This window comes from Chelonoidis abingdonii, chromosome 19 (genome assembly GCF_003597395.2).
Source record: "Chelonoidis abingdonii isolate Lonesome George chromosome 19, CheloAbing_2.0, whole genome shotgun sequence".
In the NCBI taxonomy this organism is placed as follows: Eukaryota; Metazoa; Chordata; order Testudines; family Testudinidae; genus Chelonoidis; species Chelonoidis abingdonii.
This window is the reverse complement of record NC_133787.1, coordinates 37,657,660-37,729,748: the sequence shown is the minus strand read 5'-3', so window position 1 is coordinate 37,729,748 and position 72,089 is coordinate 37,657,660. Positions and strand designations below refer to the sequence as shown.

Sequence of the window (72,089 nt, the reverse complement as noted above, 5' to 3'; positions counted from 1 at the left end):
ATTATAAATCACTTTCAAGGGATCTGTAACTCACTTATTTAAATTCAATTTAGGCCGATATACAATGCACACCTTTTCCCCTTCCAAAATCCATTTGTTATAACAAAATTAGTTCAAGTTAGTTAAGCCCTCTCCTAATGCAAGTGAAAAACAATTTCCTGTTTCTGACCTCCTTTCTCCACTCCTAGCCTCTTGTGTCATGTTCTGGTGAAATACGGGCATATGTTTAAAAAAAAAAAAATCCAAGCACAAAGCCCCCACTTTATCCTAGCTTGGACAGATGTCTCTTAGCAGTTAATGAATATAAAGGATTAAAACAGCCAAGATATCGTAATTTATAAAATGGCACATATATACGGTAATGTTTCGTCATAACATTAGAAATGTTCACCTTTTTAAACATATTTTCAATAAATCAGATATTGCGCATAGGCAACTGGCCAAGGTCATGATGAAGCACAGTATTTTACAAACAAGAATCTGCCAATTCTACATTCTCACCGGGCATAGCACAATGTAAATCTGCTGCCCCCAGACTCAAAAAGAACCTCTATCACAGGACTCGGGCAACCTTTGGCATGCAGCCTGTAAGGGAAAGCTGCTAGCGGGCCTGGATGGTTTGTTTACCTGCAGCGTCTGCAGGTTCAGCCGATCGCAGCTCCCACTGGCCATGGTTCACCGTTCTAGGCCAATGGGAGCTGCAGGAAGCAGCGGTCAGCACACCCCTTGGCCCGCGCCGTGTTCCCCAGCCCCCATTGGCCTGGAACAGCAAACCGCAGCCAGTGGGAGCTACAATCGGCTGAACCTGCAGACGTTGCAGGTAAATAAATCGCCCAGGCCCGCTAGCGGCTTTCTCTGATGGGCCGTGTGCCAAAGATTGCCAATCCCTGTTCTATCAAAACATTAGGGAAAAATGTATTTATTTGTACACACACACACACACACACAAAATACACGGATTATGGAGGCACTGGTAACTTAGTAGAAGTTGCATAGAAATTTGAAATTAAAGTTGGAGTAAAATGCCTTTTATTTCACATTCAATGATTAAATTCAGGGTAGAGTTTTCAGAAAAGTTCAACATTGGTCTAACTTTGCTCTCACTGAAGTAAATGGTAAAACCCCTATTAACTTCAAAAGGAGAATTAGGCCAGCACTAAGCACTTTTGGAACTCCTACCTTTAGTCTACAAATTTTGCAAAATAAGACTTCAGTTCACAACAGAATTTTCCTTGTACACAATTTTTCTTGTCAAGTATTTATTGACTTTTCCAGAGGAAACATTTTAAAGTGCTCCTATTTTTAAACTGAGCTGTTTTCCCAACATTTTTTTGGATTCCTCTAGTTGAAAAATCAGTCCTCACAAACTCCAAATGTCATACACATTCTTTCAATATCCTAATCTTAGGCCGTTTCTGAAATGTTAAAAATTAAATACATAAAAAGAGAAGTGATTCCTCTTATTCAAAACAAGTTTAGAGCTACACAAAGAATAGTGGATAGAAGATCACTGTCAGACTAGCTGATCCAATGGTCCCTTCTGGCCTTAAAAATCTATGAACTACTCAGATGCATCAGCTATCCATTTCCCATGACCAGCTGTGCTCTCTATACACATCTGGTGAGCCAAGGAGACAGGGTGGACAGCAGCGAATAAAGGGTTATACAGAGTGGCGAAAGATACCTTGGGAAATTTCAAGCACCTTAAACTGAAAATAAGCATTAACTGAAGTTGTTCAAATAGCAGAGTGGATAAAAATGGATTTTTTATTTTTAATTAAATACAAGTTTCTTTTTTTAAAAACAAACCTATCTGAAATTAAATTTGAAATTGACAACTTGTATTAAGGCCTAAATTTATTATAATTAAAATTATTTAAATTAAATGCAAAAAAAGAATATTAATCAGTGTATGTCTGCTGCAAAGTTTTAAAGAAAGTCAAACCATTGAACTGGTGGAAGTCACTGGCTGAGCACCAACAAACTATGGTTCCAGAAGTGCTAAACCGGCTTTTGAAAGCAGTAGCCTCTTCTGCACGTGCAGAGAGAATATCTTCTTCATTTCAGTTTATTCAACTAGTTCAGTTCAATGACTATTGCATTTGAAGTTAAGAAGCCAATTTGGAGTTGTAAAAGCAGGAAAGTTTGTTTTCCACTTCCAAGCTGTACATAAAAACTAGGTGTAAAAGGATAAAATCTTCTAGTTGTAAAATCTTGAAGGACAAGGTAACCAAAAACAATTACTTCTTTTGTTTAATAAGGCCTCGTCCACACTTCACAGTTTCTTCAACAAAAGCCAGCTTTTGTTGAAAGAGGAAGTATACACACTAAATTTAATGCTCCTCCCACCAGTGTAACTCCTCTGCTATGCTGACATAATAAAACCACCTCAAGGAGAGGTGGAGGGCTTATGTCAGTGTAGTTAGGGCCATGCATGTCTGTGTAGACACTACGTTTCTTACATCTGCTGTTGGCCATCGTTCGTGTCAATTTCATGACTCCAGCTCCTGGCTTCCGAGAAAGGCTCCTGCCCAGCCTCCACTCCAAGCCAGGCTGTAACCCAGGCTCCTGACTTGGGCTCCTGCCAAGGCTCCCCACTCCCCGCCAGGAGCACGGCAGTCGACCGGACTCTGAGTGCGGATCTCTGCACAGGAGGTGAGAAGCCCTGGGCGGCAGCTGGGCTCCTGGTGGGGTTGAGTCCTGGCTCTCAGTCCCCCACACTGTCCCTCTTCAGTCAGTGGAAGCACTCCTGCTGAGGATGCACACCATCAACAGAAGAAGGGTAGTGTGGACAGCAGCCACCACATCAATTAATGCAATGGTTTAAGTCAACCTAACATAGGTCGACTTATCTTTGTAGTGTAGACATAGTCTTAATAGGTTAGTTTTAAATGCAAAACATATTTTGCTAATTTTTTTCTTAAAAGTAGTTACATTTAATAAAAATTAAAATACTTTTTAGGCATTTTAATAGAATTTGAATTTCCATCCAAATCCAGCTTGACACAAGACACACCAAAAAAAAAATTAAATAATTGCTTAAATAAATGTATGCAGATATGGTGTATTCTCTTAGTTAGCAAAGGGAAGCACCAAATTTAGCATGAAGTCTATTTCTGATTGCAAATCGACATTTTAATAGTTACTGACCAATGAAAATCAATCACTTTTTTTAGGATAATTAAAATCAGTATTTAAATCGCTTTGATTTAAATCAATCTACCCTGTCAAATGGCTTGCAGCAATAGTTTATCATTCCAGAGAAAGGCTAGCAAAGAGCACCTGGAAACTTTTTATTAAGGATTGAAACATGGTAACTTGTGAACAGACAGAATTAAAGAGCGACTTTAGTTCCCACTCCCCAAGCACAGTGAGTGCTGTGGTGCAAGGTCGCAAATGCAGGTCCATTTCTCTGTGTGCTTCCATTCAGTCTTCCTGATGTTGCTTTTCTAATTATCATCTGATGGTCCTATAAACCAATGTATGATGACCCCTGTTTTATAGTGTTCTGTGAGCTGTGATTGGTGGGATGGGTGTCAATGATTTAAAACTATATATGAATTCATATTAAAACAGGCTGAGACATGATGGGTCCAGAATGCTACTTGCTTGATCATAACTGTACATTTTGTTTAGTTAATTCTTGAACAACAAAAAATCACTCCAAATAAGATTAAAGTAATGCTTCACTGAACCAAGCGGAAAAAAGGTGCAACATTTCTTTTGGTTCAGATTTTGTCTCAGTTTCTCACCTTGTTGTAGGATTACTGTCATGTATTACCCCTAGGTCTAAATTTTAAGATCATCTGGAAATCACAGTTAGTGTAGAATGGGGCTGCCCATCCACTAATGATGTTTTACGAGGATCACCATTGCATTTTAGGTGAACTTTAAGATGGTGATAGTATTGGCCTATGCAGTCCCTAAAGGGTTTGAATCTTTGGTCCATCTCTTTCGTCATGTAAAATTCTGGAAGCTGTGATTAACTGAGCTGCTCAAGATTACAACCCCCTTGTTTAAACAAGAAGGTGGTAGTGGCAGGATGTTCTCTGTGGCAGTTCATCAATTCTAAAGACTCTTTCTCTTCTCAGCCTCCACCCCAACCCTAATCTCTCTGGGCATGGCCTAACACATTCTGTATATTGTGACTTTGATGTCACACTGCAAAATTAGTCTATTTTTCTGGGAGGTGGGGCTTTTGAATAGGATTTGAAGTGGGCAAAAAAGGAGATGTCAGTCATAGCATAGAGATGTTTTTCCATCTAATCAGTCTGGATCAATGTAGAATGACTGACTGTAAAATAACTTGAGTCTTGAATATAAAATTTTTATCAATTCAAATAAACACAGTACCTAGACTGTAGGCTCCTTGAGGGACCTTACCTAATCTATGTTCTGTACTGAGCCAAGTATGATTAACAATAAATATTAATGAAGCCAATATTTGAAGTTTTTTTACCTTCTAGACTCCCATACTTTGTTTCTTTTTCAATATAATAGAATATTTATGTTTAAGATTTTTGAAGGGGGAGGAGGGAAAAGCAGGAGGAGGGAAGAGAGGCCTGTTGATAGCAAATGTACAGAGCTGAACTCCAACACTGAAATTAACTAGGAATAGTGCAAACTGATGAATGCGAAAAGGGGCAAAGACAGAAAGCTGCCTGAAACCTCAGAGAGAGGTAACTCTGGTTTTTACCTGAAAGGATTTATTCACAAATACATGGAGTTAAACGTAAAACTAGAAGCCCTATTTGTGATGTTTGAACTGTAAACCACCACCAGTGTATAACAGTTACAGCTGACAAGGGCAGAACTATTTTTGTTTACATTCCATGTTTCTTTAAGAACACAAATATTTATAGGTAAATGTATATGACTGCATTATCTTTTTTGGCTAAATTTCATTTAAAAAATACTAAAATCTGTGGGGAAACAGCTTACAGGTGTGTGGTCAACAGCCTTACTAACATACAAATGTATCAAATAAACATAGTTTTACTTTCTAAAAATGTTTGAGGTGGTGGGGTGTGAATAGGGTGATTTAGAAATGTAGAGTTTCAGTACATGAAATGTATACATTAGCTGATCCTGTTTCAGTGACTGCAAATATTGCCAGATGTTCCTGAGTGCTACTTTACTGTTGCAAGATTGCTACAATACTTAAATTGTATGTAACAGGAGGACATTTGTTCCAATTTACCACATAATCCAAAATGTGACATTTTACTTCCCCTCTGCCTGCTCCAAACCTTTAAATTACATTTGTTTTGTTTTAAACAAGAATAAATCCAAAGAAGAGGAAAAAATGATCAACACAAGCACACATTTTCAAATAGCTATTTTTTTGTTGCAAATATTTATTTTCTTCTCCATGCACCTACTGGCCGCCAGTCAATCCCTTCTTTATTTGTCCTGCATCCAGTGTGCATACTACTGATTTAGGCCTCAGTCCTACAGACTTAAAACACGTGCTTAGCCTTACACACTGTGAGCAGTCCCACTGAAGTCAATGGAACTACTCACCATGTGTTAAGTTAAGCAAGTGCATAAATATTTGCTGGAACAGAGCCCAACAGTGCTCTTCCCAGATTTTCACCTCTGTGACTTTCAAAACCTTTATGAACCCAAGGTCTGGCTCTGCGTCTAAACCAGAGTCACTCCATTTGGCAGCCAGAACTGAGTCTTCTTGCACTAGTGAATAATTCCCTAACAAAGTACATTATATATCAACATACTATAACATATTAATAAATAAAACATAATAAAAAGCCGCCTTTTTAATAGTGTATAAGGTCAAATGCATTGTAAATACAAGAACTGCCAAGCCTCCTATGGACTTCATGCACCAACATATTGAAAATAGAAATATGAAACCTCAAAAGTATTTTAAATAGAAGGTCCGATTTTACACTGCACTGACTTGCACTGTAAACTATGAAGAGAAAAGAACGCATCTTAAAATTTCTGAACTGCTATTTGCACTTTTACCTTTCTTCTTCCCTCTCTACATTACCCAAAAACGGTAAGTAAAAACATTAATTGTTTATACCCTATATTCTGTAACTAAACTGGATCACAACTGTTACTGTTTAATTATAAAAATACTAGGATATTACAATGTATGATAAGAATTATAACAAGCTCTATTACATGTGATATTAGGAAGTTCTTAGTTTCCAAAATGTAATGTAAATGCTTTTGTCCCTGTTAGGCCATACCTAACGATACTGCACAACTGACCGAGGACTATGGGGGCTTACATATGAAAGTTTATAAAGTGCTAAGGAATTTCAAAGATGATACTTTTCAGTTTCCCTATACAGAAGAAAACAAAATGTGTGTTTGTAATGAGATGCCCCTAAAAGATCCTATAGGCAAAAAGCCAGGCATCATCACAATATTAGACTTTGTTCACTAAATAAATCACTATATTTAATGCTTCACTATTGTCTTTCTGGCAACCGTGATTGGGGCAAGGGGACAAACTGGAAGTCATTACAGTGTCATGCACAGGTGTTAATCTATTTATTCTTTAAGAATGAGCTACTATTGTATGCTGACGTTGAGAATTCTTTCAACCTCTGTGTTGAAAATAATCAAAAGACAGGAATTCAGGTTACAGAAATTTATTACTGCAGCCAGAGAAATCTGGCCTCTGAGATTATATGTCAATTGGCATGAAAGTGAAGGTAAGACAAGTAGGTAACCTAAAAACATCACTTTGATAATGTGGTGCTCAGACACTGGGCTGATGGGCTACAGTGCAAATCCCCAAAGTTGAGGATGACAGCAGGAAAAATGAAATAGATGCCTTAACAGCAAAGAATCTTGGAAGTTTGGTCCTCCTCTGGTAAGAGGTCAGAACTTAAAAACTTAAACAAAATTGATTCAGTTTTAAACCCATAAAAGCTCCACAATCTGCAGAAACTCTTATGGGAACTCAGCAGTTCTCTTCAAGTTCATTGTCTTGATTCTCTTAGGATAATTTCCCTTCTTTTGCATCCTAGCTGGTACAAGTCTCTGTTTTTCTTGGTCATCTTTTTCCTTCTCTCCTTACTTACCATTCTACCTCTACTTTTGCCCAATATCTCACCACTAAGCTTTGCTTGGATGCTCTCCCGTGATACTTCTCCATTTGTCCATGTCTGTTTTATTTATTTATTCTTATTAAACCCAACACTGAAAAGGCTTATCTACGTTACAAAATATTAGTGTGTTTAAACGTAATTGTGAAGAGTCACGTCAGCTGACATCATGATGACTACAGCTGACCAGGTAACAATGATAATAGGTTACAATGAACTAAAGTATAAAATGAACAATACACAACTGTTTTATTACTTGATAAATTGTAGGGAGCGTGTCTTTGAAGGTGTAGCAGTGCAAATATTTTTCACTATGGCTAGCAGGTATCAAGTAAATTTTTCAAGTCTTGGTTTGAAAAAGTAATGGTAACATTACTTTGATGACTTGGGCCCTACTCCTGCAAACAAAACAAGCACATGTTTAACTTTACAGATATAAACAGCCCTACTGAACTCACTGAGATTATTCACAAGCGTTAAGGGTGCATATAAATGTTTGCAGAATCAAGGTCTTAAATTGTTGATTTTCACAGCACATTTAAGAAATGCGATGAGTGCCTTCACAACTACTCATCCCCTTTGGTGAGCTGCTGTTACATACAAGTTATCTGCCTCTAATAGTACATCTACACTACAAGAGCTACAGCAGCAGCTACATAGCATAGACACTTGCTTCAGCAATGGAAGTGGTTTTTCCATCATTCTACTTAATCCACCTCCACAAAAGGTGGTAACTAGATAGCCAGAAGTATTCTCCCATCAACCTAGCAATGTCTACTCCAGAGCTTAGATTGGCTTAACTGTCTCTCTCAGGGATCTGAATTTTTCACATCCCTGAGCAGCATGGCTGGGTCAACCTAATTTTTAGTTGTAGACCAGGCCTTTGAACAAATAAGGCTGGTCTACACCAAAATATTAGGTCAACCTAGCTATGCCACTCAGGAGTGTGAAAAATCCACATATCTAAAAGATTCAGTTAAACCGACCTAAGTCCCAGTGTACATAGCCGTAGGTCAACAGAAGAATTCTTCCATCGATCTAGTTACCACCTCTCAGAGAGGTACATTTTCTACAGAAACAGAAAACCCCCTTCTGTCGGTGTAGGAAGTGTCCACACTACAGTGCTGCAGCTGTGCTGCTGTAACAGTTCTAAGGTCGACATACCCAGAGAGAGATATGTGCAGAATGATGTCAGCCTAAGGGTTTGTCTACAGACAAATGCTACAGCAGTGCAGCTGTACCTCTGTAGCACGGTAGCATAGAAACTTGCTACAGTGACATAAGGGGCTTTTCCACTGCAGTAGTTAATCCACCCTCTGATAGGCTGTAGCTGGGCTTAAAGAATTCATCCATCAACTTAGCAGCGTCTGCACAATGGCTTAGGTCGGCTTAATTATGTCCCTCGGGAGTGTGAATTTTTCAGAGTCTTAAGTGACATAATTAGGTCAAGCTACATTTTAGGTTTAGATCAGGCCCAAATTGATCCAAGTTTATGCATACATTGAGGTACCATAGCCAGGATGCAACACTTAATTATCCTGGCTATTAATTAACTTCAGCCATAGGCTTCATTACTGGTCAGTAGCAAATCAGGACTGGTCTAAACTGAAAATTTACATCGTCATAGCTACATCTCCCAGGGGTGTGAAAAATCCATACCCTAAGAGTTTGTCCGCACTTAAAACTCTACAGCAGCACGGCTGCAGCTGTACCACTGTAGCAGTTCAATACAGACACGCTCTACAGCGACAGGGGAGGTTCTCCCATTGCTGTAGTCAATCCACCTCTGTGAGAGGAGATAGCTAGGTCAATGGCAGAATTATTCTTGGCCTACCACTGACTACACTGGGAGTTAGATTAGCATAGCTACATCTTTCAGGGGTGTGGATTTTCCACATTCCTGAGACACGTAGCTATGCCAATGTAAGTTTTCTGTATCGACCAGTTCTGAGAAACAAGAGCTACCCACATCAGTTATAGCCCTTCCAAGGGTTAATACAATGTACAGAATTTGATGTAGTTATTTAGTTGTATTGCTTGCATCCACTAGGTGGAGAATCTTTACTGACAATTGCTCCTAATTTTCAGGAGATTGGTCTAGACAAGGATATTACTCCAGGTAGACACCTCAGGGATCAATTCCTGTATATTTTTATCTTCCATTCAAAAAACACTGAACAATGCTTTGCTGCCTGAAGGGGCAACCTGGGGTAACAACTGTAGTTGCCATTCTGGGTACTTATGTAGGGGGTCTGAAAAATAAAAGCAGTTAAATGTTGGCTACATCTCAGCAATATTGTTTTGGTGATGTTTGAGAAAAGTAGGTGGCAGCGTATACCGATAGCTGCGGGACAGGGGGAGAGGAAGATTCACCATACCTTAAAGTTCTGACCAAATCAAGTACTCACATATGAAAAAAAAAAATGGTCACAGAAAGGGGAAAATATCCAAGATTTAAAAAAATCTTACTCGTAATTTAATTCATCTGCTATTCAGAAATGTGTTTGTGAATGCTTGTGCAAAAACAACCTGTCCGCAAGTTCAGCATGAGCAAATTTTAATTCAGTTACCCAAGCTGTTTAAACTACCTCTAAAAACAAATAACAGAAAGGAACTTCTAGCATGGTACAGAAGATGGTCTCTCCTGAGAATAACAGTGCATATGTAGTGATGCTGGCAGAACAATGCCAGCTCATGCTAAAGCCCCTGGGCCTCACTGAATATTGACAAATGCACAGCTGAAAAGCAATCTGACTCACCTTTGTGTTAGTATTGTTAAAACAGAGTTAGAAGAGTAAGTTTAGTGTTTAAACTTTATTAAATGCTTGTAAGATCTTGCTTATTAGATCTGTATGCCATGTTATTTGGTAACGTTTAAATGTTTGCTCTGTAACTATAAATATGTTTGTTAAAACTGAAAATCTCCACAGTCAGCAGAGAAACATTACCAAGCGTGAAATGCTAACTAACCACAAGAGTTAGCCAAACCGGACAGTCTCTACGCAAAAGAATAAATGGACACAAATCTGACATCAGGAATCATAACATTCAAAAACCAGTGGGAGAACACTTCAACCTCTCTAACCACTCAGTGACAACTGAAGGTGGCCAATTTCGCAACAAAAAACTTGAAAAACATACTCCAAAGACGAGACCGCTGACTCGAATTAATATGCAAATTAAATACGAATTAACTCAGGTTTAAACAGAGCAGGGAATGTTGGTCATTACACTAATTGAATCTATTTCCCGCTATGTAAGTTCTCCTCACACCGTTCTATGGGTCATCTGATATCACTTCAAAAGTTGTTTTTTTGTTCTCCTGCTGATGATAGCTCATCTCATGGATTAGACTCTTCCTGTGGATATACATACTTCCACCTTTTCATTTCTCTGTATGTATAATATCTCCTGTCTGCGTGTTCCTTCTATGCATCCGAAGAAGTGAGCTGTAGCTCACGAAAGCTTATGCTGAAATAAAATTTGTCAGTCTTTAAGGTGCCACAAGTACTCCTGTTCTTTTAACCACAAGAGGTGTCATCTTCTCCCCAACAATAGAAGGCCTATAGATACCAGACAAGCCATTGAGGGACATTAGTAGACAAAAGACTTTGTTGATTGCTTCCCCCCCAAGCCTTAGTCCCATCGTAGCCTGAATGCTGAGGGAAGGGTATAAATATCCCTGTCAAAGAGGCATTGTTATCACTATGCTGCTTGAAATTCAGAGAGGGCAAAATTTCTAAGCATAAGCAAAGGACCCCTAAGCTGCTTGGCTTGGATTAATTCTAAAGGACACACGGAGCTTGCGTATTACATCAGCAACTATTACATTTTGGAGCCTAAGACTATATCTGATTTGTGCATGTATGATTACCTGCTTTAACCTTGTAAATAACTCACTTCTTTTTCTTAGGGTATGTCTATACTGGCAGAGTTACAGCACTGGCAGTTACAGCACCACTCAGAGAGCACCACTCACAGAGCACTGCTGTTGTGTGTTCACACTGTGAGCTGCCTGTGCAATAGTGTGTTTACACTTGCGGCACTTGCAGAGGTATTTGGAGTGGTGCACTCTGGGCAGCTCTCCCATAGAGCATCTCTTCTGCTGCTAAGAGTTGTGGGAAGGCAGAGGGAGTCGCGGGGCATGCTGGGTCCTGTCCCAATGTCCTGTGATGCATTGCTTCGCATCCCAGCAATCCCTGTGCTTCCATCTGCATTTGATGCCATCTTTCAATGGTTTGTGTACTGCGCACTCTGCCTTTTCAGTCTGCAGGAATGGATCCCGCACTGTTGACCAATATGCTGCTCGCTCTCACTAACACGTCACGAGTAGCAGTAGAGTTATTCTTAAACTACAAAGGCAAGAGGAATTTGAAATCGATCTCGCCACATGTACTAGCTACGATACAAGATTGCTTGTGGCATTCACAGAGGTGCTGACCACAATGGAATGCTGCTTTTGGGCTCAGGAAACAAACACTGAGTGGTGAGATCACATTGTCATGCACGTCTGGGACGATGAGCAGGGGCTGCAGAACTTTTGGAGAAGGAAAGCCATATTCATAGGCTGTGTGATGAGCTCGCCCCAGCCCTGTGGCACAAGGACAAGGGAATGAGAGCTGCTCTGTCACTGGAGAAGCTTATGGTGATTCCACAGTGGAAGCTGGCTACTCCAGACTGCTATCAGTTGGTCGCTAACCAGTTCAGAGTGGGAAAGTTGACCGTTGGACACGGGTTGACAGAAGTGGGCAGGGCCATTAATCACATCCTGCACTGAAAGACCATGACTCTGGGCATTGTATGTGACATTATGCATGGCTTTGCACAAATGGGCTTCCCTAACTGCGGAGGGGCAATAGATGGCACAAATATTCCAATTTTGGCACTAGACCACCTAGCACATTAATCGGAAGGGGTATTTCTTTATGGTTCTCCAGGTGCTTGTGGATCAATGTGGGCGTTTCATAGATATTAACACAGGTTGGTCCAGGAAGTTGCAAACAGGGACTTTCCTCCCAGACTAGATCACCATAGGGGAAGTCAAAATGCCCATTGTGATCCTGGGAGACCCTGCCTACCCCTTAATGCCATGGCTTATGAAGCCATACAGAGGAACCTTGACAGCAGCAAGGAGCAGTTCAACAGGTTGAGCAAGTACTGAAGGCCTGCTGGCATTGCCGATCTGGGAGGCTGGACCTGGCCAATGACAATATTCCTATGCTTACAGTTGCATGCGTATGCTCCATAATATTTGTGAAGGGAAGGGTAAAAGCTTCACTCAGGGCTGGATCACTGAGGCTCAGCGCCTGGAGGCTGAATTTGAACAGCCAGAGACCAGGGCTATTAGAGGGGCACAGCATGCGGCCATAAGGATCAGGGATGCCTTGAAGCAGCAATTTGAAGCTGAAAGCCACTAATATTTGTCGCTATGCTTGGGAGTGTGGTGCTTGTAATGCTAGGAGTTGATTGTGATTGGTGCAGATAATGCACTAGGAAGGCTTCAGAAAACTGCCTGTTACTTTGCAGAGGTCTTTTTTCTTTCAATTAATGGAATACACATTGCTTTCAAACCAAAACAATTATTTTATTTAAAAGAAAAACAAACAACCAGAGGAGAAAGATAAACAAAAAACAACACATCAGCACTGTGGGGGATGAGGGAAGGCAAGGTCCCAGGAGGAGGTGGAGTCCTGGGATGGCTTCAGATTTGTGTATGTCCAGGTATCATATCCAACCTTCTCCTTCGGATTACTGTGCAGCAGGTACTGTACTTCAGCAGGGCTAACCTGCAGAGGGATGGGTGTTGAGTGCAGTGGGTACTGGGAGTCTGCAGGGCTGGACTGTGATCGGGCAGGAGTGGAATGCAGCGGGTACAGATTGGAGTCAGGAGGTTGATAAGAGTGAGTTGGGGGTGTCTGCGGGGAGCATGGGAAAGAGTTTTGCAACAGCGGCTGTAGGGGAGGGTGGGATCGCAGCTGTTCAGTTTGCAGTGATAGTAGCACCTGGAGTGCGTCCGCTTGGTGCTCCATAACATTTAAGAGACGGTCCGTGGCTTCATTCTGGCATGCCACGTTCTCCTTTCGGTCCCTCTTATCGCTGTCCCGCCACTCCTTCAATTCTTGTTTTTTGGCCGTGGAGTGCATCATAACACAATGCAGAAAGTCCTCTTTAGTTCTTTGTGGCTGCTTTCTAATTCTGCGCAGCCGTTCAGGCAGCGCTACCAAAGAGGGAGGCTGGGCTCCCAAGGTCGTATCTGTGAAGCCAAAATACAACATTTTACAGAAGCAGTATTGTCTGGAACACACAGAATACTCATTCAGTGAGTTAAAAAATAGCCACTATTCACTAACTGGCTGACCCCAGCCAAGCACACATGAGCTACAAGACCCCCAAAATGGGAGTAACCACAGGGACAAGGGAAATCATGGTCCCTGGACCATACTGGACACATGGCTCTTGGGAAGAACCAGCACTGGGGGATTGGGGGGCTTATAATCATTACCGTCCCCACATTTTCCCCAGGCTGTGTTCATTATGGAAGGTATCTCACTGCTGAGGGTGAGCAGGGAATCAAGGGAGGGTCTTCTCAAAGACTGTGGCTTCCACCCTGGCCCTTATGCAGCTCCCCTGTGTGCTGTAATGCTACCCTGTGACGGCAGAGTGGCACGGGAAAGTTACCCTTAATGGGGGTAAGAAACAAAGCAACTCTGCCAAAGAACTTGCGGCAGCGGATTGTCCAGTATCTCCAAGACAGTTTCATGGAGATCTCTGAGGCAGACTCCTGTGAAGTGAGGGAGTCAATCAACACTCTGTTCTGCCATTACAGACACAAGCCTCCTTTCTGCAACCCTCCTGCCCCCAACAACTTGCTTCAGTGATTCCCAAAATCAAAACCTCTTACCAGGGCCCTCCTCTCCTGTTTGCGCTTTGCCAAACTCCAACAGCTGTGACTGGCTAGCCTCCTCCAGGGTAGATAAGAGCTCCTGGCTGCATGCATCCCTGATCTCCGAGTTGTCCTCTGCCTCTGGGTCCCCCTCCCACTCTTCGTCCAAGATTTCCTCTTCCTGGCTTGGTCCACTCTCGACTGGCACACAACCTACCAAAGTATCCACAGTGGCCTTCGCAACGAAGGTGGGGTTGCCACGAGTATTGCGTCCAGCTCTTTGTAGAATCGGCAGCTCAAGGACGCAACACCAGAGCAGCCATTTGCCTTCTGCAGCTCCTTCACTTTGACCCTACACTGCAGTGTGTCCCAGTCATGGCCCTTTCTGTCATGGATCATGAAATCTGTCCATAGGTATCGTAATTCCTATGGCTGGAGCACACCTAGGACTGCACAGCCTCCTCTCCCCAAATGCTGATTAGGTCCAGCAGCTCGGCATTGCTCCAAGAGGGGGATCGCCTGGTGCGTGGACCAGGCATGGTCACCTGGAAAGATGCACTGAGACCACTGCACGTGTCACAGAGCAAACAGGAAAGGGACTTTCAAAATTCCCAAGGAATTTAAGGGGTGGGGCTCATGGTTGGTCACCTGAGGGCAGGGCACTACAATTCAAATCAATGACCAGAGAGGCAAGAACAGGCATTGTGGGACACCTCCTCAAAGCCAACTGCAGAGCTGTAATCGACCAGGGTGTCTACACTGGCTCTGTACGCCTCTTGCTGGGGTGGGTTTTTGTTTGGTTTTGTTTTACAGTGCTGCAACCGCGCAGTTTCTGCGCACTAAGTGGCTTGGCAGTGTGTACACCTCGGGAGTTACACCACAGAAAGCTGCTTTACTGTGCAAGAATTTGCCAGTGTAGACAAGGCCATAGTTAATAAATCTTTAGTTAGTATTATAGGCTGGGCTACAAATATTGTACCTCTGATTTCAAACTAAAAACAATTGACCTGGGTAAGCGATTGGTCTTTTGGGACTGTAAGTAACTTTTGTGATTTCTGGTGTAAGGGACCATCTATCAAAAAAACAGGCATGCCAGGTGGCAAGATAGACCAGAGTGCCCAAGGAGATTGTGACTCCATATTACAGTGCTTTAGGAGTTCACACTTGTTACTTGGTTGGTGAAATCTAATCACAGAACTTACAGCTGGTTGGGGATTTGTGCCCTGTCCCTTGACAGTCTGCCCTGAGGTTGGCACTCATGCTCATGAGCTACTCTAGACAGCTTGATATATGTATCTATACCAATCTGAAGCACATGCTTTGAAGTTTACATTCACGGTTATTTTTAAACCAATTTTTGATGAATGCAGAGAAGTATAGATTGCATGGGAGGAAAAAAATTTCCACTTACTAACATGTTTTCATTCAACTCAATGAAAATCATTGAGGTTTGTGTTCAGGGAAGGAATATCCTCCTCAGTATAACACATACAACACATACAACTGTCAAAATGGTGCGGGAAAAGAGAAAGTTCAATCTTCCTTCCAGCAGAAATAGGTGTGTGTGTGTGTTCTGTATATGAAAGGCAATTGCAAGCAGGCTGTAGGGACAGCACCCTTCTCAGCAGGGGTAGGATAGTTGCAACTAGATTTCTCACAATCTCATTGTTCCTGTACTTTGTTTGTGGCCCCCCTCCCCCCCAATTCCTCTTTCATATCAGCCTCCAACTACTGGGTGTTCTAGTAAACTTTTTTGACACCAGCTACTGCAGAAGTCACGGAGGTCATGAACTGTCACAGAATCTGAGACAGACATGCAGCCTTACTTATGAACTACCAAGCACAGAAGAACAAGAAACTCTGGCAGCACTAAAACACTTTTTCCAAGAGAGAAGCAGTAGTTGTTTGGAGGAAGCCAGACAAACACCGGAACCTGCTGAACAGGAGAAGTTAAACCTGCCTTTCAGCATCAAAGGGCAGCAGGACTTTAGGCAACAAATGTGTGTTGGGTGCTTGTTTTAATATCCTATTTTCTCTTCTAATGCTTTGTTCCTATTGCTAAACAAATAATACACAACCTATACACCACCTTAGGTATTTTATGACATCTGTTTGTTGCCTTTCCTTGTTTTTGACATTTTGAACAAAACAACCCTATTTAATATTAAGCCATTTTATTTTGTGCTAGATTGGAATGTATTTGTACTAGTGTCTATGAAGAGGTTTTAGAGGAACTGCCACATTCTTCATTATCTTCAGATGTAATTTCAGATTTCCACTACATACGTTTCAGTTTCAGTACAACAAAGTAAGAATTTTGACAGAAAATCTCTATATTTTAGCATTTACAATATACAGCTTAATAAACACAGTGACAAGTTGAGTCCAACAGAAAACTAAACAGACAGTATTTCTATCTGGTTCAAATGAACGCAGTTACCTAATTATAAAAGTTTAACCACCCTCTTTTATGGAAAACCCACAAAAAAGGACTCTAAAGATGGACTCTTCCTTGCAGAGCTCAACTTTATCCTGGGGGGAGAGGGTTCAGGTCAGGGTTTGACTTAGTGCAAAAGGCTGCACAATTTGCCCCCAAAATGGGTGATGACATGGAAATCACATGGAGATCATGCACCTCTTCATCAGATCTTGCCCCAGACAGCTCTGCTCCAATACAGCCACATTACAAGGAACCACCCCATATCTTTCAACCCTTTCTATAACATGAACCCCAGCCTTACAGAGTGATATTCATGGCAAGGGAAGGATAGACTCATGGCAGCAAGCTAACACTATTTCCACAGAGAAAGGGGTAGATCAGTAGTGGTCAACCTGCAGCCACGAGACAATTTTTTTACATTGACCGTCTGCAGGCATGGCCGCCCACAGCTCCCAGTGGCCGCTGTTCCTGGACAGTGGGAGCAGCTGTAAGCGGTGCAGGCCGCACAGACATGCCGGATGCTGCTTCCGGCAGCTCCCATTGGCCGGGAATGGCAAATCTCAGCCACTGAGAGCTGCGGACAGCTGTGCCTCCAGACAGGCAACGTAAACAAACTGTCTCACTGTCCGCTAGTGGATTACTCTGACAGGCCACGTGCAGCACACGGGTTGCCCACCACTGGGGTAGATGGATGAGATTCTGAGAGAGTGATTTAAACCAAAGGCTCTCACCAATTTGCCTTAGAAATCTAAAGCTAACACCAAATAAGTTAAAAATGTTGCAGACGAAAATTCTACCTTGGTTCACAGATCAATAAATATTAGTACCTGGAAAATGTTATTAGTACCTGTTGAAAAACATCTGTTACAAAACAGTATATGTTGTTTCAATAGTTTTAAGTTCTGGTTAAAAAAAGGTACTCTAATGTTTTATAGAAGTGTAGTTGGGAAAACATTTATCAAAATTGCCCATGACTTTTTTTTGCGGGGGAGGGGGGGAGGTTCCGTCAACAAAAGAATCCTTTCCAAAAAAAAGTTTTCAGTTTTTCATCAAAAAAACAAAAAATATCAAAAAATTATTCTGCAATAATATTTTTGATAAAATCATGAGTTCTACTCAATATCACTTGTGAAAACTTAAAGCAGGTAAGGAAAACCATTCAAAGAAAGTTCTATTCGCTACCTTTTCATCTCTGTTTAGCTCTTACTAAATTCAGCTCTTCTTTCACTGCCAGCTTACAACAATGGCCAGAAACGCCTTTGTTATTAATCTTTGGCTGATCAAAAGCTTAAGCCTTTTCCTGCATCACCAAGGTTATATACATGCCTGTGTTTATTTTACGATGGAGAACTATAACAATACCTTCCTGAGCTAACTATGAAGACCATTGGGAGGCTTTAGGTAGCGCAGAAAACAGCTGCAGCAAGATGAATTCTGCAGTAAGTTTCAGTTACCTTCCTGGTAAAATTAGAAGTGATACGACTTAGTGAGTTATGTATAGAGCCTACGGCACAGCTGCTTCAACGGTCAGCATCCCTTTGACCCACTAGACCAACTATATTTGTCCAGCTGTTTTATAAGGGTAAGGCTGAAGGGAGCAGCAGGCAGTGCTTTCAGTGAAAGACCTTAGCCAACATCAAGGAATAAGACGTATACATGGATCTGGCTTCATTCAGGAAGCTTTGCAAGATGCAACACTTAATTCAAGCTTTTCACTGCCAGACACAGTACTGCAAAGCTGCAGCTTGCATGCTAAGTTTTCCTTTCTCTATCTAGTTAAGCTGCTTTGTTATGGTGTCATGGAGGTTTCTGCCTGGAGAAATGTTATTCGTATCAGGCAAAAAGCATGCACTTAGTAAGAGTACAGACACCATTACTTATATTAGTAACAAATACTGACTCAAGTTGCCTTATTTGACTCAGGAAACTAGCCTTTAATGATTTTTTTCAAACACAAATCTGTCGACTTCAGATTCGGATACATTTGAATCTAGATGAGAGGTGAGGGAAATGTGCCTTCTGGCTAAAGGGGTGAAAACATTATCTAAGTTGTATCTGTTTTATTCTTATGCAATCCGTCTCAGAATGGTTCACAACCAGAAAAAGTAACGTTATTTTATGTTCTCTAGCATGTATTACTATGTATTTATGTTCTTTCTAGCATGTATTACTAAATTTCTATATTAAAATAGTCCGACCTAGCATTTTAGAAAAAGTGAATATTTTAATACAAGTTTCCAATGAAGCGAATTTAGAAAAAGTATGGTAATGAAACTGTAAAATATACTGTAAAACAAGTCAGTTTTGATTACTTCCATTTATTGAGGCCCTTCCTTGTTCCCCAAAAGAACTGTTTTAAGATGTTTACTTCCTGCAAACACACACTAGATTTCTACAAAAAGGAAGTAGTTTAATTGTTTATTCAGGGCATTAAGCTTTAGGAAACTGATGTTAATTATCACACTGAGCTTTAAGATACAGGGAGAATACTAATATTGTTCAAATTCTTGCTGAGTATACATAATTCAAAATAATTAAATTGAAGAAAAATCTACAATCATAAGGAGAACACTGACTCTCGAAGTTCTTCCTCACCTTCTGAATTTTACTTCATGTTCCTAGCACAATCCTGTTGTGCTTATACCACTTCGTAAGTCTTCTCAGAAAACATGATAGCTACAGCCTTTAAACCTATGAAAGTTTATGTGCTTTCAAAAGTTACTCACTGATCTTTAGAAGACAAATACGAGTGAATTTATGCAATAGATCCAGTCCTAATTTTTATTATTTCTACAAATCCACACCCTAGACATAAAGAGGTATTTGATTTTTAATTGTAAAATAATTAAGCTCTAATTTACAGTAAGAGAATAAAAGTAAATTAAGTTCAAAATTCCAACTGATCCTTAAATGACTGTTCTGCAGAAAAGTATTAGAGGGCTCTGTCCAGTGGATGATTTTATTTGTCAAAACATAGTCTCATTTATAGGCCAGAATACAAGTGTACTTAAAATAAGGAAATTTTAAATTATTGCGCATTCTGACTAGCGCCTTAATATATGTTCTGCAACACAATGACATAGCAAATTAAGGATTTAGATGTAGCTTTAACAAAATCTTCAACTATGGCGAGACAGGCCCTGCACCTGATTTCAAATAAATTGTTTATTTCCTTTTTCACACAAATTAAAAAGAAAATGAAAATATGGAATCTTTTTTTAAACTAAAATATAAATAAAAAGTAAGTAATTTCAATAATTAAAAATCGCAACTAAGTACCAAATTCCAGGCCAAGAGAAATTACGCACATGAAGAAAAGATTTTATTGAAAATGAGTTTAGTATGCATAGCACAACTGCATTCAACAACAAAAATGTGTGGCTAGTAGGTTTGCAAATATTCCTGCTTCAATTATAGCATTGGTTGGCCTGTTAGATTCATTGCACAAAAAATATTCTGCAGACCTATAGAATAGTGTTATTTTTGTATGTGCTTCTATGTATGCAGACAAGTTCCCATCTCTTCCCATTAAAAACAAAGGTTGACTTTATTGTGAGAAGTATCCTTATGTATACATTTCTTACAAGAACCACAGAAATTACAACTCAAGCAATGCCTCATTAAAAACTATTAAGAGCATGGAAGTTCTGGTAAAAAGATGAGAATGTACACTTTCTGTGAATTCATCTCATTTTTTTCCTATGAAAATAAGGAGTAGAGAGAACCTACAATATGCCTATGTAAGTCATTGCAAATTTGGTTAATGTGGGTTGAACCTGCACTGCACTCACTGTAGAAACAGGATCTTAATCAGGACAACCTTGAATAATCTTTTATGGTATGAAGATATATCATATATTTAACCTTTCCTTAGCTAATCAATGGTAAATAGTATAAAACGTATCTTGTGCACCACAGAAAAGTCTGATTTTTGTCCAGGGAACATAAGTAAGGCTCAGATTTTGTCATGGTTAATTTTAGTAAAAGCCATGGAAGTCATGGGCAATAACCAAAAATCCACGGATGCTGTGACCTGTCTGTGACTTTTGCTACTGTGGCTCCATGATTTCCCCTGCCACCGTGGTGGCTGGGAGCTATGGGGTTCCCCTTCTGCCCAGGGCAGCTGGAAGCTGGGGAGGAGGGGCGCGCCCCTCCACCCCTGGTGCCTGTGATCGGCAGGGTGACCATATTTCCCAAAGACAAAACGGGTCATGCCCAGCCACTCGCCCGAGGCATACCCCTTCGCCTCCCGCAAGGCTGTTGCCCATCCCTGGAACCCTGAGGGTCCCTTCAGGAGTCACCTGTCACTGGAACCTTGCAGGGGGGCCCCTATCACCTGTCACTGGAACCCAGTGGCCCCGCTAGCTGCCAGCTCGAGTCCCACAGTCCCTGGGGCTGAAGCAGAGAATGTCATGAGGTCTCGGATTCCATGACTTCCCTGACTTACACATGGCCTTAAACATAAACACTGGACTATTTAAAAAAAATTATTCAGCAGAACGTGCACCGGCTGAATCCATAACACCAAACATAACATATCAGACACCAGAATTAATGCCCACTAGATTAGTGCGATACTATTAGGCATTAAACATTACTAGTATTTTAAAGAGCCTTACATTTTAGGCCTGTATTGCAGCCACCTGATGAATTAAACTTGACAGGATCATAAAGATTTTAAAACCTGTACGTTACCATAAATTAGATTTTGGGACAAAGCCACATCTACAAAATGTGCTCAACACTTTCTGAAACAGGCAGGATGTTCACATCTATGAAAACTAGATTTAATCTTTAACTGCCCTAACAATTTGTGAACTTCTGCTACCTGTCATCTTCCAATGTCTTATTGCAAACTGAGTTATTAGGCTAAAATACAGTTTACTGTACTTCCTGAAGTTTATTACAGTGTTTCAGAATCAATTAGAATTTTTAGTTGTTAGATTTTACACAACATTCATTTAACATGCATTTAAATAAATTAATTTATTGGTTGTTTTATTCAGAGAAAATATTAAAGGGACACTCAAGTTCTAGTGTTCAAAAGATGAAATTTCAAGTACCACTCTTGTCCCTGCATATTTTGATGGTTTTACAGCCACATTTTAAGTGTTTTTCTCTCTCTGTATGTTGTGTGAAAGACCTACAAAAGAGGGGAAACTATAATTAAACTGAAATTAACTATACAGAAAGGAAGATCAGACATAAAGAAAACTAACTGGAGAAGTAGCAAAACCAAAAGAAATGCGCTGAACTTTCCCTTACAGTAATATGAAGTGTTATCAGTAAAAACAGCAGGCAGGCAATTTTCAGAAAATGAGGATTTTTAAGTTCATAATGCCCCTTTAAATTTGTGCTTCTGTTAAAAGATAAAACAAAACTCTTCTTCTCTTGGGAATACTAAAAATAAACGGGTATACAAACTATATAGCCCCCTAGCAGAATTGACTATATTTGGTTATAAGTTTAGTACTTTTCACCATATGAGGAAAAAAAATTAAAAAACATCTTAATATTCCAAAGACAAGAGGAAGAAAATGTCTTTTGGCTAAGTGCAGACTGATTCAGAAAATATCAACTCAAATTTGGAAGTGGGGGAGAAAGAGAAGGGAAAGATCATCCACCACTTCCAACTGCATGAAGAACATGCCCAGCTACATAATTTTTGCCATCAAGTGTTTGTATGTGCAAGCCCAAACCCCTTTCCATTACAGAATTCCACAAGTGATACATGGAGTGGGAAAAGGAAGTAATCGCTCTAGATTTATTTACAATCCATTATGGGGGTAGAACGTGCACCTGCTAAAAACTCCCTCGCAATGCAGTGTATGTGCTACATTGGGAGGGTGGGGGTGGAATTACATCTGCCTCACACCAGCCCTCTCAGGAAGAGCATCACAAAACCGGGGGTGGGAATAGCTCCCACACTAGAGTGCTACTCACGGGGGAAGGAGAAATGTAGGGTACACTCCGCTCCTCAGTGCTAGCCTTGCAACCCAATGGGCATGGGGGGGCTGAGCCCCACCCCTCCCAGTAGGACTATGGGGGGGACAGCACTGGGGTAGGCAGAGCCCTGCCCCTCCACCACAGTACGGCGAGGGGCCCAGTGGCGGGGGAGGGGGAAGTCAAAGCGGAGACACCCCTCCCCTGCCAGCCCCCGGGGAGACCCCACCACAGTGCCAGGGGGCAGTGGCCCCATGGGGGAGGGGCGGAGACTCGCCGGCGCCCGCAGACCGTAGGGGCGGGGGAAGAGCCCCCCCCGGCTCGGCCCCTCCCTGAGCCTCTCGCTCGCGGCCCGGTTGCCTGGCCGACGCTGTGAGGAGCGGGGAAGCCGTGCTGGGCCCCGGCCCTTGGGCCCCAAAGAGGCCGGCCCGAGCCATCCGGCCGCGGGAAGCCGCGGTTACCGTGTGTGGTGGCGAATTCTCGTGGTGTTTGTCGAGCGGCTGCGATAATGGCGTCCTTCCTCGCGAGAGATCTCCGCGTCCTCACTGCGCAGGCGCCACCGCGCCGCTGCCGCTCCCACTCCTTCCCCCGCCCTCCCCGAGAGGCTGCGCAGCCTCCCAAAGAAGACTCCTCGCAACCGCCCTTAGCCGCCGCACGGCTAATGTCGACTACAACTCCCAGAACACAACGCGCGCTGCCTGATGGCCGACGCTCTCGTGGGGCAGGCTGGGATGTGTAGTACCATAGCGTGTAGCCGTACCTGCTGGGAGTTGTAGTCCAAAGGAGCCCTGGATCTTCTGTGAAAGCTGGTGCGGGGTAGTTAGCCCCATTTCATGTAGTTAGGTGCCACCCTCATGTCCCCCAGAGGGATGAATGTTGGAAGTCCATGAAATCTCATCACCTTGAGCTGGGGCATCATGACATGACATGACATGACATGACGTGACATCGTGCAGCATTATGGTGTTTTCACACACTGGCACCACATTGTGCAGTTTTCTCGCACTGAGTTGTGGAGTAAGGAGATTTTCCCATGACTTCATCACAGGGCTTGGTGAGGTTTAATACATAACCACCAATGCTGAGTCACACTGGGGCTTCTGTGTCTGGTAGGGTCACCAGATGTCCCGATTTTTGGGTCTTTTTCTTATATAGGCTCCTATTACCCCCACCCCGTCCCAGTTTTTCACATTTGCTGTTTGGTCTCCCTTGTGTCTGGTTATTGCTGAAAACCGGGACTGTACCCATTCTTCTGTTCCTGATCTGGTATCGCTGGGGTTTTGCAAAACCCAGTGTTGTCTTGTGTTTTTAAACCCCTCCAGATTTGTCAATTCAAGGAGCCACTTGACTGAGCTTGTAAAATTGGCAGGAAGCTGGCTAACTGCATGAGAACTACAGGTCCTCCACCATCACGCCTGTCACATATTGACACATTGCCTTCTACCTCTCCCTTCCCAAGTCTCCCGAAGAAGTCTACCCATGCCCAAATGGTGGATTGTCAGTCAACTGCAGATCCTAATGTGTGTTCAAAGGAAACTCCAACATCTTCATCCCTGTGGGCAGGCTAATGCATCTTGCAGCACATGTGCTGCTTCAAAAAAAAATATAGCAGCATTTAGCAAGGTTCAGCATATTGCTGAAAGACAGGCTGCCAGTAGGAATTGGCAAAAATAACACACTGGGCTTGGGTTTCCGTTGCTCCATTCCTCTGTTTGGAGCATGAATTGGGGATCAGGCAAAGGTGGCTTTAAACTACCTTTGTGTTTCTCATATTCTCAAGCTGTTGAGGGCCCTGGTGGGCTCTGGCATAAGCCAGAGAAGCAGTAGGACTGCTCTCATTTATGCTCTGGTCAAAAAAAAAAAGTCTCTTTAGGAGTTATCCACAAGCCCTGAAGAGTAAGAATGCAACATGCTCCAGTCACCAGTATTTCTTCCATTTGCTGCGTCTGGTATCTCCCTGCACCTGGGATTGGGGACGCAGAGGAAAGTATATGACCATTGCAGCAGCTCACTGCTGGCTGGGAAACACCCACTTGAGGAGTGTTGCCCAGGGGACGTTTTCACATGCTCCACCACCAAAGTACCAGGGTGCTGCAAAGAACTGGCGCCAGGGAGTACACTCCATCCCTGGGTCTGTGGTTCAGCAGCACACTGCCTCTTTGCAACAATAGTAAATAGAGTGATAATAAGAGATCTGGGGTTAGCAGCACTCTGTATGCTATTGTGGCAGAGAGACCTGGGACAAAGTGCTGCTTCAGCAAGGAGATCCTGGAGGAACTGAGCAGAAATAGCCTGGTAGAAAGGTGCAGCACTTCAACAGACCTGCTCCCATGCATAAATGTGCATTCTGCACGTTAGAGACAGCAACAGGCAAGAAAAACTGTGAGGCATCATTGGGGATAGTCCTAGGGAGAAAGAAGGAAGCAAGGAAGCTGGGGGACTCTAGAAGAGTTGGTCCAAAGAGCAGAGATGACAGCAGCTAACATCATACAGAGCCCAGTTGCAACATTTGCTACCCCAAAAGTAGTACAAGTGCACCACAAGTACCAAGGTGTGATTGGAGCTGATGCTCGTGTGACAGGCGTAGTGGTGGGTGAAAGTAAAGAATTGATAAAATCACTGCCTGAAGAGGAGTGTCTGGTACCAGAATGTAGGACTGAGATTATGTTCTGCATTTATTTAACATCTTCTAAAGTAACCATATAGCACATAAGCATGTCTAATATAAAACAGTTGTGCATGAGAAGAGCCTTGAAGCTCACAGCCAGACTCTGAATTAGGTGTATTTGTGCAGCACCCTCATATACCTTCCTGTTAGTTATTTTTCTCCTCCCTTGGCATATCAGTTCCATATGTTTTGCATAGCCGCGGAATCCCAAATCCGTACAAGTTACAGTACTTTACCCCGACACCCTTCTTACTACCTATTTATACTGCCATTTATGTCATAGTTGAATTTGGCTCCAAAGCTACCAAATTAGTTACAATAGCTCGTTGTATTTGGCTGAATGTGGCTCTATTGTCCTGTGCATTGGGTTTGTACGAAATATCTAGGACCGCTTACTATTGAAAACAAAATGTGGCCACTAGGTGGTAGTATAAAAATATATTAACTCCATTAAGGGTTTTTCACTTAGTTTACTGGGAAGTGTTATTTTAGATTTTTTATAATCATCAGTGCCAATTTGCTTTTCCTTATGAAAGCTTTTGTTAAGACAGTCACACACTAATCTCCATCTCACTCTTGCCATCTCAGCCCCCAGATCTTTCCCTGTTCATATATATCCACACAGCCAGAGAGGGATCCCTGTGGAGGGTATGGGAAGGAGTGGTGATAGATGGGGACACATGGAAGAGGTAACTGAGCCGCCCATTTCCTCCATGCAAGGCGGGGAGGGAATCCACCTTAGAGACCTTCTCTGCCCCCAGATCAACAGAGCCTGATCTGGATCTCAGTTTTTAACTTGGGTCAAATTCCCATAGACTTTAACAGGAGTGAAAAATGAGTGAGAATTTCAGGGTATTAAATGTATTCTTTATTTATATAGTTCCAAATATGTCTTACCAGAAGGCACTTTGTTATTCCCACTCAGATAACAATACCTGATTTGTTATTTGAACTCAAAAGGCCAAATTTTGGCCCACATTTTTTTTTTTGGCAACATAGATATATATACGTTAACTTTTATCTACAGTACTATTAAAAAGCATTTGCTCACAGATGACATCTGTTTTATTTCCCCCTTGTTTTAGTTTTCATTTGAGAAGAATTTCCTGGGGAAATTGCTACTCTCACATCTCCAGTATGGATCTCCATGTTTGGCACCAGTTGGTATCTCATTCATCAGTTTCCCTTTCTTGCTCTTAGAAAAATCACATGGCCTAGCACACCATCAGAGGTAAAAAATTAACTCTCTGTGCACACAGTTTTGCAACTGTACCAACACCAGGAGAACAAAGGTTGCCAAAGAGACAGATGTATTCTTCCAGGGCGTTTGTTTAAACAAGTGACAGGCATTCACAATTTGAACTCATTGGTATTTGTGGGCAGATGAAAACCGAACATAGGAGGAAAAGAGAGGAGGTGATCACCGAATATGAGCAGCTGAAGAACATTAGCTATAGTATCTCTTTAGGGATGTTTTCTTTGACCATGAACAAAATCTGTGCGATGGCATCTGAATATGATCTATGTCTGGAGACTTTTGTTTGAGTTTACTTTATTAAGTTTCTGGATAATAAACGTGACACCCAGGAAGAAGCACACATATGGCCCTAGGCACATTGTGCTGTAGTAATACATTGAATTGAAATACGGTGCGGTGCGTGTTAAAAGAAAAGCTGTTCAATCAAAATGTCACAAAATACATAACATGCATTTTTGAAACAGAGCACTGTAATGGTATCATCTTATGACTGCTAATGAGATGTGTAAGCCTTGTCTATTAATTCACGTCTGTTTGATCTGAAACATCCATGCCACTGAAATCCTGGATTCCTATAGTCATATCTGTCAGTGCACCTCAATCCCAACCTGCAGCATCTCCTGCAATTTCAATACTGCTTCCACAGCTCTGCTAAATGTATTTCACTCTCAAACCACACTACAAAGTTAGGTTAGGCTGACGTAAGTCGCCTTGCGTTGACCTATTTGCTCATGTGTCTAAGATCAAATATGTCTCAGTGATGCAATAGAACCGCCTCTCCAATCGCATGGAGCCACAGTTGACCTACTGAGGTCAACGCAATGCAAGTGTAGATACTGTATGACCTACGTGGATCCTGTCAGTCTTTCAGCAACTGTCCCACAATGCCCCATTCCCTGTAACTGCCCGGGGGATCACAGAGAATGGAGGCCATCCCTCTACCTCTTTAAGACACCTCACATGTTTTTGAAATGCCTTTTCCTGATTGCCCACCTTGGTGAGGACACTTAACAGCTCTCCTTTGTTGTATGCAACTGCCCAACTGACCATGCTGGCTCCTTGTACTAGACACGGTCCTGCCTGGAGCAGACAAGAGAGATTGGATCTCCTGGGCCTGTGGGCAGAAGGGGCTGTGCAAGCTATGGGACACTGAAAAATGCTGCAAGGGTTTGTGGAATTTAAAAAAAAAAGTGTATGAAAATTATGTGAGGGAGGGATAGCTCAGGGGTTTTAGCACTGGCCTGCTAAACCCAGGGTTGTGAGTCCAATCCTTGAGGGGGCCACTTAGGGATCTGGGGCAAAATCAGTACTTAGTCCTGCCAGTGAAGGCAAGGGACTGGACCTGATGACCTTTCAAGGTCTCTTCCAGTTCTAGGAGACCGTATATCTCCATTTATTTATATATATAAAAGAGATTTGGATGATATTATAGGATGGGAAATGTTGTATGCTGGGAACTTGATGGCTGGCTCTCAGAGGTGCCTGACAAGTCATTTCTATTCCACAACACATTATGAAAAGTTCCCAAAGAGCATTGCACCAGATGGCAGCTTGTGTCACACTGGAATATCTGCCCATGGTGCACCTCACTTTGCAACAACACAAGCACTCCTGGTGAGTATGAGCAGCACTAATGCAAGCAACCAAATATGCATGTGGATGAGCGATATACAAACTTTGGCAGCTGTATGCTACCATAACTTGTATTGACCAAAGTTTGGAGTACAGACATGGCCTTACCCTAAGCAGCAATTCAGTCTCATAGGCCTCAGTCCTGCAAACATGCACATAAGTAGCCCCATAAGTAGCCCCCTTGATTTCAGGTACCAAAGAAATGTAAAAAAAATGGTGAGTGCTTAGCACCCACCGGCAGCTGCCCATCAGTGCCTCCTCATAAGAACATAAGTACAGCCGTACCGGGTCAGATCAAAGGTCCATCTAGCCCAGTATCCTGTCTACTGACAGTGACCAATGCCAGGTGCCCCAGAGGGAGTGAACCTAACAGGTAATGATCAAGTGATGTCCTCCCTCCAGTGCCTCCCACCCACCATGGATCAGCTGTTCCACAGTGTGCAGGACGTACTGGGTACGCAGTGAGGAAGGGGGTGGAGTAAGGGTGGCGTGCGCTTGGGGGAAGGGGCAGGAAGAAGCGGAACAGGGGGTGGGAAGAGGTGGAGTGGGGACGGGAAGAGGCAGGATAGGGGTGGGGTTTGGAGAAAGGGTGGTGTGTGGGGAGGGCCTGGGGCAGAGCCAGGGAGAGCACCCTCCGACACACTAGGTCAATGTCTATGTCTATGAGCAAAGGTTAAAAAAACTGGGCATGTTTAGCCTTGAGAAAAGAAGACTGAGGGGGGACCTGATAACAGTCTCCAAATACGTTAAGGGCTGTTATGCAAAGGCCAGGAACCAATTGTTCTCACGTCCACTGAAGACAGGACAAGAAGTAATGGGCTTAATCTGCAGCAAGGGAGATCTAGGTTAGATATTAAGAAAACACATTTTAACTGTAAGAGTAGTTTAACTCTGGAATATGCTTCCAACTGAGGCTGTGAAATCTCCATCACTGGAGGTTTTAAGGACAGGTGGGATAAACCCCTGCCAGAGGTGATCTAGGTTTACTTGGTCCTGCCTCAGCGCAAGGGACTGGACTTGACGACTGCTCAAGGTCACCAAATTCCAGATCTAAAATTTACCCAGCAATTCTGGGCAGCCATTGCTTCTTTTCTTCTGAGAATTGTTTTAAGTGTCTATTTAATTCACTTAAACTGTCTTTCTAACAGTAAAATACTGTGCCCTTGAAATAACTGCTCACGAGTAGCTATTCCCTAAAGTGCTGAGTTTGACTCAACAATGTCTTGTGCACAAAGGTAACACAGGGGAATCAGATCCCATATTAATGAGGACACTGCTTAACATATGCAGCTCTTCTAGTCTACATAGGCTCTTATATCACTATGGGGTCCGAGGGACTGCCAGTCATGCATTAAGCAATGTGACCAACATCTGTCATGTGTTGTTTGCTCTTTCATCCTCTTGCCAGTGGGGAAGAATCATGTGCAGTGGAGTGTCTTGTTTAGGTATGGATTTATTTGCTTTTAGAGATACGTGTTAGAGAAGGCAATGTTAACGAAAAGGCATTTGGAGCAGAAGATGGCAAGGATTGTGGTGGTCAGTTCCTGAGAGGGTTCGTTCCAGTCTGGGATGGCCCATGGGCCCTGGAGAAAGTTCTGTCTCTTGCACAGACTAGCTGTGCTGTTATTAAGGAAAGTTTCACTGTGATAGAGGAGTGACCATAGTCCCAGAGTTTTAGATGGTCTTTTAGGTGTCCTGGGTCTAGGACATGGAGCACCTTGAAGATAAGAATTAAGACCCTGAGCTTGATTTAGAATTCTATGGGAAGTTAGTATAGGGAGGACGTGAGTCACGAGGCCAAAGAAGGAAATGCTAAGCTCTTCGGATGCACCTGGTCCCCACTAGCTTTTTATCCTGCTTACTTACAAAGAAACTGGTATGCTGAAGGCTTGAGACTTCAGTGCAGAAGACTAAGGGCTTGTCTATGCTGCCCCACAGTTTGCACTGCAGGGTTGTGAACAGCAATGCAGTCCAAAGTGCTGCCTGTAATTCCCCCTCATAGATGCTGCAGCACGAACTAAAAGGTTGCTAGTTCACTTTAACATAGTTCTCTTCAAATAGGACTACATCAATGTGATCTAGAAGCAATGTTCACACGGGCGAGTTACAATTCAGCACTTTAAAAGCAGCAAAGAGTCCTGTGGCACCTTATAGACTAACAAGACATTTTGGAGCATGAGCTTTCGTGGGTGAATACCCACTTCGTCGGATGCATTCAGCATTTTGGGGCACACTTCTGTTCACACCCCCAGACTCTGAACTGTGGGGCAGTGTAGACATAACTTAAGCATCATAGTTACCCTTCCTTGTGCCTGAATCTAACTTCCATTCCTGTTTGTTTGGAGTGCAACATCATTGCGCTCACAACTGCATACCAAGCCGGATCAAGGCCTGAGAGAAACAGCTGTGAACGAAGAAATTTATATAACACTTTGCCAACTTTCTGTAGGAAAGTTGAAGTCTCAGGATTACTTTAATAGGACTAATTGAGTAGGATGACTTTAATAGAACTAATTTAGTCTATAAAAATGATGGCAGATCATGTGCTCCCCCAGAGTTCCAGCTTGGCTTATACTGAATATGTTCACACGGACTGACATGCTCAGTAACATCTGCTGAAGCCACTGCCCTCACTCCGCCCCCACATTATTGGCAGGTACAGGTCCTCTCTGCATGGCAGGGATCACATTGGACAAGAATGCTCCACTCATGAGAATCACCTTACTGAGACATGGCTCACAGTAGGTTGTGCAAATATTCTGTAATTGTCAGTGCTGCTTGGTTTCACTGGGCTTCTCCTGGGTTCGTGGGTTTGGCTCCATCTTGACTGGGGAACAAAAAGTGGTGACACCTCCACAACATCACCCACTTATGGCATGGAAATGAGACATTACTCCGTAAACTGTGCACATCTGTGACCCACTGTCTCTTCTCTTTCATGCATAATGAAATAGCCAGTGATGTTGACTTTCAAATTATAATCACTGAACATCTGAGTTAACACCTCATTGACATCAATGGGGTAGTTCAGCCCTTGCGGAGCTATTGTTCCAGACTCTCTGCAGACTCATCTCTGTATCTGTTATACTCAGGCCAGGTATATACTTAGAAGTTAAGATGATTCAGCTACATCTCTCAGCGATGTGAAAAATCCACACCCCGAGCGACAGAGTTAAACCAACCTAATCCCTGGTGTAGAGAGCAGTGCACTAGGTTGACAGAAGAATTCTGCTGTTCACCTAGCTACCGCATCTCAGGCAGGTTTACAGTACAGACCTATATCGGTATAACTACATCGCTCAGGCATAATCCACACCCCTGTGACACAGTTACACCGACCTAAACCCTGGCATAGATAGCGCTATGTTGATGGGAGATCATCTCCCATCAATATCGCTACCACCTCTCAGGAAGGTGGATTAACTACACCGACACATAGTAGCTTCTTCACTAAAGGGATGCAGCTGGGACGCTGTAGTGCTGCAAGTGATGACAAGCGCTCAGGGAGATGGATTAACTACACCAACTGGAGAATCTGTCCATCACTGTAGTAAGCATCTACATTGAAGTGGCACAGCAGTTCAGCTGCAACTCTGCAGCTAAGCCGCTGTTGCATTTCACGTGTAGACAAGCCCTCAGTTCATTTTTTTTTTGAGGTTTTCTTTGCAACCATAATAGCTTGAATCTTCTTTTCTGAATGAAAGCTGAGCTTGTGAGAAGAAGATAGCGTCAGAGAAGTGCTGGTATAGTCTGTGGGGGGACACCTGTTGTTTCCACGTCCTGGTATATGAAGAATATTCATAACATTTCTTCCTCTCTCAGTCCAAAACCGAGTGGGACAATTCCAAACCAGTGGCATGAATCAGAATCCTAACTGGGGCAATATTTTCCTCTGACTAAAATCATGGGTTTGGAGCTGGCTGGGGCTTACATAATGGCAGTACCCTGGTATATGTTGAAAGAAAGCAAATATTTAATTATTGCATCAGTTTTGCCCATGCAATCTGAAAAGTACACGCAGCAGAAGTGAAATTGACAGTGACGACAACAGATTTTCAGTTTCCATGAAGAGAAAGAGTGTGTCTCTATTGTGTACAAGTCAGGGATACAGCAGGCATTCAACCACTCACATCTGTGAGCATGCTTAAAGGCCTGATCTTGCAGTCCTTTTGGAGGCAGAACTCTCATTGACTTCATGTGATCTGTGGGCACCTTGATTCCAGGCTGGCAGCTAAGGTAGTGAATCAATGTATTAACAGAGAGCTCACCCTAAGCAGTAGGTTTTAGAATGGAAAATCAACCCTGGTAGACCACTAAAGCAAATGAGATTAAAGGGTGCAAAACTAACACCTTCAGCTTTGCATTCATGAGGAGCAACCCCCCAATAACACACTGAAGTGCATGTGCATGATGAACAAAAAACAGTTTCAGTAAGGAAAGACATTTCCTATTCAAAACCCCATTGGTTATAAGTGAGTTTGTAACAAGGTGATCTGCACCTTTAAGGGCCTGGGTCAATTCAGCCCTGATCAGTTATCAGACCCAGCTGGAAAGGACAGAGGGCTATCAGCTGAGAGGAGTTGGGGAGGGGAAATGGGTTCGTGTACTAGGCCCTGATGTAGGGGGACAGAAAGGAAGGGTGTATTCTTTCAGCATCGACAGAGGCAAAGGGAAAAGTCCCTGGGATCTGTAGCCTGTGGTGGGCAGAAGAACAATTTCAGATCTGATGTTTTGCCAGAGTTTTATGTTTGAAAAATAAAATTGTGCCTGGAAGGAAATTTGAGCATGGGAGTGTGTCCTTCCTGGGAAGGTCAAAGGATCCGACCTGAGTGGGGGAAACTGAAGCATCAGTTAGTCTGAAGCCAGAGTGAGAAAATTTTAAAAACAACTTTAAAACTTTTTTAAAACGCTTCACGTTTACTTTTAGTGAACTTAAAAAAATACTTTTTTTTAGGTCTGAAAGTTCATAATTCTTCACTTCCATTTTCCTGTGGTTGAATCTCAATGCTTCAAAATATATAAACCAAATTTTGCTCTCACTTGCACTCAGTGGATTTCAGTGAAGAGACTGCAGATTTATACTAGGGTAAATAAGAGCAGATTTTGTCCGTGCCTATTATATCTGCATTGTCATAAGTAAGCTATTGGCCTGGCCTAGCATACAGTTCCTCAGTATTTAGGGAAAAAATATTACTGAGCCCAAGCATTCAAAAATTGTGAGTCAGCCCTAAAAATTGAGAGCTGGTTACCAGTACATTTGGAGTACTTTTCCATTTGCCTTCTGTTTTTGAGTCGCAGGCATGCGTCAGATTTTCCAAACTTTATTTTACAACCGAGAAGGCTAGAAACGTACCTTCTATTTCAATTAATCCTAAGATTTTCATGTAGTCCCCTGACTCCAGGAAGGAAGGGAGCTTTAAAGAGAACCCCAAATCTTGTGAGACTAATCATAAACTAATGAGTGGCCAGTACTGATTGATGCATTTGTTTTGTAGGGTTAAAACTGCATGGAGTTTGCAAACAAACATAAGAAAAAGTAGGTCAGATGTGTGTTTATTACTTTTGCTAATATTCCTTTTTGTAGAGAAAGTCTTATTAAGTTATTAATAGTAATAGTCCTTATGTAGCATTTTCCATCTTCAAAGTGCTCTCAAGATATTAATTAATCTAACTCATTAATTGGGAAAGAGATTAAAATACAGTATTGGAATGAGAAGCCTCTGAAAAGACAGATCAGCAAATATTTTTTAAACCCACTTGCTAAACTAGACTCATTGCAGGAAGCATACATTGGAAACTCTGGTGCACTTAACCAAAGCCACATTTGGCTGAAGCCAAAAATAAACTTGCTTTGGCTTCAAAATTTGTTGACCAGGTCTTGGAACCAAGGACATTTTGGGGAGCAGCTCTAAGCTTAGAAGTAGATACCAACATATAGGATTTTGCAAAGCATCCAAACTGTACGGCCATTTTTGTTGTACCGCCATGCAAAATGCCAGATCTACCTCAATGGAGGTATGTTCAACGGACTTCAGTGGAATGATGTTGATTTTTCAATAGCTGAGGATCTGGGTTGAACCATGCCAGTCACTGGTTCTCTGACTTATTGGTTAGGTAATATTGTGGGGGAAAAATTACATTAGATAAAGACTGACACTTGAATTTATTTGGTATTTTGTTTTCACACATCAACAAACCTAGGGGGCAACACAGCGTGGTAGAACTAAGGGACTATTGTCTCCTACATAGGTCTTTTTCATCCTTCCTCTAACTAGACTCTAAGGGTATGTCTTCACTACCGGCCGTATCAGCGGGTAGCAATCGATTTCTCGGGGATCGATATATCGCGTCTCATCTAGATGCGATATATCAATCCCTGAACGTGCTCCTGTCGACTCCGGAACTCCGCCAACGCGAACAGCAGTAGCAGAGTCGACAGAGGGAGCCGTGGATGTCGAGCCTGCGCCGTGAGGACAGTAGGTAACTCAATCTAAGATACTTTGACTTCAGCTACGCTATTCACGTAGCTGAAGTTGTGTATCTTAGATCGACCCCCCCCCAAAGTGTAGACCAGCCCTAATATATAGAAACATAGGGAGGATTGAGGGCTAAGCTCAAAATAAAGCAACACACACTTAACCTCACAATTTAATCAATGTCTCACAGTTGCTACCAGTTCATAAATGACTCTATACATTCTTCCTGAAACTATCCTTACAATACGTATATAATCATGTAACTTCTGTAATCACTTGTCTGAAAACCCTGAAATGTGCCATCAGGCATTTATGGGATTCAGTTTCTAATAGCTTCACTTCGTCCAGGCCTGGTTGCTACTTTATAACGTTATGAATAGCCATTACCGAGTGAAACGCTTTCCCAAGATTGCATACCTGGCCTGAATGAAACCCTGCTCCAGAAGCTACTTCTTGTATCAGTACCACCTCAAAGATTCAGAAGCCATGTGCCATGTCACAATATTGAGCACTGGGAGGGGAAAATGAAGAAATGAAAGGAAGAGATTTACATACAGTCATATCATATAAAGCAACAGACTTCTTGGAAAACTATGTGAAAGAATAACAAATAGAGAATAGAATTTTTGTGCTTTTATTCCTAAAAAGACAGGACTGGAAAAATTCTAAATCTGTCCCCAAATGGAAACACTACCACCTGGCTAATACAGTGGTTGAACTGTTACGAAAGGGAGGAACAGTAAGGGAGATTTTCTTGATTCTGGGGAAGTTCATCCTTGTCTCTAGATACTACAAAACTACTCCTCTCCTGGGATGTCTTATCAAGATAATTCTAAAGAACAAATTCATAGCTTTTGAAATGCATCAGATTGCACTGCATGGCATGTTGTATTAAAATATTTTCTCCATCTGTTCTCCTCCAAGGGCTTTATATCTCCCCTGCCCCAGTTGCCTTCTGTAAATTGTTCAGCTTGAATAACAAGCAATCCTCCTGTTTGTGATTGTTTTAAAAACAAAATTGAGATCAATTTAACATCACAAAAGTAACAAAACATGAAGATTTTTTGAAGCAATTGTAATATTTATGAATAAGAAACGTTTCCTTCCATATGACAAGAATGATTTCTCCAAATCTGCGGTGTTTGTAGAGCCACACAAAAAAAGAGGCATGAAAAGCACATGCAAAATAATCATCAACTAGCCCTGCCCCCCGCCCCAATTTGTTTACAACCAATGAGGAAGCCAGACCAGGGAGCTGTTGAAATTTAACTGTTCGGGGGGTGGTTGTTTCTTTTCCCCCTAAAGAAAGGTGTGTACCATGCACTCAGAATAGCTTATAAAAAGGATCGGAGATCATTTGGTTATCTTAGAGCTCTACTTGCATAGCTTTTTATCTCTGCTTTGTGTTGACAGGTTGTCAGGCTCTTGAAAGCTGTTTTGGCTGTAAGTCTGACCGAAGGGCCAGGATTGTGCTAATGAATAGCATAAAGGTAATTAGTCTGGCACATTTATGCAAGCAGTTGAAAACTATCTGGGGGCAGCGACTAGTGCCAGCAAGACCCTGCAGCATGGTCACCTGCACTCAGATAAACAGGAATGCAGCATGTGAGTATATTTCATTTTCATTAAAATAGTGCCCTGAACACCTGTATGAGTTAGCAACAGTGAGGGCTATCAAAGAGGGGCTGGGCCCAGACAATAAGAATAATAAGTTTTGCTCTCATATATATTCTTTCTAATATAGCAGCAGAGACCAACAAAACTTGAGACCCTGAAAAGAGATTGCTAAATAAATAAATAAATAAATAAATAAATAAGGAGTAGAATTTCAAAAGATAACAGAATGAGAGAAACGGAGATGGAAAAGCTTGATGTTAGCTAGACCATTTCCTTCACTCCTGGTTGTGTGAGATTAAAACATCATTCTTCAGTATTTGTGCAGTGAGAGTCAATGGGTGTCATTGGGCTGTTTATGATTCTAAATTAGTAACCATGGACAGGATGCAAAAGAAGTATTTTTTTCTACCTGATGATCTAACTGATTTCTATGAAAGCTGCATTTGTAAATGTAACTGAAACCACATTTAGGGCTTGATCCAAAGTCAGTGGAAAGATTTCCCTTGACTTCAAAGAACTTTGGATCAGGCTCATACAGATTAAACACTGAAATGATTAATTTCAGAAAACAGGGTTTGATAGAAATACATAAAGCCCCCAAATGGGCTGTATGGAAGATCCACATTAAATTCCTTACTAAAATTCAAATTAATATGGGTGATACAAGGGGTTTAGTGGTATACAATACTATTAACATATCTACAAATGACTTGTGGTTGGGCTACTCATGAGGTAGGGATGTCTAATCACTTGTATGGAGATCATGTCACAGGGTAATAACAAATAATAAAATCCTACATATAAAAAGTGCATTTCATCCAGAATACTTTTTTCATTTCTGTAAACGTATTAGTTTTGTTCAGTTTTCTCAAAAATGCGATTTTGGCCCTGTTTGAATACAGAGAAAAGTGATACTTCGTTCAATTGAATAATCAATCAGTTCTCTTTATATCCACTTACATGATGACCAAACAGCTTTATTTTACTTGGGTGGCAGAAAACAAAGCAGAATGCAGATGTTTAATAGTTCCTCATTCATAAATGCATTTTGACAAGTGACACCACAAAATGAATATTCTGCCATTGATTGCTTGGCATTTCAATAAGCCAGTTATTGTGAGATTAGTCTCCAAATGCAGTGATGCATTATTGTATTGTATAAATCTTCCAGAGCACGGAAGCCTTATGTAACATACAACATGCAAGACTTTTTGTCACTCAGCAATTCCATATTAATTCATAACATAATTTTACAAGCATGTAAATTGCATTTGCAGTGTTACCCTAATGATTTGAATTAATTTCACCCAATTCCTTGTTTTGTCCTCCACAGAACAGAAAATGTAAAGTTGGTTTATTGTATTGTGAAAATTTCAGTAAATAAAGCTGCACTAAATCCTCTTAGAACAGACAGAATAAGTCATTCAACAAGTGGCACAACTTGTAACTATAGGGCTTTCACCATCATTGAAAACTGTCCTTTGCTTTTTAATCTGGAAAAAATGCACACTTCCTCTCTCCAGAAACAAGCTTAGCACCAGACCTTGTTAATGTAGAAACAGATCCACAAAAAACATCTAGTAATTTATTTCTAGTGCGCAGTTTGAATTAGTCAGATGACAGTATTTTTCCCTTTTCTGACCTTTTTAGATGTGTTCGTAGCACAAGATGACAGTCTGTTTAAAAATTTTGTACTTGCTACCCTGCTAGTTTTATTTCTATTGCAGGCCTGTTCAGGAAGCTTGACTTATTACATTTAAAAAAAAAAAAAAAGATCAAGGCATTGTTCATTTGTTTGAAGAAGAGTGACGCTGTGTTAGTTTTAAAATCAGAAAGATCAGACATTATCAATTATTAGCTCTGAACAGAGTTTAAAGGAATTAATTTACTGTGTGTAGCATGTTCCGAAGTGTGTGTTAGAGTACGTGTGTGTGTGTGAGAGAGAGTATATTGAGAACCGGATTTGCCTACACTTACTGGGGGATCTACTTGTGGCAATTGATGCATCGGTGGTTGATTTAGCGGGTCTAGTGAAGACCCGCTAAATTGACTGCAGATCCCTCTCCCATTGACTTAGCGTAATTTGGACCCTGCGGTAAGCAGATCTAAGTATGTCGACTTCAGCTATATTATTCACATAGCTGAAGTTGCATAACTTAGATAGAGCTCCCCTCATAGTGTAGACAAGGCCTTAGTTTCTCTAAACTGATCTAAAAACAGAGGTCAGAATCTATCTTCATTTATGGTAAACCCAACCAACCTCATTTATGTATGTGAGGTTTCACAGATGTAACTCTGGGTAGATTTGCTTCCTAATTTAGAGTAAGAGAGCATTACGCTTAAAGAAAAGAGACCACCCAGGTCCCAGAGGAGTCTGCACAGCAGAAGCTGTGCACAGGCAGGCTAGCCTATCTGAGCTATCTGGAATCCAGTTAGCACAGGTAACGTAGCAGTGAAGATAGCGCACAGCAGACTTTAGCAGGGGTAGTACAAGCCTGGCACAGCCCCTGTGTACATACTCTGCTTGCTAGCCTGCCCTGAAGCCCATGCTACGCTTTCTTCCCCTCATAATTGTTTCCCGTGCTAGCTGGATTCAAGCTAGCTTGCACACAGCACTAACTCAGGTATGCTACCCCGCGGTGTGCACAGCTTTTGCTGTGTAGACGTATCCAAAAATACAATTAACTCCCATTGACTTTGCTCATAGCCCACAGGGAGAGAATCAGATCCCAGGAGTGATGCCTGATTCTTTGAAGATTAAAGGCTGGAACCACCGAAGTGGTTGAGGCCACTGGTCCATCTAGTTCAGCATTCTACTTCTGACAGTGGTCAATTCCTGAAGCTGCAGAGAATGGTGAATTTCCCCATGCCTCACTTCTCAATCCAACTAGCTATGTGATGCATTGTGTGGAGGTGGGGCAAGTTCTCCCGTCCCCATGGTAGGTGATCACATGACATCCTGAAACTCTGAAACATCAGATTGGATTATAGACCCACATCTATCTTTTAAGACAGTGGTTCTCAAAGCCGATCCGCTGCTTATTCAGGGAAGGCCCCTGGGGGGCAGACCTGTTTGTCTACCTGCCACGTATGCAAGTTTGGCCAATTGCGATTCCCACTGGCCGTGGTTCGCTGCTCTAGGCCAATGGGGGCGGTGAGAAGAGCCGCAGCCAACGGATGTGCTGGCTGCTGCTTCCCGTAGCCCCCAATGCCCTGGAGTGGAGAACCATGGCCAGCGGGAGCCACAACTGGCCGAACCTGCGGATGTGGCAGGTAAACAAACAGGCCTGGCCCAGCAGGGGTTTTCCCTGAACAAGCAGCAGCCAAGTTTGAGAACCACTGTTTTAAGAAAATAGATGATACAATTTCTGAAGTATGTGCAAATTACCCTTTTTTTAAAAAAAAAAAAAAATATCAGTTCTATTAAGGTGCTTGATGCTTGACTACAGACAAAGCAAGTACCAGGCTTTTGGTTTCAGCTGGCTAAGAAAATGGACACAAGATGTACACACAAATCACTGCATCAGAAGAGAAGAGTGCATATCATGGCCTATAAAGTAAAAGTGTCTGAGCTGATCTCAGCTGTCACAGTGGTGCTGAGGGAGAGAAGTGATCGCTGAGGTCTACCACTGCCATTCACGGAGCAAAGTTGCAATGTGTGCTCATATGCACCCACTCAGCTAAATGAATGAGTGACTACATTCTGCCACTAGTGGCCTCAAGAGTAACTCCAAAGGGGATCCTTGCTGTAGCACCCTGGATCCGACAAGGTGTGGCTGACTATGTCAAGGTTCAGATCAGCAAATAAAGGCCATAGCTCTCCTTGTGATGCCCTGTCATCATTACAGTCAGTGGAAGCAGACCCCTGAAAATCTGCGGGTATCCACTTTGCATCCATGGATATTTAGATATCATTTTTGCGGATCGCAGTGTGGATGTGGGTACAAATTTTGTATCTGGCGCACAGGGCTCTGCAGCACACACTCACCCAAAGGTAGCGGCTGTCACCCAGCCTGCAGGCTCCAGCTGGGCACTCTGAATCACACAGCAGTATGCAGGGCAGTTGTAATCAGTTCTGGGAGTTGTAGTCCCTAGCTTGCTCGGAGGGAGAAGGTAAACTACAACTCCCAGAAGGGAGTGAGCCAACAACTATTTTGAAGTTAGGGTGGTTCTTTAAAGGAGCAGGCGACAATGTCTGCGTGCATTAGAGCCACTGTAACTGCATAGGGATGTCCAAGCCCCCCACAGGCCAAATTGTAGCCTTTCTGCCTGGAGCGGGGAAGGAGGTACAGTAGGGGTGGAGCAAGAGGCAGGGCAGGAGGTCTCTGGGGAGAAATGGTGCTTCACACAGCCCTGCCTTACACCTGTGATACATGGATGTCTGCAGCTCGGACATGGATATCCACAGACAATTTTTGTGGATCATGACTCAGATGCAGATACACCTTTTTGTATCCGTGCAGGGTTCTAAGTGGCAGTGTTGAGGTTAGATCCCTAACAGAGAGGGAGTGGCTGATAGTGTGTTCTCCATAAATGCCTTCTTCCCCCGGTCCAAAATAGCCTAGAGGTAATCACTTTCCAGGCACACTGCAGGACCCATGAACTTCATCTGGCCTTTGAAGAGGTGTAAGTGAATTCAGATATTGGTCACTGTCTGAGTAGCTGCTGCGACTGGAGGAGAAAGTTCAGCTGATTGCACTGTATTTTGTTTTTGTAATTGGCAGGGCACCCAGAGCTTATGAATAGATGCTTTTTATTTTGTCTCAGTCAAAATAAATTAACAAATAAAATTATTTACCAGTCACCTATGAAAACGTGTTGAATGACCCATGTCCAAGCTTTCTTAACGAGCTTACAGAACTGTCCGCTACATACCATTTGATAAAAGTAAAGGCATTAGACTGTTTACATCAATAAACTGGCCTGCAACATAATCCAAAACTGACATAAACTCAACAGAACTTTCAACACCTTGTCATGATGGAACATAGCCAAGTCATCAATGTTATCACCCAGCAAATCTAAGATTTATTGTGTGAGCCATAAAAAGAAATCAACCCATTCTGGACTCCTCTGTTAACATTCAATCCAAGTGGTTGAAGCAAAGCCACAGTTTCTTAAGATTTATATGTTTCTTTATTTTGTTTTGGTCATATGTTTATTTGTGTATTTCCCCATTTGGAAGATGTTGCCATGTAAAATACACTAGCTCAGCATCAGAATTTTTTCCTCCCTCTAACTGGGTGTGGTTCTTAAAATGTTTAGCTTGCCAAATGTTTGGTTTCCTGTTCTCACTGTTTTGCTTCAGAGTACAGTCAGTGTGTTCCAGGGATTCCCCTGGAAACAAACCAAGATTCTCCAGTAAAAAGGAATTTTAAAAGATCTGTTGAATAAAGAAAGTTGACCACCCATAAACCTGAGAACCAATTGGAATTGTCACTTTACCCCTCTCATTCCGGTGAAATATAGGGGTATTAATTTTAATGTTCTTTCTTCTAATTTCATACCCAAATTCTTATTGATTTTCTTTTTCACAGGAGTAGCTAAGGAAACCGTAGACAAGCTATTTTGTCTCTGTCAAAAGCAGATTCTGATATATCATTGAAAAGACATAGAGCCCAATTCTAATCACAGTTACAGCAATATAAATCTGGAGTAAATCCAGTTATTTAAGGATTTACAGTGCTCTATTTTATGATTAGAATCGGGCTTTCAGATTCTTTTCTGTGAAGTTTGTATAAGTTATAACTGTCAGGCAGCACACATGGCTCTGGACAATTCAAACTTCGACATAAATAACATGTGTTTCAACTTTTCCGCTTTCAGTATGTCAAACTAGAACCCATTAGATCTTACCAATGATTGATTCTCAATCCTAAAGTCTGAATAGTGTAATACGCCAGTCTCAATACCTACCCTATAGATTGCAGCCCACCTCTTTAGTAAATTCTGAATACATAAAAGGTCTGTGAAAAACTTTCCCTAAGGCTTTTTATTCTGACACCAACTCCAAATATATTTTTCAAGAGTGATTTCAAAGAGCTCTTGTAAAATCCCTGCAACTGCACCTAATTACAATTCAAAGACCTATGAAGCCATTCAGGTAGTCCTAATCTATCAATTTCAAACAGCAAAGGTGAAAAAAATCTAGGACGTGATGATCCCAGAGAGTAAAGATGCGCTTATATATATATAAACAGAGTAAACTGAAATCAAATATCACTTCGCTTGTGCAGAGGGCATAACATATAGAGGAGATTTGTTCTGTTGTATTTAGATCATTTCTGGGTCAACCATATTCACCATTATTCTTACAGCAACATAGATATGCATGGTACTTAGCAGACAGATCATAGACAGGCCCCTTCCCCAGGGATGAGGATTGGGGCCCACAATAGACATGACAAAGAGTTAACAAACAAAACAAAGGGTGGAGAGAAAGGACAAAAGTAACAATAGCCAAAGATCTTGAGTTCGACTGTAGTTGTATACAGGGCATTTTTAAAAAATCTGTATTATGTGGTTTTTAAATCTAGGAGTTAGATCTATTGATTTATCTGTGTAGGTCCAGCAGTATTAAAACAATTCATCTGGTAGGCCACTGGCCAGAAGACTTATCTACTTGCTGTTAGTGCTCAAAGGGCTTGGGACGAAGGAGTGGGGATGAATGGAAATTTCCAGTCACTTAACAGTTTTAAGGAGTTAGACTACAACAAAGGAGCAGTGGCTCTGTAGTCACCCCCTTTTCCCCACTGCATGAAGAGAAGGAGCTGAAGCATCTCTTGAAGGGAATGGTCCATATAGGAGTGGTCAAGGAGACACTTGATTTCTACGTAGGGTTGCCACCTTTCTAATAGCTGGTAACTGGAACTCTGAGGCCTCGCCCCCTGCCCTGCCTCTTTCCCCAAAGCTCCGCCTCTGCTCCACCTCTTCCCTTGAGGTCCTGCCCCTTTATCCACCTCTTCCCCCCAAGACCCCACTCCCATCATCCACAGGGACTTCACCAGCATGACCGAAGCCACCTTGCCTGCCACATGTGGCCTGCACAGGGCTACCTGCTGCCACAGGATGCACAAGCAACCTAGCCCGAAAAGCGATCTTGACGTCTACTGCTGATGCGCTGCCTCCTTCCTTCTGCTGAGGGTTGCCATCTTTCCACAGATAAAAAAAAAATGGATATCAGGGCTTATCAAGTGGCACTCAGACACACGAAACCTGGACTGTCTGGATGAAAACCGGATGGGTAGCAACACTACTTCTACAGTGGCATGCAGAGGAGGACTTTGCGTGTATCCTGGAGCCAGGCTTTGGGCCTTCAGGCTGTCTGCAGATTCAAAAAGACATCGCTGCCTGTTTACATGCTGAAAGTTTTCTTCATAATAATAGGAATGGAAATATTTTTTAAATTCAGTACCTAAATTCTGCAGAAATTGATGGAAAAGCCCCCAGGAAAACTCCATCCAGATCCAGTATGCCATTTAGCCTGCTGGAAAACTCAGCATGTTGTAGCTAAAGTTATTGCTGTTGTTTGCTATGCAGAGAAATCATTTTTTGAAAGCATATACGTACCAAGATGTGCCCTGTGGCAATATTATTGCAGAGAATTATTATTCTATTCACAAAAGGATAAGAAGTTAAAAATGGCCACACTGGGTCAGACCAATGGTTCATCGCTAATAGCCCAATATCCAGTCTTCCAACAGTGGTTGGTGGCAGATACTTCAGAGGGAAGAAACAGAACAGGGCAATTATGGAGTGATCCATCCTGTCGTCCTGTCCCAGCTTCTGGCAGTCAGAGGTTTAGGGACACCCAAAGCATGGCATTGCATCCCTGACCATCTTGGCTAATAGCCATCAATTGACCTATCTTCCATGAACTTATCTGTATTGTTTGTAGTATATTAGTGCCCATAGTCCCCAAAAAAGATCTTTTTGGCCCACTGTGTTAGGTATGTTAGGTGCGTGGGTACACACACAAACCAAGATCAGTTATACCCTGGAGGAATTTTTAAAAATGCAGTACAACAGGTACCAGTTTGGCAAGTTTGGTACAGTATTTCAAATACCTTTCCAGAAAGAGATTAAGTTGCTGTTTTTGCTGATCCCTGAAGTTAAATCTGGTGCAGAGTGTTGCTACCTGCCTTCTGAGTGGAGGGAGCTGGGGCACTGTGAGCATAACCCACCTGAGTTCTATCCTGTTCATGGGCTCTCTCTGCTTCTGGGTGCAATTCTAGGTGCTAGTCACAATCAGCGATAACAGCAATAGTCTGAGACCTGGTTACTTGAGAAACTACCTCTGCCTTTTATGTTTCTTAATTTTTGTGACTATCCTCTGGGGCATTTTTGGAGTTGGTTCTTGGGATAGAACTCTCTAGGTCTGGTAACGGGCAGTCTCATCAGAAGAACTCAAGGCTCAACCCTGCAAAAAGCCAAGCACTGTGACCGAGCAAAGTGTTTAACCATATGGGGTATGTTTACACGGGGATAAAAAACTCATAGCTGGCCCAAGTCAGCTGACTCTGGCACAGGTGCCTTGGGCTCTGGGGCTGAAAAACTGCCATGCAGATGTTCAGGCTCGGACTCTAGCCCACGCCCAAATGTCTACACAGCAATTTTTTGCCCAAGGCCCTTAACTTCAAGTGTGTGCAGTCCCAGCAACGTGACACACATATTCACGACTTCAATAGGGATTATTCATGTATTTAAAGTTAACCATGTGCATTGCTGCATCAGGACCAGAGTCCTCCGCACTTTGCAGGATCAAGCCCCTTACAGGATCTCACTTGCTTCTTCTGAGTTTCCCAGGGTTTGGTAGTTTTCAGGACACAGTGAAAGGCATGTCTGTTTAGATATGTTTTAAGGTATATTTTTAGATGGCTGTAATACATAGCAAACGATGCCCTATATAAAGGTATTTTATGTTCTACAGCAGCAAGTATTGTATTCCACAATATTAATAGATATGTTACACTACTAATGTGGGAGGTGATTGGTTCTCAGTCTCTAAAGCAAAGAGTAAGGAAGCTTTATATTTTAGGAGAGAGAATGCATTACAAAGGTTGCAGGCACACGAGATGTAACGTTTCCTCTACACCAAAAATATACTTATCATATTCATAACCAGAACTCAATATTTTAATGATCAAAGTTTTTATTTAAAAAAATAAACTAAATTTAACAAGAAGCCATATCTTTAAGAACAAAGTAAACTAGGCTTAATGCCTGTTTAATAAATCCTATTACTGGCATAGGATCAAGAGCTGGGCTACCTCTTTATTTTTGCCTATTTCCCCATCATCTGCTTTCCCATAACATAGCCACTCAAGGCAAATCATTAGCCAGATTCCTCCTGTTACCCAATTCAACTGACTTTATAAATATTCTACTGTGAACAAATTGGATCCTTTTGAACCAAATCCCTTTCAGCTAGAACAAACAATTTAAAAATAACTTTTTGGTTGACTAGAGCTGGGTGTCCAGTTTGTTAATTTACAGAGGGTAATTTAACAATTCTACATTTCAGCAGTATGTTTTCAGGGCACTGCCAGATTTTTCATGGAAATTAAAAAGCAGCGATTTAACAATAACTTTACTGATGATCCCATGGAGATAAACAAAGACTTCCAAAAGAAGGATTTTGAAGCAAAGTTTTCAGAAAACATGATTCAAACACAAGATGTAAGAGTAGAGGACTAGCAGTCAGGAGATGTGGGTTCTAATTCAGTTTGACTCACTGTATGAATTTAGGAAAATCTGGCTTCAGCTATACTTCATATTTTTCTTAAAACCTCCCACTTTTGCTCCTGCACTGGTGCTTTCCACGGGAGGTAGCTCTAGTATAGATCAGGAAGCAGCAACTGCCAACATTTTAAACCATTTCATGTAGACCTGCTCTGAGCAGCGTTAAATGACACTGTCATCATTACAGGTCTGGCTGCTCCTCTGTCCCCTTTGTGGCCTCTCTGAGGTCTTATCTACACTTAAAACACTACTAGGGTACAGCTACACTGCTTCAGTGCAGACACTACTTATGCTGAAGGGAGGGGTTCTCCATCAGCCTAGGTAATCCAATTCCCCAAAAGGTAGTAGCTAGGTTGATGGAAGAAGTCTTCCATCAACCTAGCTCTGTCTACATGGGGATTTAGGTTGGCTTAATAATGCCACTCAGGGGTGTGCATTTTTCACATCCTGGACTGACGTAGTTAAACCAACATAATTTTTTAGTGTAAACTAGGCCTGGGCATATCTCCTCCTGGTACTGAGCCTCATACCTTTACCTATTCCAGGGCAGAATCCCACGATTCCCCGACTCCTAGACTGAGCCCTGAGCTACAGTACCTTATACATCAATTGTTGTTACCGAGCAGATCCAAGTGAGTTCAGGCACCTACGGTTTTACGCTTCAGGCGTCTCTGACAGTGACAAAACAGCCTTCTTAACAAAGTATTGTTTATTTTGCATTAGAAACAAAGCATTTAGATAAAAAGTTTTTTTTTAAAAACACCAGTCTACGTACATACCTGCCTGACCTACCTGAAGTCTTACCTACCCCTGGTTATAACTTATGCAGGCCTAATTTCTAGGGCTGTCAAGCAATTGAAAAAATTAATCACAATTAAAAAAATGAATAGCGATTAATCGCAATGTGAATCAATAATAAAATACCATTTATTTTTAATATTTTCAATGTTTTCTATATTTTCAAATATATTGATTTCAATTATAACAGAATACAAAGTGTACAGTGCTCATTTTATATTTATTTTTTATTACAAATATTTGCACTGTAAAAAACAAAAGATATAGTATTTTTCTATTCACCTCATACAAGTACTGTCATACAACTCTTTATTGTGAAAGTTGAACTTACAAATGTAGAATTATGTACAAAAATATAAATGCATTCAAAAATGAAACAATGTAAAACTTCACAGCCTACAAGTAAATTCAGTCCTATTTCTTGTTCAGACAAACAAGTTTGTTTACATTTGCAGGAGATAATTGCTGTCCGCTTCTTGTTCACAATGTCACCAGAAAGTGAGAACAGGTGTTCTCATGGCATGGTTGTAGCTGGCGTCGCAAGATATTTACATGCCAGATGCGCTAAAGATTCCTATGTCTACATTTGTAAGTTGTACTTTCACAATAAAGAGATTGCACTACAGTACATGTATGAAGTGAACTGAAAAATACTGTTTCTTTTATCATTTTTACAGTGCAAATATTTCTAATAAAAATAATAATATAAAGTGACCAGTGTATACTTTGTATTCTGTGTTGTAACTGAAATCAATATATTTGAAAATTTAGAAAAAATCCAAAAATATTTAACAAGTTTCTATTGGTAGTCTATTATTTAACAGTTTGATTAATTGCAATTAATTTTTTTAATAACGATTAATTTTGTTAATCGCATGAGTTAACTGTAATTAATCTACAGCCCTACTAATTTCTTCAAACACCCCAGCGTGATCCCTGTGTCTCAGCCTGATTCCTCCACAACTATGCTTTTTTGGCTGATTTTGAGTCATTTTTTTTCCTTCCTGCTTGTCTTTCCTAACAGCTCCCTACTAAACTATACCCATATACTGTAGTCACATAGAAAATATCTCCAATCAACATACAGCAGTGGTTCTCAATCAGGGCTCTGGGGCCAGTGAACAGGTTTCAGGGGGGCGCCAAGCAGGGCCAGCATTAGACTCGCTGGGGTCCAGGGTAGAAAGTTGAAGCCCCACCGCATGATGCTGAAGCCCAGGGCCCTGCGCCTGCACAGGCTGAAGCGCGAGCCTAAGCAAGTAGCTCGTGGGGCCCTGTGGCATGGGACACGCCGGCATTGCCGCTGTTGCTTAGACATCGCCTTAATAGCCATCCCTGGCTTATTTATATGCAGAAACCAGTTATTGTGGCAACATTCGGGCCATGGAGTTTTTATAGCATGTTTTCGGAGGGGAGGAGAGGGCCTCAGAAAGAAAAAGGTTGAGACCCCTGACATACAGTACTCATAAATTTTACAAAGCAAGCCCAAGCCACTGCAGACACCATGATAAAGCGCCTGTGCCCTGGCTACACTAGTGCTAGCATAACAGAGATTTTAGGAACAAATGTTAGTGAATCACAGCCTCTACGCCTTAGTTTCTGCCCTGGTAACAGCAAGTTATGAGGATTAATTCATTCACGTCAGTAAGGCACCCTGAAATCTAAAGCTGAGGATGGGGCACGAGGAGTGGGGCACAGCAAGGCTGCTACACAGCCCTAACCGTTTGCCAGGACTGCCAGACTTTCTCATCTGCGACATGCACGGCAGCATCTCAACTGTTGAAAAACGACTGCGCTGCAGTGGGATGCGACCTGCCAACTGCCACAAACACTATTGTTCTGGGGACGATGCAGCAATTACAAAACTCTATTTCAGATCAGACGTAGGACAGACAGAGGAAAGTCAGACAGGAGTAGGCAAGGCGAGTAAATCAAAGGCACAGACAGATGGGGGTACATGCAATGAGAGTCTAAGGCCAGTAACAGACAGACAAAGGAGGCCAGAGACAGGCATGATACAGACAGAGGACACTCTACCAGCAGGGCCAGACAGACGGGGGACAGAGACAGACAGACAGGGGACAGACAGACAGAGGTCTAAGGGCAGGGCCAGATAGACTGGGTACAAGCAGTGAGATGTAAAGGCCAGGGGCAGGACAGACAGATGGAGTGGACAATCTAAACCGCCAGGGCAGGGCAAGCAAGGCAAGGCAGGACAGGGACAGACAGACAGAGGGCCATACAGACTGGGCACAGACAATGAAGTGTAAGGGCCAGGGCAGGACAGACAGATGGAGATGGACAATCTACCATCAGGGCAAGGCAAGGCAGGAGCAGGGACAGACAGACAGAGGGCCATACAGACTGGGCACAGACAATGAGAGTGTAAGGGCCAGGGCAGGACAAGACAGATGGAGATGGACAATCTACCATCAGGGCAAGGCAAGGCAGGAGCAGGACAGACAGACAGAGGGGCCAACAGACTGGCACAGACAATGAGAGTGTAAGGGCCAGGGCAGGACAGGACAATGGAGATGGACAATCTACCATCAGGCAAGGCAAGGCAGAGCAGGGACAGACAGACAGAGGGGCCATACAGACTGGCACAGACAATGAGAGTGTAAGGGCCAGGGCAGGACAGACAGATGGAGAGTGGACAATCTACCATCAGGCAAGGCAAGGCAGGAGCAGGGACAGACAACAGAGGGCCATACAGACTGGGCACAGACAATGAGAGTGTAAGGGCCAGGCAGGACAGACAGATGGAGATGGAACAATCTACCATCAGGGCAAGGCAAGCAGAGCAGGGACAGACAGACAGAGGGGCCATACAGACTGGCACAGACAATGAGAGTGTAAGGGCCAGGGCAGGACAGACAGACGGGGACGGACAATCGAGCGCCAGGCCCAGACAAGGCGGGGAGGCCTAAGGACAGGCCCAGACAGCAAGACTCGGGTAGGCGGGCGAGCAGACAGACCGTCGCGAGAGTCCCACCAGGCGCCGAGGCCGCCGGCTCCTGTGCGCGCCTGGGCTCTGCAGCCAGGCGAGCTGCGGGGCGCGGCGGAGGGCGGGCCGGCTGAGGCGAAGCAGGGCCAGGCCAGGCCCGAGGAGCCGGCAGCTGCTCCGGGGTTGGCGTAGGGCGGACCGGCGCGTGGGCGCGGAGATGCCGTTGCAGCTGCTGCGAAGGCCCTGGCGGCCTCAGCCCAGCGAAGGGGAGATCTAAATCGCTCATGTATGGGGTTCTTGCCCGCCGCCCCCTGCACCGAGCCGCGGGGGGCGAGACGCTGCAGCCTGGCCGCCTGCTCCTCCTTCCGCCTCCGCGACGCCCGTGAGTCCGACCCCCGGCCCCTGCGGCGACTCCCCTCGTCTCGGCTCCCCCGGGCCATCCGCCACAGAGCCCCCACCCCCACTCGGCCGGGGATAGTCTCTCCTCGGGGACCCCGTTCCCCGGGATATTCCCCGGGACATGACCCCCCCACCCGAGAAATCCTGCACCCGCTTCCCGGTAATCCCCCGGCAGCCTGTCCCAGCCTCTCCCTACTTGGGCACCCAGCATCTCTTATCCCCTGGAAACCTCCCAGCCCCCTGAACCGCTCTGCCCCAGGGCAGCCCCTGCATCCCGTCCCCTCCCCTGGGCACCCTGCACCCGTCCCTTGGGGACTCCAGGGCACCCTGCACCCTAGGCACTGCCGTACACCCAGAGTGGATGCATTCAGCCTCCCTCCTGGCGGTCTCTCACTCCCCCCAGCAGATCCCGATGCAGCGGCAGGCTCAGTCCCTTGTAAACAACATTCTTCTCCTTCACAATTGGTCTGGTTTCATTACTAAAAGCTCCTGGTTTTCTGCATAAGTGCTGTTTTCCATTCCTCTGTCAGGCTATTCGTTTTTAAAAAAGAAATTCTCCAACTTTTAATTAGTTTGGCTTCTCGTCTTTACACAGAGATTGGTTCTCAAACTTATTGCAAGAGGCCATTTTTGAGAGGAAAAAATTGCCAGACCATCAACCATGTATTAATATGCAATTTTAATGCATGTGCCACCAGTTCATCACAATTCTATGAACAGTTGCGTCTTAAGTGTTAATATAGATGCATTGTGATCAGTCTAGCACAACAGTTAATTGATAGTGGAAGACAAGTCATAATCTTCAGCTATACTGTCACATAGTTTGAGTCCTTCCAGCTAGTAAGTACTGTCGCATCCTTTCTTGGCTATCCCAAACCAATGCAAAATATCTTCTTTAATATCACCACTTTGTGTGTCTCTGTTTAATTTTAAATTTACATTTGCAGTTCCACATTCTTTGATAGACTACCTGTTCTTCAAAAGTTACATAAAAGTTGCTGAGATTTACAGCAGCTTGTTAATTACACTTTCCTGATTACAGTGTCCAGAAACAGTGTTAACAATAATAGGAGACAAATATGTGCATTTCCTCTAGAGGTGAGGTCCTGATTGGGCACTGGCTGACATATAAGTGAGCCGCAGCGCTGCAAGCTTCCTCAAGAGCAGTGACCTTCAGCGTGCCCAGATTCATGTTGAGGGGCTGGAGGGAAAACGGTTTAGTCACCTGTCACATGAATGGTCTGTTACAATATTTAACCTTTCCTTTCACATAAAAGGAAAGGAGGCTGGTAAATTCGTAAAAATTCTTTTAATAAAATAGCTGAGCCCATCTCACTTCTAAGATTTTTATGGTTAATTTTCAGACCAATTGGTAGATGACCAGAAATTTATTGTTGGACCTTCAGTAGTCCACTGACTACGAGAATCGCTGCCCGTTAGTCATTTAGCACCCCGGACTTCCCAGATCCGGGCAAGTTTTGTCAGCCTCCTGATTCTCATTTCCTTACATGAGTTGAATGTGATTCTTTGGAAATTGAGTACATGCATAGGTCCCAATCCTGCAAGTTGCTCTGCATAGGCTGTTAGTGGGGCTCCTTGCAGGCACAAAGATCTGTCTTTTATTCCACCTTGCGAGATCAGTGATGATACTGTAATAAGTGCTTTAGAAGTACTTAATAGGGATCCATTACCAGCCATATGGAGCATAAACAGAGAAGGGTGATGGGAAAAGACCCAATTTTTATGGAGCCTTCCTAAGAATATTCTTGTTCTGAACTGGCAGTTCACCTGCTGCCTCTGGAGCTGCGCTGATGTCAGTTGGTCGTACCAATACATAAGTAGGCTTGGCAGAATTCAATTTTTTTTCTAACTGTGATGATTTTTTTCAATTTTTAACTTTATTTTGACAGTTGTGGGAGATGGGGGTAGGGCACTGCTGACCGTGGGGCTGCAGAGGGCTCCCTGTGCAGCGGAGGGGTCCAAAACACTGAAGCACAAGGTGTGGGGGAGGCTTCAGAAGTCCTGGCCTGGCAGAGCAGAGACCCTGGGCAGGATGGTAAGGAGGATGACAAGCCATGGCTGCGAGGGAGGTCAACCTGCTGCTGAAGAGTTCCTGTCCAGAATTGGCTCCCTGCATGGCCACGGGCCTGTGGACGGTGATTGCAGACCTGCTGAGGGCTCCCTGCATGTCCACGGGCCTGGTGACACAAGATCCATACAGGCACAAAGTGTGGGGCATGGCAGAGACCTCTGGCCAGGACCGCAAGGGGGAGGATGATTTGTTGGCCACGGGGCCACCCCTTTGTTTAATGGTTTCTGCCTGGGGACTGAGGCATTCAGCAGCAGGGTGGCCTTCCCCACTCCTGGGGATGATGACAACTACAATGGCTCCTTGCACTTCTGGCTCGGGAGAATCAATGCTCCACGAGGCTAGGACCACAGTCTTCCCCTCACCTTGTGGCTGCAGGGATAGGGTGCCACCGGTCCCACTTACTCGCTCAACCACCAGCCGGCAGTGTGGGAGCCATCCTCTGGCAGGAACTGTTCTGCAGCAGGATGGCCTCTCCCACAGCTGGGGCTCATCCTCTGTACAGTCCTGACCAGGGGTTTCTGCTCCACTGGGCTAGGCCAAACACAGCCTCCCCCTACACCTTAATCCTGCAAGGAAAGGGTGTTACCAGCCCCGAGGAAGCATAGCTCTGTAGTTCTGCTTTCATGGACCTGCTCACTCACTCCTGTAACAGCAGGACTACAGAGGGCTCCCTGCACATGGTGATACCTGCTCCCTGCAGATACGCTGATTGTTACTGACAGACTTTTTTTTTTGTTGTTGTGGTCAATTTCACTTGTCAGCTGAAATCCGTGTTTTATTGATAGTTATAAATTAAAATTGAATCCTGCCGTGCCTATACATAAGCAAAAATAAAGTGACATGACACAGCTGTATATAAATTAAGTAGTGAAACAGAAGACCTATGTACATTTGTTGACAATTGAGGAAAAATCTATCCCTGACAAATGAGAGAAAACAAAATTGCTTTGAATAGCTTTATTATTGTGACAGATACAGCTATGAAGCAAGTTACTACACTTTCCTGGGTAAATCTGAGTCATGCAAGTGGAATGTACTGTTTTCTTTATTTTCTTGTACACAAGCTGATGTGAATCTAGCCTTTGAAAGTCATATTCTGAGGGACTTTCTGTTGCCAAAAAAATATAACGTATTCTGTCATAAATGCTGTACAACACATTAGGGACTGATTCTGGGTTCTGGTTCTAGTGCATCCGCTTTGGCAGAGCGAGCTTTCCGTTTCTGGGGGTACTCGGCAGTCTCCAATCAACATCCAGTGGAGAGACAGTGTTTATGACCCTCACCTGAAGCCCCTGAAAATCCACTATGACCCAGCCACATGTCTCTATATCTGGAACAATGGGTACTCGTTCCAGGTTGAATTTGACGATTCTGCAGACAAATCAGGTAAGGAGTGCAACAAGATCAGGTTGATGAGTTATTTCCATCTACAGCTGAAAAATCCTGTCCATGCCATACTGTAAGATCTGTCTCTCTCTCTCAGTAAGAATCAGAAAACAAAGGCTGAAAATCAACTTAGAGTATAATCATCTTCTAAAGAAGGTGATTTTTCTCCCCCTTTTACAGAATAGCTTTTCTCTAAGCAAGGCTTCACTGTAATCAGTATCACAGTGCGTTGGTTCTGCACAAGCTCCACTGAAGCCCTGTATTAAGGGATAAGTTGTGTATTGTGCAAACCTTCTACACTTGTTGCACAAGCCTTTATGTCCTTCCTGTTGATTTTACCTCATTGTCTTTTTTAGGTAATGCTTGCATGCGTGTACTGGATTTAAAATTGTAATTCTGGAATTAAACATTAATGAAATAATCGGCTGTTTATCTGTTTGTGTTAACATAGAAGTAATGCATTTGAAATAATCAGCCAGCAAGGTGCACATTCCTTTTTGAAGAGTACATTGTTCTGTTGGAACTATTTAATCTGAGTAAACTCTTGAGGGATAATAAATAATGCTGATTTGATAATGTGGTAAGCAAATACATGTGATCAGGTTGCTTTAAAAAAATCTCCAAGCTCTACCTATAGATAACAGCTAAATGCTTTATCTCTGCCAGATACATTTTTTAATTTGGACTGCAAATTCAAGTGAGTTTAAATTCAAGATATTACTGCTAAACTCAAGGTTTTTCATCCTTGATTCTCTTAAAATCTATTTGACAAAAGCATATTAGTGCAGTTTTCTATTATGATTAGGTATGAATAGAATATTTAATAACATCTATGAAGTAGTAGCAGTTGGTCACATATATTGGATAGCATTTGATTCACCCTAGTTAGCCAAATTGTCAATGTGGAAAGATAATATTTAGAGTTGGATAAGTTCAGACCTTCCCAGTTTGAAACACAGGTGGTCTGGGATGAGTATTTATCCAATGCAGGAAAGACTTGACTCTTTTGTGGGACAGGATCAAAATGCTTCTGAACATCTATAGCTTAGGAGGTTCACAGTTTTAATACTTCTATCAGAAAAACTCTGGGGAAGGTGTCCCAGTGCTGTATTCGTAAACATCTTATTTCTGTGATACCAACACTTTTTTTTTGGATGATGTTTGGAGAGGGATTGAGAAAATAATCTTATAAAAGAGATCCATTATTGTGGCTTCTTCATAGAACACTGGATTCCCCAGGTTAACAAGAAAAGGAAGATTAACAAGTCTTGAAGTTGCTTATAAGCAAGTAACATTTGCCCAAATAATAGCATTGCGGAGTGGAAACTGTCCCTGTTCTCACTTATTACAAGCACAGAAACAGATTGCTTGATGGAGGGAAGTGTGGGAATTCTATTTATCCAGTCATTCTGAGTGATTATTTCCCCTCAAAATTTAGTGTCAGGCACCTGGCTGCTCCTCCTTATTGTCATAAACATTTGTGCATTGGACTTCTGTTTCTATTAGCAGAGATTTGCAAGTGTTAACACCTCATGTCATTTGATGATGATCGCTCCCTTTTTTCTGTCTTTCGGAACAGAAGGTCCTAATGTCACTCCCAAACTGTGCATACTAAAACATCTCCTACTGGCCAAATTGCAATGCCTGTCATGTAACTACTTTGTGTGTAGACCTCATTTGCTACAGCTTCTGTACACCATTTCTGAAACTCCTGTGCCGTTCTAGGTTCCTCTTTGAAGTTATAACAACCCATGTCACTGACTGTTTCACTAATTTAATATGGTATATTAATCCATCATCCAGGTGTATATAGAACAAGGAAATCATACAATAGTACATTCATGTTTTTACAGGGTAGTGTGTAATTGTATTAGTGTGCTAGTTACAGTGGAGCAGTCTAGGATAATTGAACTATTTAGAAGCAGCACAAGCTCATTAGCCACCCTATTGTACTGTACAAGCCTGTTCTGCTTTTACTTTGACAGAGATTTTCTTTTATATACCTTTCAACTTTCTAAACTTCTCCCTCTCTTTCCCCCACAGTCTGCTTTCACTCTCTTATTCCTCCTCTGTCTTTGATTTCTCTTTTTGCTTTGTCTTCCTCCCAGCTTCTATCATTCAACTGCAATAGAGAGAGAGAGGTGAAAGCAGCATGGATAAAAATGCAGTGGAGTTGAAAAATAAGATTAAAAATGTTGAAGAAAAGTACAAAATGATGAAAAGAGAAGGGCATATCCAAGGTAAACAGAAATGCTGAACTCCTGAGCTGAGACAAAAACATGAGACTTGTAAAAGAGGAGATTAGCCCTGCCATTGGGTGCTATAGACAAGCAGAACACGAGAATGAAGAGAACAAGGGGAAAAAAGGGTGTGGGAAAGGTATGTAATGTACTGGTTATTTATATGCACCACTGCCATCTATTGGATGGAAATGGACTTGTAACATTACTGGGTTTAAAAAACAGCTCTGTGTAAGCTTGAAGGCTTGTCTCTCTCACCAACAAAAGTTGGTCTAGCAAAAGATATTATCTCACTCACCTTGTCTTTTAGGTTTAAAAAAAAAAGTTTCAGACAAGCTGCTGCTACTTTTTTTTTTTTTTGAAAAAAGAGGGAGTCCCTTTAAAGTATGGTGTTGTGAAACCAATCAGCATTGTTGTAGGCCATGAAAAACCAAAAAGTGTCAGTGACTGGAAAGGAATTGTAAACCCTGTTTGTTATCTTTGTCTATCATGTGTCATAAGGGTCAGATTTCACAAATAGACATGCTTGTGAGTAACTTTATTTGAGTAACCTGTGTAGGTGCGTGGTGCTATTCACATGAGTCTGAGTTAGGGTGACCAGACAGCAAGTATGAAAAATCAGGACGGGGTGGGGGGTAATAGGAGCCTATATAAGAAAAAGACCTAAAAATCACGACTGTCCCTATAAAATTGGGACATCTGGTCACTCTAGTCTGAGTATTCATGGATGCACATTTACAAATAGGATCAGGTGTGGAGGTCATTATAGGAATGGGGTCTTAATTCCCTCCCCCCTCAGTGCTCTCTCATTATACTTACTTTGCTTTACTGTCTCCTTTGAACCTGTTTAAAAAATGAAGAAAGAAAGCTTTAATGTATTTTAAAACTAATGTTCAGTTTTTCATGGATGCAAAGAAATAGCTGAGATAACTAGTCATGGGGTGTTAGATGAGCTAAATGTCAAGTTGTACATCTTGGTGGTATACTGCTCCTTTAACAAATAATTGGAATTTTACAGTGTGAGTGGAAGTTTGGGGCAAATGCATGAAATTTTTCTAAGAAAGACATGGCTCCATCAGCTGTTTTCAAGTATCTTCCCTTTAGCCAGGAGGTGAACAAATCACTGTCTCTGTTAATAATAACACCCTTGTATTATATAGGGCCTGAGGTCAGTGACAAAATTCCCATTGGCTTCCATGCTGGAGGATCAAGACCATAGTCCTTTTATTCCCCCATTTTCCCCCGGTCCCAGTGGTGTACAGAGGTGAGCAAGTGTTAGCATCCCTATTATGCACATGAAGAAACTGAGGAGCAGGGAGGAGAAACGACTTACCAGTGGTCATATAGCCAGTCTTTGGCACAAATGAGTCATGTGACTCCTGTTCTGCACTCTGACCTCTGGAGTTGCTTGCTCCTGTATATAGAAAGGCTCCTGGGGGAGTCTTGCATAGGCAAGATTTTGCTCTGATAAGTAAGTACACCTACTTTGGAAGGCCAAGGCCAAGGTATTGACTACTAGTGGTAACTATGCCCAGTGGCCTGTGATGGGATGTTAGATGAGGTGGGATCAGAGTTACAACAGAGAATTCTTTCCTGGGTGTCTGGCTGGAGTCTTGCCCACATGCTCAGGGTTTAGCTGATTGCCATATTTGGGGTTGGGAAGGAATTTTCCTCCAGAGCAGATTGGCAGAAGCCCTGGGGGGGTTTCGTTTTCCTCTGCAGCGTGGAGCACGGGTCACTTGCTGGAAGGTTCTCTGCACCTTAATGTCTTTAAACCATGATTTGAGGACCTCAGTGACTCAGATACAGGTTTGATACAGGAGTGGGTGGGTGAGATTCTGTGGCCTGCGTTGTACAGGAGGTCAGACTAGATGATCATAATGGTCCCTTCTGACCTTAAAGTCTATGATTCTATGTTAGGCTGGTTTAACTACAGCTGGAAAAGCAACATTGTCTAGTGGACTTAACATGGAACTAAAAGCCAAGAATAGCTGAGTTCTAATCCAAGCTCTGATTCTCAGCTGCTCTGTCTGTAGTGACTTGCCTAAAGTTCTTGAATATGCTGAACTTTCATGACTCCAACTGAGGTCAGTGGATGATGTGGGGTTGTGCTCGCGAAAAGGAGGCCCAAGGTGTTACAAATTGGACAGCCAAAATCGTTGGTCACTTCTGAAAATTTGGTCCTTAATCCTTCTACCTTAGTTTTCTTCTCCTCTGAAAAGAATTAATTCCCCTCTTTCCAAGAGTGAGGTTAGAATTAATTATTCCATACAGTGGTTTGATATAAAATAGTACTTCTGTACTACGTATTTAACATCAGTAAATCAGTTTGTAAAGCACATAACAATGTTAGTTAATAGTCCTTTATATGTAATTGGTACTAGATCTAGTGCTATGATCTAGTGACTAGCAAAGTTTAGAAGGTGCTATGATCTAGTGACTAGCAAAAAGGGATTTAGAACCAGGAGGATCCTGTGTTTTAATCTGGAGTGACCCTGTGGATCATTCCCACCAGGAAAAAGGGTAAACATCAGGAGTTCGTTCAAAACCAGATACATAATTTGAGTTTTGGTGAGTATACCAATTACAAAAAGTCTAATGCCTGCTTAAACTAAATTATGAGTTGCTATTTTAATAATTTAATAAACATGAGGCTAGGAAGGATTACATTCTATTGTGACCTAGGCCAATTCAAAATATCACATGTAAATAATACAGTCTGACTTCTACGAGCTTTGGATTTTTGCACATATGCAGACAGTGTTTAGATGCTTCCTGATAAGCATCCAAATAGTTTTCAACATACAAAATATCAGCATATTTTACAGGCATTTTGGAAATAGTTTAATGTTGGACTGATGCTCTAAAACTTGTGTGTCAGTCACAGTTCTTGCAGAGTCACATATTCTAAACTTCTGTAACATTTGAAAAAGATTTAAGATCGTATGCTTGCCAAAATATACTAATTGTATTCGTACAGTTAGAATAAGAATTTGGAGGATATTGGTGGTTTGTATTATCACCTGAGAAATTCCAGTATCTTCTACAGTTTCAGGTTTCATTGATCATGTCATAGATGGAGAAACTATTTTTGTCTTTGAATCCTGATGATGTAAATATTCAGTGACAACCCACTGAACTGCTTCTGATGCACCTGCTCAGAGAAGTTGTTACATAGAGCCACCATGACTCTGCCAGACAAATCCTGACTGAACTTGTAAAAATTCTTTCCCTTGCAGGGAGTTGGGTGAGGAAGCTTTGTTTACTCTATAAAATGGGAAGTCATAAATTAACTTTAGCTTGAGTTCATCTGTGAGCTAATTAAAGTCACACCTTTGCCCCAAGCAGTTTTGTTTAGATGCTTTAGTGAATTGAGCTGTAAAATTAGCTAAGGAGAAAACATTAATGTAAAGCTGTTGCTGCATCTGAGCTTTCCTGGGTAAATACAATGCAAGGAGAGAAGAAAGCTGTATTATTTTCACATGTCACTGAGGCAGTTCTAAATCAGTTATCAGCTATATGTAACTCTTTTTCTTTTCTTTTTTTTCCCCAGTAATTATGGGAGGACCCTTGGAAAACCATTACAGGCTAAAGCAGTTTCACTTCCACTGGGGAGCCATAAATGAATGGGGTTCAGAGCACATGGTTGACAGCAAAGTCTTCCCAGCAGAGGTATGGCGAGGAATGCTGAACAGTACTCCTATCTGATATTTGCACAAGCAGGAGGCTAGAACTCAATGATTCCAGCCCTAATCCTGGCTAGAAAGCTAGTACGAAGCTGTGGTCGATGTGCAGAACTGCTGCTTACCAGTAATGGTCAGTCCTAATTAGCAGCAAAGTTCAGCCGTTGTCCTATTAATAAGATGAGAGCTGCCACACATTCCAGAAAAGCACGTGGTCCTAAAATTGGTTGTTGGCTGCTTGAATGAAAATTCCAGTGACACTTTTTTTCTGGTATATGGCACTGTTTGAATGCAGACAATGAAATCCACAGAATGATCCCTTGGCATACAGCAAAACATCACTGCTGTTACTATCCGTGCTGCTTGGGATGGCAGGACTGTGTCTCTGCCCAAATCGTGTTACTCTTTTTTAGGGGAAAGGGTAGAAGGGAAAATAGAGCGGATGAGACTAAGACCTGGTCTACACTAGAAAAGCTATAACCATTTAACTATGATGGTTGAGAATTATATTTTTTAACCGATAGTTATACTGGTATGAACTCTGTTGTGGATGTAGTTATACTTGTGTAAAGGTACTTTATGCTGGTAGAGCTTATTTTGTTTCTCAGACTAGAATCAACTATAACTGAGGCTCCAAGTTTGTCATGGAGGTCACGGAAGTCACGGATTCTGTGACTTTCTGTGGCCCCCGTGACTTCCACAGTGGGTGGTGCGCCTCGCCCGGGGGCAGCTCAGGCAGCCCCTGTGCCAGTTGCACCAGCTGCTGCTGGGGCAGTCTCGGGCCACCATGCCCCCCCTCCTCCCAACTGCAGCAGGAGTTTGGGTGTGGGAGGAGGTTGGGACATAAGATGGGGTGAAGCGGGCTCTGGGTGGCGCTTACCTCGGAGGGCTCCCCGGGAGCGGCAACATCCCCCTCCCTCAACTCCTAGGCAGAGATGTGGCCAAGCAGCTCTGTGCGCTGCCTCCGCCTTCAGGCGCTGCCTCCGCAGCTCCCATTCATCGCGATTCCCAGCCAATGGGAGCAATGAAGCTGGCGCTTGGGGCGGGGGCAATGTGCAGAGCTGCCTGGCCATGTCTCCACCTAGGAGCTGAGCAAGGGGGTTGTCCCCACTTCCGAGGAGGCATGGAGCCAGGTAGGAAGCCTGCTGCCCCCACCCCCCAACACCAGTGGGGATGCTGAGCCACATTTCTCCCAGCACCCGCAGTGCCCCCGGGCCACCTCCTCCCCCACGATTTAGTTAGGTGTATATAGTAGAAGTCATGGACAGGTCACAGGCCGTGAATTTTTGTTTACTGCTTGTGACCTATCCATGAATTTTACTAAAAATACCCATGAATAAAACGTAGCCTTAACTATAACTCTGTCACAGAGCGGCTGGCCCTTTAAGGGTAATTGGGCCCAGTCCTGGGTAGATTGATTTAAATCACTAGTTTTAAATGTGTTTTGCATTGAACTTCCTAGTTATTTTCCTAAATAAAGGTTGATTCTCATTAGTTAGTGAACATTAATATGTTGTTTGCAACTAAATACAACCTTTACACTGAATTTGGTGCTGTTTTTTTGCTAACCAGGAGGATACAGTGTACCTATACCCATTTATTTAAGTAGTTATATAGCTTAACTTACATTTATTCAGACTCATAATTTTTACATTTTGTTATGGTAGAAAGTGTAAGTGGTGCATTTCTTGTCTACTAAATGAGCAATTTTTTATCTGTGATTTGTGTCAAGCTCCATTTGGATGGAAATTCAAATTCAATTAAAAATGTATAAAAAGAGCATTTTAATCTTTTCTTAAATAAAAGTGCTGGATACATAAGAAAAAAGTTTATCAAAACATGCTTTGCATTTAAGATTGATATTAAACAAAGGCCGTATTATCTATACTTAATGAATTAAACTGATTGTTTCTGGTCAGCATATCCTTCAAGATTTTAGAACTGCTAGACCCCATCCTCTCTCACCTAGTTTTTGTTTATAGATTGGAAGAGGAAAACAAGCTTTTCTGCTTTTACAACTCCCAATTGGCTTCTTAACTTTGTATGAGATAGTCATTGAACTGAACTAGATGAACAAACTGAAATGTAAAAATCTAAAGACATCCTCTCTGCACCTGCAGAAGAGGCTACTGCTGTCAAAAGCTGGTTTAGCACTTCAGCAAACTCTGATTACAGGTAGGTAGCCAGTAACTTCCTCCAGTTCAGTGGTTTGACTTTCTTTAAAAGTTGGCAGCAGACATATACTGCTTAATATTATTATTTTTATTTAATTTAGATTATTTGAAACGTGTACATTTAGGCCTTAATATTGGTTGTCACTTTCAAATTTAATTTTAATTTGAAAACGTAAGCCTGTGTTTAAATAAAAATGTTTGATATAAATTTAAAAAAATCAGATTTTTGTCATCAATTTTTATCAACCCTGAACCAGCTTTACCTGTGATGGATCAGCTACCTGCCACCTGAGACTGATCAGGTAGAGATCAATAAAAGGCAGCAAGTGGCTCAGTTGGGTGTATGGGATGGGACGGAATAGTAAGGATCCTTCAGGAAATCATGGGTTAGTGGAGACGGGATAATTGTATTGAATGTTCTTACTCAGAAGGGCCTGAACCAGACTTTGGGCATGGTGTCAGTCATTCCTGTGCTGAGTGGACAGGCCAGCAGCCTACAAACTGATGTAAAGACTTTTATACTAACATAACTGAATCCACCATGAGTGGGGCAGGGTTTGGCTACTTTAACTATACCAGCATAGTTCAAGCAGTACTACTTTCTAGTGTAGGCAAGTCTTAAGAGAACAGTGAATAAAGGAGGTGGGACTAGGGGAGAAAATACCCATTAGACTCAGAGAGGAAAGTGTGACAGATGTGAAAATAATTTTCTTTTTATTCAATGAAAATGGAGATAGACTTGAAAATGGTTCTTTCCTCCTCTTTCTTCCCCTCCCCCCCCCCCCCCCCATTGATGATGCCATAGTGGTGTCTGCCTATTTGTTTGGTAGTGTGAGATTTATTAAAAACCAGACTATGAATAAGATGTCAAATTAACCTCCATGTAGAGAGCTAGCACAAGGGGTATCACTACTTAAGTTCCTTATTGAGAAGGCTTACGTGGCACTTTAAAGTTGTGCAGATAGGTTTTGTGCTGGGCTGGCCCTTCGCTTGGGGTAGATTTAACCCTAGGAGAGCTGTCTGTTCTATAGCTCTCATCTCTTTCTTATAATGAGGGAAATTTTCCATTTGATTTTTAAAGGCACAAAGGGGAGCGAGGTGCCTAGTGCAGCTAACTTCCTTCTGCACCTTTGAATAACACTCTTGTCATCTGTCACCCACAAACAAAATCAGTCTTCTGTGAAATGAAAAGTATGGGGCTGAGGTTAGTACTTTTGTTGAAAAAAGCAGCTAAGAACCAAATACTAGTTTCAAGTATATGTTTTAGTTCCCCATTTTGTGGCTTTTGATTTTTAAGATAGCTGCTGTACATCTCAAATTGTCAAAGGCGAAATGTAGGACAAAGACCAGGAGAAACTTCATTTGTTTTGATTCTATTTGTCTGTCTTGTGTATGTGTGTGAAACTGTCATTCACTTGTATTTCAGCTGCATTTAGTACACTGGAATCCTGTCACGTCTACAAGTTTTGAAGAAGCTATCATGGAGAATAATGGTTTGGTTGTCATAGGAGTATTTTTGAAGGTAAATGGTTACTGCATCTGTATTGATACATTTTATATATAATTTTTTTAAATTAAAACATAAAATATATAGACTTTTTTTATTCAACTTCTTGTGGTGGGTATTTCAGTAATGTGTGCTTGATGACTTACACATTTATATCTGTGTAATGCAGCTGGGAGCTCATCATGCAGGACTACAGAAGTTAGTAGATGCGTTACCAGCAGTTAAACACAAGGTAATACATATTTTTAAATGCAATGTTTAAATATTCCAATGCCTATCTCTATCCTTATTGTTCGTGAGTCTATCAACATACAGAATATTTTGATAGTATCAAGTCACTAATAAATTCTTTATTACTGTCATTGATGTGGGGGGTGGGACTGGACTGAGGTTAGGACATTTTGAAACGATAGGGAAAGTTGTTGGATTCAAGTAGAGAAAACCACTAACCTTTCAGATGTACTTTATGTGACTGCTTTCCAATCTGCTTGAGTCAAGAAAAGCATTTTCCTTACCTGGAGGCTGAGGAGCTCTGATACAAAGCCAAACTACTAAAAAATTTCCACATAGTAACTAAAAGCCAATTTTTTCAGAGAATCGCTCAGTGCTGTAAAGAGAGACAGTGGTTACTGTCTGTGATATTAGATTTTCTGGTATCCATTATTTTTCTACTGTGTACATTTGTTAATCAAAGCCTACAGTCAGGATTTCTTATATGAGCATAACTTTCAAGTCTCTGCAGCCCCTACTTTCACAGTCAGGAAGCTGATATTAAGGGTGATTTTTATTAAGCAGTTGTGTTTCCAATGGGGTCCTGCAGAGATTAGTTCTTGGCCCTGTGTGGTTACACATTTTATCAGTGACCTCCCTGATTCCCTGATATAGTGCAGTGATCCAGTGTAGCACGTTGGTAGCTGTGCCTTTCCAACTTGCAGTGTCAACATTGAAAGTTTTCCAGTCCCTCTTGCAAATGTCCTTGAACCTGAACCTACATTGACCCATGCCTGTACTGCCTCCAAGAGTACTGAAAAGCTATCAACCCAGTGACTTGCAATCACTCTTAGAACATAAGAACGTCTATACTGAGTCAGACCAAAAGTCCATCTAGCCCAGGATCCTGTCTTCTGACAGTGGCCAATGCCACGTGTCCCAGAGAGAATGTACAGAACAGGTAATGATCGACTGATCCACCCCCTGTTGCCCACTCCCATCTTCTGGCAAACAGAGGCTAGGGGCACCGTCCCTGCCCATCCTGGCTAATAGCCATTGATGGACCTCTCCTCCATGAATTTATCTAGTTCTTTTTTTTTAACCTTCTTATAGTCTTGGCTTTCACAACATCCTCTGTCAAGGAGTTCCACAGGTTGACTGTTTATTGTGGGAAGAAATGCTTCCCTTTGTTTTGTTTTAAAACTACAGCCTATTAATTTCATTTGGGTGACCTCCAGTTCTTTTGTTATGAGAAGGAGTAAATAACATTTCCTTATTTACTTTCTCCACACCAGTCTTGATTTTATAGACCTCTATCATATCCCTGCTGAGGCATCTCTTTTCCAAAATGAAAAGTCACAGTCTTATTAATCTCTTCTCATCTTTTCCTGTAATAAACCCTCATATATATATATTTTATGCCATGAAAACCTCTCTAAATAAATGTTGACCAAGCCTGCTCAGAGAGAACTTCCAGTGCATCGAAAAGAACACTGTACAGCAGCAGCCAGCACATCCCTTAGCCCGCACCACTTTCCGCAGCCCCCATTGGCCTGGAGCGGCAAACTGCGGCCAGTGGGAGCCACGATAGGCTGAACCTGCAGATGCGGCAGGTAAACAAACCAGCCTGGCCCATCAGGGTGCTTACCCTGGCGAGCCGCAAGCCAAAAGTTGCCGACCCCTGTTATACAGAATTCTCAACTCTGAGTGGAAACACATTCATCATATAAAACTGAAATAATCTTGGGTCAACATTTAAAAAAAATAGGCATTTATTTTTAGGTACTCAAGTAAGTGGCCTGATTTCCAAAAGGTTGAACATTCTGCACCTTTGATTGAAATCAAAGCACACTCAGGACTTTTGAAAGTGGACTTAAGTGCTTAACCTTTTTTTATGGTTGCTCAATAATAATATTGATGGCATTCAATTGATAATAACTATTGTATTGTTCCTAATCTTATCACTGTTTAGATTTTTCAAATATATCCTCTAGGCTTTTCTTGTTAGAGGTTGAAATATTTAATACATGAATTTTCTTGCACTCTAGGACACAATTGTTGAGTTTGATGTCTTTGACCCCTCCTGTTTGATGCCATCATGCCCAGATTATTGGACCTACGATGGATCTTTGACCACTCCACCACTTACTGAATCTGTCACCTGGATTATTAAGAAGACACCAATAGAAGTTGATCAAAATCAGGTATTTATAATGCTAATAGTTTGCTTTTTAATAAAGATGGTTTATTCCTTCTGGGATAGAGGGGGAAATAAAGGCTCCACAGAAAGAGAAGTTACTTACCAGTAAGGTGGAGGACATAGAGATTGCCACCTGGCCCAAGGTCTGTCTAGTCTAGTCTAACTTGTGTCTGACAGAGACCAGAATCTTATGATTCAGAGTAAGGTGTAAGAACCTCACAGTAGCAGATGTGGGATAATCTGCCCCACAAACAGGGTTCATCCTGATCTAAGAGATTGGCTTAAACATGACGTTTAATAGCTTTTCAAAAATATTTTGATAGCATTAACTATCCGGAGAAACATCTTATCCTTTTTGGAGTCTTGCTAAATCTTGGCCTCAGTGTCTTCTGGTGGCAGTGAGCGTTGGCTATACATGTTCATGCTTGTGGAATCCAGGCACTTGTATTATAAACTTCCAGAATCTTCTACAGAGCACTGGAGACACACACCCCCGTTTCCCTTCCCCTTGTGCAAGGTTCCAAGGATATATTTAAAAAAAAGGGGAGAGCCCCTAATTGCCTTTTGGTTCCTCCTAACTGCTGAGGGTGCTGTGAGCTCAAAGCTTATCAGCTTTTTTTAATGCCCTTTTGGGGGATAGATTTGTTTATAGTTGATTAGAGTGGCAGTCAGCTTTTTCTTAAGAAAAAGAAAAAAAAAAAAAAGAGGAAGAAAGGGTGCCCACAAGTGGACTATTTAGAGGCCACCTCAAATAGGAACTTAGCAGTTTTAGGTTGATATTTATACTTAGTGCTCTAACATTCATCCAGTTCTTGTCACTGTGTATCCCTGCTGCTCTTAATTCTGTGCCGCGTGTTGCCAGTTTAATACTGCTCTTTGGCTTGAAATACAGGTGGAGACGTTCCAAACTGACAGAAGAGGCACAGAGATTAGGAGCAGCAAGAGGCTAAAATTACAGTTCTTGCTGGCACTCCTCAGTATTCTCCAACCATCCAAGGAAACATGCATCAAGAATGGCCAATTATTGTGACATTAAAGTGATTGTTTCAGATCTAGGGAAAATGTGCCATTTGAATGACATATGATCTGATCTGACAATTCCTCCTAGTTTAGGAGGCACTGCAGGCAAATTCATTCATTTTCACCAAGTTATTGAGGAGTTTACAATGACACATGGCAAGACTGACAATTCCCAGTAAAAACTCCGTGGCATATTAATGTCCAACAATAAATTCAGAAATTCCAAATTGTTAAGAATAGAAGTATAGATGGGCATATGGCTTTATTTTACACAAAGGGGAATGCAAGAGTTAGAGTGGCTTGAAAAGAAGAGAAAGGTATAACAGAGCAAAGAAGACAACTTTAATTTGAGGTATAGTGTGTTCTCTTTTTCAATTCAGACTCTTCTGTACTGTCTTCCCTTTCTCTCCCTAAAAATCCCATCCCTTCTGATAGAGAACAGGTCACTGCAGTTCCCTTATGGGCTTTAAAGAAACTATGCTAAAAACCTCATCTGCTGGATGCCTGGATTTTGAGAGCTAGCAGCAACACGTGACTGTTGCTGAAACTTACTGTTTCCCATGCATCAACGTGTGTGTGTCTGAATTAGGAGAACAGACCTTACAGGCAGGATGTAATCTAAGAATGGTGAAGTACAGAAAGATTTATATAAAGGTGGTGCATATGCAACCCATGAATACTCAGGACTCGTCACTGTCTCGGGATTGGCAAGAAGTTAAAGGTGAATAAAGATGTCGTTCACCTGAAAATGACAGATGATTGGCAGTTCATATCTTGTATTGATATAGTTGAGAACATGATCTTTATCAGCAGGTGGTGAAGATATGCTGCAAGTTCATGCCAAAACCTCTCAGTACTTGAGTTTAGTGCGAGCTCTGATAGTTTCCAAACCTGAGTGATCCTGTATTCCTTTTACTCCGGTTGTTCTTCTGACTGCCCAGTCACTCATTTTCACCATTTGTCATTCCCAGCTTGAGGCGTTTCGGATGCTGCTCTTTACCTCAGCTGGGGAAGAAGAGAAGAGGATGGTAGACAACTTCCGCCCGCTTCAGCCACTGATGAATCGGACCGTCCGTTCATCCTTCCCAAACCACCACCTATTGAACATTGAAACAAGACCCAGCGAACTTGCCCACCAACATAGCCCATAGGATAGCCTAAAAAGAGACTGTACATGTTACAATATCTCAAAGTTACTAACAGACACTTTATTTTTAAAAATTCTGTATGTAGTGTGTGTGTGTATGCTATAGAATTTCATGGTCAGTTGTTAAAAGAGATTTGGGGGTTACTGCTTGGCATTTACCTTCAGTGGGTCAGCGTTTCTATAAAAGTACAAACTTATTTTTTACCAAACTTCTAAAGCAACTAGCAATAACTCATAGCGTGTATCAGGAGTTATTTTGAGAATTTAAAGCAAAATAAAGGAGTGAGGTTTCACCGCCTTATCCCATGTCATAGTTAGTTTGTATCTCATGAAACGCTTTTGCTTAAAAACTTGTTTTCAAACTAATAACCCCAACAGAGCAACACTAGCAGATTGGGGGCACAAAAAGAAGTCTCTCATAGATAACAGATTGTGTCCATTGTAGGATTACTTTGGGAGAGGAGGGCAAAACAGCTTTCTGTAGGCAAAAAGAAAATGGATACACTTCGTGAAGATTGAAAACAGTTTCTGGAGGAATGTGGCATTTATCCTAAAGTATGGTCCAGATGGTCTTTTTTTTATCTACCTCTGCTAGCAATAGTTTTCTCTATATTCATTATGTTTCACTTACTTCGTATGTTTTACTTTGTTTAATGTCCATCATGTGGGTGAAATTTGTGTACAAATGGCTAAGTAACTCTTCTTTTCTGATGGAAACGAAGTCTGTCTTTAGACCTTAGAAGTGATATGGAGTAGATTTGTTTAAGTCATTTTGGAGAACAAATGAGAAATCTTGACCTTAGCTAGTAAATGGGAAAGACTCCAATAACTGAGGTCACTCAGTGTGAGTGAGATCAGTACATTAGCCCTTCAATGCTAGATTTTAAGCCTTATGACAAGTTTGCATATTTGGATGGAAAACACTTTGGGGTGGGGGTGGAGGGGCAGGAGACTGTTTATTTTGAGTGTGGGCTTTTTCCTAGCTCATTTGAGTGCCTTATTGTTGTCCATGCTTCCTTCATTAACCCTGCCTTTAGCTGATTGCCTTTTTGCCTTGAGAATGACATTTCCCCGTCTGCCTTAAAGTGTGGTTCTATTCTAAAATGCAACTGTGGGTAAATGGCTCTTCTCGTTCCCTAGATCTGCTCTCCTGTGTGTTGTCAGATCAGATCTGAGCACTGAAGCGCTACAGATAGGTTTTCACACCTGTTAGCCCTTCAGAGCCCCCACAGCTAGGTGGGATTGAGCTGGATTCTATTCCTTCTTTTGCATCATCATCAGAACGCTTTATTAACTTTCAATCACTTGTAACTGAAAACAGTGGCTGGCACAGATGTCACTGAGGGCATCATCTAAATATGATGGGGATGAAAGGAGTAATTGATGCCATAATTTGGTCTGTAGAACCACTTATATGCATGATTATGTGCGAGAATGAAAGATCCCAGTGTGACTTTTGGAGATGAGGTGAAGTTTGCTGGACTCACAGCTAGGAAAAGTGAGACAAGGTAGATGAGGTAATATCTTTTATTGGACCAACTTCTGTTGGTGAGAGAAATACGCTTTTGAGCTACAACAACCGCTCATCAGGTCTGGGAAAGGTACTCGGAGCTTGTCTCTTTCACTAACAGAAGTTGGTCCAATAAAAGATATTCCCTCACCCGTCTTGTCTCTCTCGTGTCCTGGGACCAACACTGCTACAATAACAGTGCAAACCAGCTAGGAAAAGCATCATTTTACTCTTTAAACTGAGCATATTTGACCTGGATTCATTGAAAGTGAACATGAAGCTCAGCAATGCCATTTCTACATCTACTTTTCAGAGTGGAACCACACTTGAAGATGGCAGTAACTCTGAATCAGTCGCTGAAAGGTATCTTTTATACCTTCCCAGACCATGGCCACTCTCCCAGTAAGGCAGTGATATTTAAAATGTTAGAAATTGCTAACTATGGTATTCTGTAATCTTAATAATGCTGCTTTTACATTTAAAGGCTAGTGATGACTAGGATTCTATAGGTAAATAAATCTTAAGAACATAAGAGCAGCCACACTGGGTCAGACCAAAGGTCCATCTAGCCCAGTATCCCATCTTGTGACAGTGGCCAATGCCAGGTGCCCCAGAGGGAATGAACAGAACAGGTAGTCATCAAGTGATCCATTCCCTGTTGCCCATTCCCAGCTTCTGGCAAACAGAGGCTAGGGATGCCATCCCTGCCCTTCCTGGCTAATAGCCATTGATGCACCTATCCTCCATGAGTTTATCTAGTTCTTTTTTGAATGTATCTTAAATGTATCTGAAATATTCACATGGGTATAGTGGGGAGAAGTGATTGTAAAATGGTTCCTTCTGGTAGAAAAACTGTGTGACTGTTACTTTGAAATAAGTAGGAACCCCACAATCACCTTTCTAAGTTACTTTTCTGACTAGTTACTGATTTATGGTGGTTGGTTTTTTTTAAGTCACTGACCGTGGCATGGATTTTGAGGGTTTTAGATAATTTCATACCCAGGACTTAAGCATTTTAGCTTCCTTGATGAGTTATCAGCAAGTTCTTGTTCTCTTTTGATTTGCAAAGATTATTTCACTAGTTGATAGAACTTTCATGATACACATAGATGCAAAATGTGTTTTGTTCTTGGGGGCTATTGTAAACATGTGCACACATACCAGTTATACAGATGATAAGCTGCAGTCACGAGGTACATTTCAGTTAGATATTCTACACTCTGATGAAGATAAAATATCTGGAAACAGATTCAGTATTAAAGACTTTTGTTATATTTTCTTAGCACAATAAACAAGGTTTTTACAGGGATTTTTCTGTTAGTTTCACTACAACTTGTGTCTGCATCGGTGTTTACATGTTCATATGGTTTTGTGTGTCTGTGGCAAGGAAAGAATATATATTTAAATTACATGATAAATTGTCACATGTTCATGCAATTAGCAGAAGCTTGACTTTTATTTTGTACATGTATGGTGATTATATCAGCCTTGCAAACTTGTATTCACCCAGAAAGAGTTGTTCTTTTAGGAGTAGCAAGTGGGACATCAGCCTTTCGCCTCATTTCTCCATCATCGTGGTAAACAGCAAATGATTTGATGTGTTAGCTAATAGTGGGTAATTACATTTCAGGATGACTTTGCAAGCTTGCGTTAAGTCTGACAGATGTCCACATAGTTATCTTAAGGCTTAACTTACTTTAGATGGCGCAGTGTAAAGGGGTGTGAATATATAATTCTATTCTGACTTGTATGATGACCATTTTAAGTATTTAATACAGTTGTAAAATTTTCCATATTTTTTGGAAATGTGCAGCTTATACTCCTAGAAACTAGTGGACATGGTAATCCTAGGTGTTGATAATGTACCTAACGTTGTAGTGGTTTTCCTTCTTCAATCTTCATATTTGCTGTCAAGCTTGAAAGCCTTCATTTTTAACCTTATGTTCCTCATTATCTGTACTTATTTTCTTGGCAGTTATTGCACTGTGTATTTTTAACATATGAATGAATATATCCTGTGCTTATAATTATTATTTACTTATAGACTCATCTGGTAACATGGGATATTTTATTTATTCTCCTGGGATAAATGCATTTATTCTTAGTTACCTGATAGAAAGAAGTTCTTAGCTGCTGTATTTTTAGAAAATATTCAACTAGTACATATATACACAATAAAATAATACAACAGAATCTGCATGTGTATTTGTGTAACTGAGGTTTTTTTTCAGTTCTGCAAAACTTCTTTCAAGAAAATGATGTAATTGCTCCCTAACAATGAACTGGTTCATCATGTGTAGAGTGTAAGCAATGTCAAAGTGTTGTGATCCGTGAAGCTGTGAAAAACTCTACTGAACTGTATTATAATTGGAATTATGAAACAATGAACCTGGCTGTGTAGAAGCAGTACTAACTGAAGAATATCTAATGGTTCATTGTCCTCTTGAGCTGTGTGAAACTAGGACTTTACATTTTGAATATCCATTTACTCTACTATTTCATTCAACACTTAGAATTAGACATGACTTAAAGTAACTGTCAGCTAAGTTCCTTTTTTAATATTGCATATTTGTTTGTTAACACTGAACATACTTAAGTATTATTGCTGTAGCTCATAAGTTCCTGACCTTCGCGTTCTGTGTTTTGCAGTTTTCTTTATATGCAGTGGTGTTGTAGACATGTCAGTCCCAGGATATTAGAGAGACGAGGGTGAGGCGGTATCTTTTATTGGACCAACTTCTGTTGGTAAGAGACCCAAGCTTTCGAGCTGACACAGAGCTCTTCTTCAGGTCTGACAAATGTACTCACAGTATCCCAGCTAAATACAAGGTGGAACAGGTTGTTTAGTATAAGTAGCTAACACATATTTCAAAAGACCATTGAAGGTGAAATGCCCTATTAACACCTCTCCAGCCAGAAAAGAGAAAAAAATGGGGGAAGGGAGGTTAGTTTGTTATACACCATAAATCCAACGTCTCTGTTCAGTCCATGATTTTAGTGTCTAGCAGAGTTATGAATTTAAATTCCCAGGCTCAT

General features: G+C 42.0%; 2 protein-coding genes across 2 annotated transcripts in view; one reads left to right on the top strand and one right to left on the bottom strand.

Annotated features, from left to right (window-relative positions):
* Positions 1–22,895, bottom strand: part of BANP (BTG3 associated nuclear protein) — a 271,776-nt gene extending 248,881 nt beyond the window's left edge. Inside the window, exon 1 of the mRNA XM_032793751.2 lies at positions 22,813–22,895. The gene's annotated coding sequence lies outside the window, so the exon portion shown is untranslated. The remainder of the gene's footprint in view (positions 1–22,812) is intronic.
* A 26,807-nt stretch (positions 22,896–49,702) lies between these two features.
* On the top strand, positions 49,703–71,246 carry CA5A (carbonic anhydrase 5A). The gene is given in 8 exon segments (XM_032793752.2): positions 49,703–49,724; positions 49,727–49,867; positions 53,165–53,362; positions 59,156–59,274; positions 62,886–62,981; positions 63,136–63,198; positions 65,225–65,380; positions 67,368–71,246. Coding segments are annotated over 8 exon segments (975 nt in total). The 3' UTR covers positions 67,548–71,246.
* Positions 71,247–72,089: the final 843 nt, after the last annotated feature.